The sequence below is a fragment of the Bufo bufo genome, chromosome 1 (genome assembly GCF_905171765.1).
Source record: "Bufo bufo chromosome 1, aBufBuf1.1, whole genome shotgun sequence".
In the NCBI taxonomy this organism is placed as follows: Eukaryota; Metazoa; Chordata; class Amphibia; order Anura; family Bufonidae; genus Bufo; species Bufo bufo.
This window is the reverse complement of record NC_053389.1, coordinates 232,020,827-232,092,915: the sequence shown is the minus strand read 5'-3', so window position 1 is coordinate 232,092,915 and position 72,089 is coordinate 232,020,827. Positions and strand designations below refer to the sequence as shown.

At 45.3% G+C, this 72,089-nt stretch overlaps 1 protein-coding gene across 4 annotated transcripts; it reads right to left on the bottom strand.

The window, feature by feature from the left end:
- Positions 1-23,378: 23,378 nt before the first annotated feature.
- On the bottom strand, positions 23,379-71,239 carry ADIPOR2 (adiponectin receptor 2). 4 transcript variants are annotated; one of them, XM_040436593.1, is made up of 9 exons: positions 71,150-71,234; positions 68,359-68,464; positions 58,559-58,791; positions 30,516-30,635; positions 30,019-30,190; positions 28,555-28,741; positions 27,277-27,464; positions 26,862-27,055; positions 23,379-24,428 (listed from the first exon to the last, which is right to left on the bottom strand). In XM_040436593.1, the coding sequence occupies exons 2-9, from the start codon at positions 68,366-68,368 to the stop codon at positions 24,300-24,302; spliced, it is 1,233 nt and encodes a 410-aa protein (XP_040292527.1). In that variant the 5' UTR covers positions 68,369-68,464; positions 71,150-71,234; the 3' UTR covers positions 23,379-24,299. The 4 variants fall into 4 exon arrangements, with proteins under 4 accessions (XP_040292527.1, XP_040292520.1, XP_040292533.1 ...); XM_040436586.1 differs by having other exon boundaries at positions 71,074-71,221; XM_040436599.1 differs by lacking the exon at positions 68,359-68,464 and having other exon boundaries at positions 71,150-71,239.
- Positions 71,240-72,089: the final 850 nt, after the last annotated feature.

The following is a 72,089-nucleotide window of genomic DNA, read 5'->3' as shown; positions in this document are numbered from 1 at the left end:
ACTTGATGATGATCACAGGAGAACTGGATTTCAATGTTCACAATAGCTGCAATGATTGATGATGATCATAGGGCAGCTGGTCGATGACGGTCACAAAAGCAGAGCCAGAAAGAGATAAACTTAATGGTGGTCAGAGGTACTGGAGAAGAATTTGTTGATGTCACAATAGCGCAGCAGAAATGGTTGATAATGGTCATGGCAGCAGAGCAGAATTAGGCAGATGTTAAACACAGTAGCAGGAGCATAAAGTTGATATTAGTCTCATCCATGGTAGCAAATTTAAGATTAAGGCATTGTTGTTGATGACATGGATAGTAGTAGAAGCCGGTTATGAAGGTCACAATCCGATTAAAAAGGTCACAGATAGGTATAGTAGTAGAAAAATCAGGTTATAAAAGTCACAGTCCGATTAGTAAGGGTCACACCGATGTTGCTGGTCAAGCCAAGCCACTAACATTGGAGCAGGGAACCGTGTGGAGATCAGGGCAGTTGTTAAAGGGCCCATGATGACATAATTGGAGCCTCCACACTCCCTGCTTCCAAGTCAATCACTCCTCTGGAGCTTGTGGCTTGGTGTATAAAGCCATGAGCTTACCCACTGGTATCTTGTCTCCGTGCTTGTCACAGAAGTCACGAAGGAACCGCAGGCACATGCAAGTACACAGAGCTAGTAATGCAAGACTAACTAAGATCCACTTAGTCAGTTCAGAAATGGTCTCTTTCACGACCCCGCGGTATGAGACACTTTTGCTTGGGTCTTCGGTGGTAGCTGGTGTCGTTTGAATTCTTCTTGTTGGAGGGGTTCGGAAGAGGATCCTAACAGGTCTGGCCTCCAGACAGCTTGCCCATAGCAAGGTGATGAAGATTAACTGAAACAGAAGGCCCATGTCTGTTCAGAGAAAGAGTAGGACACTGATGCTTCTTCTGAAGACAGTGAACGAATGACTGGTAAGAGAGAGAACCTCACAGATCACAGGATTCTGATCAGTGATGTCACTATCCTCGCATCACAATGATCCCAGTTCCATGCCTATGATGTCACTGTCCAAGGCTCCCAATGACCCTATATGCTGAGCCAGCTAGAAATCCAGGCATTAAAATTTCTTAGGAAAATAGTGGTGAAAAATTACCACCCTACAATGTTAAAATAATACTGTTGTACAATTCCCATGAAATTGATCCAGCTGTATCACTGTTAATATAACAGATCCAGCCATAACACTGCAAGTATAATAAACAGTCATATCACTGCTAATGTACTGTAAGAGAAATAGATTTAGCCATATTACCGCTATAATGATCCTTCCATATCACAGTCAGAATATAATAGTGCCTGCCACACTGTGCACATGTGTTATAATACATCTGAATGCTCTAGGTAGGCTTCACACAATTTTTTTGCCGATATTCTTTAAAAATTTACCTAATTAGAGGTATTCCCATCTGGGCAATCACATTCAGTTTGTTATATACAAATACATTTATTGATAAAAAAAAAACAAAAAAACACACAACTCTTAGGCCCCTTGCAGACGAGCCTTCCTCCCGCAGCAAGTCCGCATCACAGCACCCGGCCTGACCTCCCAGCACTGACGGGATTCACATAGCATTATATTGATTTATGATGCTATATAACCCTTACAGTTCTGGAATGTATTTGATAACACTGGAAGCAGGGTACAGCCACACTACAATTTTGGGCGTGAAAGATGTTGTGCAACTGTGTTCCGCCCAAGTATTGCAGTGTAGTAGGACAACCATAGAAAAGAATGAGGTTGCAGTGAGACTCACATTTTCTGCTAACGCTACAGGCAAATTGAAAATAAATCCAGCAGTGTTGGATTTTTTTGTGATTCACATCTCATGACCCCATTCATTCCTATGGCTGCCCTGCTACACTGCGTTATTTGGGCTCAATATAGGTGCATGACCCCTGTAGCACCCAAAATCACCATACAGCCGTACTCTGTGCAGCTTAGTAGAAGTTCCGATTATAGAACATGGCATGCACACAACGCGTCCCCTGGAACTTTCTCATCAGCAGCTGCATGTGGAGAAGGAAGGAGAGCGGCTCTCTCTTCCCACTGTGACGTGGCCGGCCACTGCCACCAAATGCAGAGCCTGCCCTAATCAACTGTTGAGGGAGGAGTGTCAGGGAGAGGATGGGGGAAGAAGGAGGTTCACATTGTCGTGATCATTTAGAAGAACAGAAAAGTAAAAAAAAAAAAAAAGATCTTGTGCATCAGTTATGCATATTTGGAATTCATCTGAGGCATTTCCCTCTGAGATCTATTTTTTTAGACTGGATAAAGTCCTGCTACCTGTGAACTCTCCCTAACTGACACGTGGGAGCGGAGAGTTCCGCTTTTTGCTGAATGTGATTAAATGATGTGTCATGCACCGCACATGAAGTCCGACAGTGCTGTCAGTGACACCAGGGATCCCGTATTGTTCTATACACAGCACTAAACTAGCGCTGTATATACAGATTAAGAAGCTGGGTCCCCGCACCGCCGCCGCTGCTTCTCCCCGTGCGCCGATGAAAACATCCGGTGTCGGGGGAGAGCAGCCTAATGGCAGACGAGGACGAGATTCCCTGCATTCGTAATGATCTGCTCTATAAAAATATCACATGATCTACCCCCTCAAGTGAATGTGCTAAAAAAAACCAAAAAAACTCCCAGAACAACCATTTATTGGTCACTAAGAAACACAATATCGAGCAATCAAAAAGTCATAGCAATGAAAACGTCACCTCATCCTCCAAAAAAAACAAGCCCTCACACAAGATCAGCGTTTTTTTGTCCGGCCGATTCTCTGCATATTTGCTGGATCTCTGCCGGACCCCATTATAGTTCATGGGGCCAGAAGGCATTTTAGAGAGCTTTGGCTGGAACTCTAGCTGCGTATGTGAAACTAGCCTAAGATAGCTATATCTTGTAAATTACACAACCTTATAAATTACTGCAAAATCCTGACACGATGGTACAGAACTCAAGAAATGACATAGTTTTTACACTTCACTCCCTGATGTATGCAGGAGATGTTCCTCTGCACCTGGCTCCATGTTTCATATTTGGTGGGGATGTCCCAGTGTTTATCCTTTGTGGTTAGCCATTTTTACACTTCATAGTTTCCTTTGTCGGACCTCCATCTCTGCCTCCTCTCGATATTCCTGGGAGCTCTATCTTAAGTCAAAAAGGCCTTTCACTATTCTTTGTTATGTCTATGAGGCTAATTATCCCACAGCATTGGAGATCAACTGTTTACTAGAACAACCTGGTTTGTGGCAGTGGATGTGTTCAAGTGAATAGAGGAAATTACATCCTGTGATAATGGCACTTATTGGACACCTTGGATCCAGATCTGCGATTTACCTACTTTCACCGATTGCCTAACCGTTTGGTTGAGTTTGCTGATGGTGGAACTACGTTGTTCCTTCACTCCTTTATACCTTGTTTAGGCCGGGTTCACATCGGTGTTATTGAATTACGTTATAACGGAATTCTAGAACAGAGTGCAAAACGTAAGCCTTTAAGATGCATTCCATTTTGCTCCGTCCAAATACATGTCTATGGTGACACATAACTGTTCAGTTTGTTTCAGTTATACATGATGGAAAATGAAAATTACTCTTACCGGTAATTGGATTTTCCTGAACCCACGACAGTACCACAAGAGAGAGGATCCGCCCTCAAAGACAGGAAACCTGAAGTACAAAAAGGCAGAGACTCCCCTCCAACTTCAGTATGTCTCTTCCAAGGATTTGAGGAACTCCACCCCATAAGGTTAGTATCATGTATATATAAAATAAATATATATATTTTATTTGCTACACCCGTGAATCACCCAATCACCAAGAAAAGGGAAGGGAAATATGGGTGCTGTCGTGGGTTCAGGAAAATTCAATTACCGGTAAGAGTAATTTTAATTTTTCACCTCACCCACGACAGCACTACGAGAGGGAAAAACAAGGTACTCCTAGGGTGGGATAATAGCTGAAAGCACCTTAGAACCAAAAGATAAATCAGAAGGTAAATTCAACTGCAGACGATAGTGACTGAAAACGATAGAAGGTGAAGACCAAACCGCTGCTTTACAGATATCCTCGATAGAGATCGCAGCTTTTTCCACCCAAGTGGTAGAGATTGCCCTAGTAGAATGACTGTGAAGGCCTTCTGGAGGTTTATTTCCAGAAGATGAATAGGCCAGGGATACTCCGGAAGTAATCCATCTTGCCAAGGTTTTTTTTAGATGTTTGCTGACCCTTATTCTTTCCCTGAAAAAGAACAAACAAAGAGGAGGACTTCCTCCAATCGTTAGTCTTAGATAAGTTATGAAGTAAACATCTCCTATCATGTAGACAATGGAAAACCTTTTCCTCCTCCGAGGTTGGATTCTCAAAAAAAGATGGAAGGATAGTCTCCTGAGACCTATGAAACTTAGTGGCCACTTTTGGAACAAATGCGGGGTCAGGTCTGATAACAACCCTATCGTCTAAAATGGTAGTGTAATGTGCATTAATAGAGATCGGCTGCAGCTCACTAGTTTTACAAGCTGAGGTTAGAGCCACTAAGACACAATTTAAGAGACAACATCTTAATTGGAATTTGCTCAATGGGTTCAAAAGGAGGTTTAGTAAGGGCACTCACAACAAGATTCACGTCCCAAGGAGATACTCTTGGTGACAATTTCAAAGCTGTTTTAGTGGCTGTTTTAGTGCATTTGCTGCAATCCGTTCTTTAAAAAGAGCTGATAGTGCTGAAACCCGAACTTTTAAGGTGTTGGGGGACAATCTTAACTAACCCTTTCTGAAGGAACTCCAAGATCTTAGTTACTGGTGCCGGACATGGGACATGGGAGGTCTGAAAAGTGTAACTCTGTAAATGACAAAAATTTTCTCCAGACTCTAGCATAGATGGAAACGGTAATTTTCTTCCTACTTTTCAAGAGAGTATTTATTAATTCATCAGAAAAACCTTTATTTCAAGTTCCAGGCAGTCAGATGGAGACTGTCTACCTGACGGTGAAACATCGGCCCCTGAGAAAGAAGTTCGTGGGTTACTGGGAGAACCCATGGATCCGTCACTGACAATTTCATTAACTAAGTGAACCATGGTCTCTTGGGCCAATATGGAGCTATTAGAATGACCCTCCCTTATCGTTTTTAAAACCCTGGGTATCAATGGGAAGGGAGGTAAGGCATAAGGTAGTGGAAAATTCCACCTATGGAGAAAGGCATCTAGACCACTGAGGAACCCTTTCGGGGACAGGGAGAAAAAACTGTTCACTTTTTTGTTCTGACTCGTAGCAAAAAGGTCTACACACGGAAGGCCCCAACTGTCTGCTATCTCTCTGAATATTTTCGGATTCAGGCTCCATTCTCCCTGACAAATTAAATGACTGCTCAAAAAATCTGCCTGTACATTCTGTCCCTTTTATGTGGACTGCCGAGATAGACTTGCAGTTTTGTTCTGCTATCTGAAGAATGTTGCTGAGCATTGACATCAGACTTTGACATCTGGTACCTCCCTGTTTGTTTATGTATGACACCACTGTTCTGTTGTCAGACATTATTCTCAAGTTTCTGCCTAAAATTAACGGAAGAACATCCAGAATTGCAAATTTCACTGCCATCAACTCCTTCATGATGTTCCCCAAATCAAATTGTTTGCATTCAACCACCATTCCAGGTTGCCTAACGTCTGGCCTGAGATCTCTATTTTTAAATCTAAGGGTTGTTTTCCCCCCTGCCAAGCTGTCAATATCTCCCATTGAAGGTCCCTTGAATGAAATTGGGCCAACCTGACCGCCGGGATACATGAAGTTAGGCTTCCCAGGATCTACATAACTCAATGAAATTTTAGGACGTCTGATCAAGGTCTCTATCTTCGTTCTCAGGTTTAAGATCTTTTCTTCTGGTAAAAACACATCTGCCTTCTGGAATCTAGAATCAGACCTAGGAATTGTTGAAGCTGAAGAGGATTAAGTTTTGATTTTTCTTTGTTCAGGATCCAACCTAACTTCTCTAGTATCCGGATCACCTCTTGCACTTCTCTGCTGCAGGCCTCCTTGGTCTCCGCTACAATTAAAAAATCGTCTAGATATGGGATAAAGAGTATGTCTTTTTCTTGAATGTGAGCAGACATTTCTGCCACCACTTTGGTGAAAATCCTGGGAGGCATCGATAACCCGAAAGGAAGGACCTGGAATTGCATGTGGTTGATGACTCCTTTTATCTCTACTGCTACCCGTAAATACTTTTGATGCTCCTGATGTATAGGGACATGAAAATAAGCATCCTTTAAGTCTAACACAGTGTCACGGATGTAATAGGGGAGAACACCAAAAGACAACAAGACGGAAGGGAAAAGACACTAGGCCTCACCGCTAGGGAAGGAAAAGGGTCACCACCTATGAAACCCTGCTCCTGGCCCTAACTCCTATCCGTATGGGCACCTCTCGATGGTAGAGATGCCCATACACAGGAACATAGAAAACCGTCAGATCACTAATGAGCAGATAATCTTTCAGATCTTCTCAAACCTGTCACCGGTGTGATAGTACCCCCCCTTCTACGGGTGACCTCAGGGCACCCAGGACCAACCTTATCAGGATGAGCTCTGTGGAATGCTCTCACCAGACGACTAGCATTAACATCGGTCGCTGGAACCCACATCCTCTCCTCTGGTCCGTACCCTCTCCAATGAACGAGATACTGGAGGGATCTCCGGAGAACTCGGGAGTCCACAATCCTGCTGATCTGAAATTCAAAATTGCTGTCCACCATGACAGGAGCGGTAGGCAAGGAGGACGACTCAACAGGTTCAACACATTTCTTTAACAATGATTTATGAAATACGTTATGGATTTTTAATGCCTGAGGAAGTTCAAGACGGAAGGCTACAGGGTTAACAATGGCAGTGATCTTATATGGACCAATAAATCTTGGTCTCAACTTCCAAGAAGGTACCTTAAGTTTAATGTTTCTTGTAGACAGCCACACAGAATCACCCACTCTCAGGTCCGGACCACTCATACGTCTCCTGTCAGCCGCACACTTATACCTGTTGCCCATCTTTTCCAGGTTATTTTGGATATTCTGCCAAATAGAAGACAAAGAAGAGGAAAATCGTTCCTCCTCAGGAATGCCGGAATTATGATCACCAGAAAATGTACCAAACTGTGGATGGAACCCATATGCCCCAAAAAACTGCAACTTATCAGTGGATTCCTGTCTACGGTTATTTATAGCAAACTCAGCTAACGACAAAAATGAAGACCACTCTTCCTGATTCTCTGAAACAAAACATCTCAAGTAAGTCTCCAGATTCTGATTAGTGCGCTCCGTCTGTCCGTTCGACTGAGGATGAAAAGCCGAAGAGAAGGACAATTGTACACCCAGACGAGTACAGAACACTCTCCAGAATCTGGAAACAAACTGAGTCCCTCTATCGGACACCACATCAGAGGGAATGCCATGTAGTTTCACGATGTTGTCGACAAACACCTGCGCAAGAGTTTTAGCATTGGGTAGACTAGGTAATGCAATAAAGTGTGCCATTTTACTAAAACGATCGACAACCACCAGAATCACGGTCTTTCCTGAAGAATTCGGTAAATCCGTGATAAAATCCATGGACAAAATGGGTACAAGGTCTGGACGGGATGGGCAATGGAAGCAGAGATCCGGAAGGCCGAGTATGAGTCACCTTAGCACGTGCACAGGTACCACAGGCTGACACATAGTCCTCAATACACTTACGCAACCCCCCCCCCCAGGAAAGCTACGTGACAAAGCATTCGCCTTGACGTTCTTAACCCCAGGGCGGTAAGTGGCGATGAAGTTAAATCTGGTGAAAAACAATGACCATCTGGCCTGCCTTGGGTTCAGTCGCTTAGCCGACTACAAGTAGGCCAGATTCTTGTGATCTGTAATTACCGTAATAGTATGAATTGCTCCTTCCAACCAATGCCGCCATTCCTCGAACGCCAACTTAATGGCCAGCAATTCCCTATTCCCCACATCATAATTCCTTTCAGCAGTCGAAAGCTTTTTAGAGAAAAATGCACATGCGCGCCATTTACTGGGTGAAGGACCCTGCGACAATATTGCTCCTACCCCAACCTCTGACGCGTCAACCTCAACAATAAATGGCTGAGACACGTCCGGTTGCACCAGAATAGGGGCCGAATCAAAACATTCTTTCACAGCAGAAAAGGCCTGTAATGCCGCATCAGACCAAATAGAAATATCAGCACCCTTCCTAGTCATGTCTGTTAAAAGGTTTAACCACCAGTGAATAGTTCAAGATAAATTTACGGTAGTAGTTGGCAAACCCAAAAAACCGCATAAGAGCTTTCAGATTTTCGGGTCGATCCCAGTCCAACACGCCACGGACCTTCTCGGGATCCATACGAAAACCTGAGGATGATAGCAGGTAACCCAGAAATTGCACTTCCTGTACAGCAAATACACACTTTTCCATCTTAGCATACAACTTATTCTCTCTTAGGAACTGTAACACCTGTTTCACATGATCCTGATGAGTCTCCATATTAGGTGAATAAATTAGTATGTCATCAAGGTATACAACGACAAACCTCCCCACCAGATGATGAAAGATGTCATTGACAAAGTGTTGAAAAACCACAGGAGCATTGGTTAACCCAAAGGGCATGACCAGGTTTTCAAAATGACCCTCAGGGGTATTAAAAGCGGTCTTCCACTCATCCCCCTCCTTGATCCTTACCAGATTATATGCCCCCCTCAGATCCAATTTAGAGAACACCTTGGCACCAACAATCTGACTAAACAAATCCGGAATCAAAGGAAGGGGGGTAAGGATCACCGACGGTAATACGATTTGAGCTCACGGAAGTCCAGACATGGTCTCAGGGTACCATCCTTTTTCTTTACAAAGAAAAATCCAGCAGCCACTGGGGACTTGGATGGTCTAATATGTCCCTTTGCCAAACTCTCAGTGATATACTCTCGCATAGCCTTTCTTTCGGGTTCCGAAAGATTATACAACCGAGATTTGGGTAATTTAGCTCCGGGAATAAGATTGACGGGACAGTCATACTCCCGGTGCGGAGGCAACTCCTGATTACCATTCCCAGAAAACACATCAGAAAATTCAGAAATGAACGAGGGTACAGTTTTAGTGGTAACCATAGAGAACGATGCATTAAGACAGTTGTCCATGCAAAAATCACTCCACTCGAGAATCTGTCTAGCTTGCCAATCGATGTTAGGGTTATGTTTGCTTAACCATGGTAAGCCCAACACCAACGGAGCAGGCAGACCCTCCAACACATAACAGGAGATAGATTCCTGATGCAAATCACCCACTCTTAAATGAATGTCATTCACTACCTGCGACAGGCATTTTTGGGCGAGAGGTGCTGGGTCAATTGCAAAGATAGAAATACTATTCTCTAATGCAGTGGTGGGCAAACTGTTTTGTCAACTGAGCCAAAGATCGCCAAAACCATGATTGAAATTTCTTCCGAGAGCCACATTTTTAAAACCTAAAATATTGCGTCAACAGTACCAGTGAGGACTATTAGGGCTCATGCACACGACCGTGTGCCTGCCGTTGCCATATTGCAGGCCGCATACGGCGGGTCCGCAATACACGGCCACTGGCCGTGTGCAGCCCGCATCATGGACCCATTCACTTCATTTGGTCCAGGATCCGGGATATGAGTGCTACAGAGTGCTTCCGTGGTGCTTCTGGCTGTGCCTCCGCACCGCAAAAAAGTAGCGCATGCACTGTGGATGACGGATGACGCACTTATGTAATGTGGATGACGCACTTATGGGGGATATCTGTGGATGACGCACTTATGGGGGATATCTGTGGATGACACATATATAGCATAAGATGCTTAACTCCTGCCCCACTGTCGATAAAAGCTTTGATTTTCACAGTTTTGGACTCTAGCGCCACCTCGGCTGACAGGAGAAAACGGGTACTACCAGTAAAAGACAAAAGTAGGTTTTCTTGCTGCCCACCCACACTTCCAATAGTAATTTGAGGATTAAACTTTTTTTTTTTCTTTGGTTTACACCTTGATGCTGCAAGTACGGACAAATATTCACAAAATGTCCCTTCTTGAAACAACAAAAGCAGACTCCTTTCACATGACCCAAGCTTTTGCCAGGAGTGGCTCCTCCTAACTGCATAGGCTCATCACAAGGCACAACCACCCTTGTCTCTCCACCATAAGTGTCAAAGGAAGCAGTACCCTTATTGGACAGTACGTTCTGAAGGTGAGGACCCCTAGATCTCTCCCTCAGGCGTATATCAAGACGTACAGCAAGGGACATAGCTGCTTCCAATGACTCAGGATTTTCGTGAAAAGCCAATGCGTCCTGCGGTCTCTCAGAGAGACCCTGGCAGAATTGGCTACGGAGAGCAGAATCGTTCCACTCTGTATCCGAAGCCCATCTCCTAAATTCAGAGCAAAAGGTCTCCGCAGAACGTTCTCCCTGCCGCAAACCCCGTAACTTGGTCTCGGCCTGAGAGATCCGATCCGGGTCATCATAGATTAGACCCAAGGCTCTAAAGAATTCATCTACCGACCGGAGAGACGGTGATCCGGTCGGCAGAGAAAAAGCCCAAGATTGTGTGTCCTCTTTAAGTAATGAAATAATCATACCCACACGTTGACACTCATCACCAGAAGAGTATGGACGAAGCCTAAAATATAATTTACGTGACTCCCTGAACTGGATGAAATTGTCACTACCCAAGGAAAACCTGTCCGAGAGAGCTACCTTCGGTTCAGGGCAGGCCTGGAACCCACCACCGGAACCAGCAGCCTGTGGGCTCTGAATTTGCAAAATCATCGCACGGAGGTCTGCTACCTCCAAAGTCAGATTCTGCATCTCTTCGACAAGTGCAGTCATAGCATCCATAGCTGCACAGATCAGAACAAAAAATGGCGGTATTGGTTCTGGATAATGTCACGGATGTAATAGGGGAGAACACCAAAAGACAACAAGACGGAAGGGAAAAGACACTAGGCCTCACCGCTAGGGAAGGAAAAGGGTCACCACCTATGAAACCCTGCTCCTGGCCCTAACTCCTATCCGTATGGGCACCTCTCGATGGTAGAGATGCCCATACACAGGAACCTAGAAAACCCTGGTGGCCCTCAGATGCCCTAGACTTATGACAGGGCAGACACAACCCGCTCCTTCCCTGGTGAAGGAACCAGCGTCTCACTAAGGCCTAGTAAACAACAGAGGGGGGGGGGGGATACAAAACACAACAAGCGGAACACTTAACTTCGATGGATGATGGATGATCAGGACTTCAACTAGAACCACATTCAGCTCTTCCAACACCAAATGAAGCTATCCAGAGCAAGGAGTGATGGGTGGAGTCCAACTAAATAGGGGGAGGTAAAAGGTCACATGATCCACACCTGAACAGGAGGTGTGGACATACAAGCAACACACAGACAAAGTGAAACCAAAAGATGCTGTCAGATCACTAATGAGCAGATAATCTTTCAGATCTTACCAGCAAGAACTGATTTAGCTTTTTCAAATGTATAATGGTTCTGTAAGATCAGTCTGGCTTTTTGACTAGAAAGAGGAGAGTAAAAACCTTCGCCTTCCTGACACTTTGGTACTGGTACATTTTTCTCCTTTAGGGATAGAACTTCTGACACTATAGATTTCTCTTCTATCCAGGTGGATTTTGTTATTATGAAGGAGGGAGAGAGCGGAATTCCAGTTTTAGTCCCTGACTTAGTGTCTAAAATCCAAGGACTCCTGGAGATTAGTTTCCATGCAGGAAGAATTTTTTTTAACCTTCCTCCCACATGGCACCTGGCTTCATTGTTGACTTGTTTTCTTTTCCGTGTCTAAAGGATTTGTTAAAGAAGAAACCTCTCCCCCCTCTTCTCTGGGATCTAGGTTTAAAGTCCTTGTCTCTTTTCTCTCCTTCTCTATGGCTTTGAAAGCAACGAAAGGACCAATACATTCTAATACTGTACGGAGCGCTCGTACATTATTGATGTTTCATCCGAAGTTGATTCGCTCATCCCTAATTTTATTCTCTGGATACTGTTTGTTTTGCTTAAATCAATAAAATTCTTTTGAACCAGAAAAGTTCTGTACTTCAATTTACCACCAACTAGAAGTATGGTGCGTTTCCCCCCTCAGAAATCCCAGGGTGGCTTGGATAAGTAAAAGTATTCCAAAGTTATTACCAAATAAAGTGACACACTTGCAAAACTAGGCTTGGTCACGAAGGAAGGCGGGGGGATGGGGGTAAATGGTCTGGAGGTGGTTAAACAATGGACAGATTTGGTATGAGTATTGTTAATACTTTACCTGGTATTGAACAAGCCTACCTGTTAATACAAACTGACAGGAATCAGACAGTTTGTATTATTAAAAAAAAAAAAAAAAAAACACATCGGGAGCTTATGCAAAGCGGCAAATAAGGGTCCATTCACACGTCCGTAGAACGGATCCGGACCCATTCATTTTCAATGGGGCTGGAAGAGATGCAAACAGCATCGGCATTTTTGGTGCGCGGCCCCAATCTTCCAGTCCGCGGCTCCCGAAAAAATAGAACATGTCCTATTCTTGTCCGTAATAGCGGACAAGAATAGGCATTTCTATTGGGGTGCCAGCCCGGTGTATTGCAGGTCCGCAATATACAACGGACGTGTGAATGGACCCTAATCAGAGGTATCATAAACTTCTAATTTCAGCCTACCACAGATGACATTTCCAACCTAACTGATTACATTTTTGGCAACATTTTCAAATGTTGGTCAAGAGAAATGACCAAAATCCTCCAACTGGGCAGACTGTGTTTTGGCAGCTTACAGGGAACCTGTTACCACTCCTGGCTCAGTTCACACTTTAGTGATTTGATCAGTTATTGTTAGCCAAAACCTATAGTGGAGCCTACTCAGAGATCGGGTGTAATGGAAAGATCTGCACCTGTTCTGGGTTCTTGACTCATCTGGTTTTTGCTCACAATAAAGCCTTGTTCAAATCCGTGAGAAGGTGGTCAGTGATGCATCCGTGTTTTACTGACACTGAATAGATGAAAAATAATTTTCAAAGCATCTCTTCCTAATGATCCATGAAACACAGAGGGCATCAGCGTTGCATCTGTGGTTTTCACAGACCCATAGACTATAATGGGCGTGATGGATCCGTGAACACGGACAAAATAAAGCATGCATCCATGCTAAAACCATTGACCATGCTAAAACACTGATGTCTGAATACACACATTAAAATGAATGGGGACGTGTGCTGTCCGTGGAGAACACGTACGGCACACCTCCGTTGAACACTGATGTGTGAATTAGGCTTAACCGATGGAAGTAACTGAAGTGTGAACTTGGCCTTATCTTACGAAGCAATGATCTAGTATATGTGTCTTCACTCTGGACAAAGTTTTTTTTTTTAAACATATTGTGTGTGTGGAGCAGTGTTGCCAACCTCCAGAAATTTCTGGACTCTCTGCAAAAATAGGTAACTTTTTTCCGGTGTCCATATAAAAAAAAAAGTGCTCGTGATTTTTTGAGGTACTTATGTTCATTTTACAGCTCACAGTAAATGCTGGTAATCAGGTATCTATATATTGAGCTATAGACATGGATTACATATAATCTTTAGCATTCATTATGGTTTTCTGATTTGTCTACAAAAATGTTGGCCGTTTGCGATTTTGGGATAATTTGTCCAGAAAAAAATTCTGTTTGGCAACCCTGGTGTGGATTTTATTTCTTTTTTTTTGCCCTGATTGAGAAAACAAAAAGTGATTTTTTTTTTTTTTTTTTTTTACACCACTAAAGAGAAAGTGACAGAAGTGTGGCATATACTTTCCTATAGAAAGACAAAAGCCATGTAAAAAACCCCCCCAAAAAAAAACACCATTAAAACACCAGTTGCTCAAACACACTTAGGGCATAGGCTACTTTCACACTGGCGTTTTGGTTTCAGTTTGCGAGATCCATTCAGGGGTCTCACAAGCGGTCCAAAACGGATCAGTTTTGCCCTAATGCATTTTGAATGGATAAGGATCCGCTCAGAATGCATCAGTTGCAGATTAAGGGTCCATTCACACGTCTGTAATTTGGGTCCACATTCGTTTGCGGACCCATTCACTTTCAATGGGGCTGGAACGGATGCAAATCCACATTTCCGGGATCCGGATCAGTTTTTTCGGGATCCGCAATTTCGTTCCTGGAAAAAATAGAACATGTCCTATTCTTGTCCGCAATTGCGGACCAGAAAAGGCATTTTCTATTATAGTGTCTGTGATGTGCGGATCCACAAATTGCGGATCGCACATTGCAGGTGTCCGTGTTTTGCGGATCCGCAAAACACTTACGGACGTGTGAATGGACCCTAAACGAGTGTCCTAAGCGTCACCTAAAGGGGTCCGATTTATATCACGGCATATGGTCTTGTCCGGAGACGGAGAAATATTGGAGGATGATCAGGCACCAAATTAGACATCACCTTAAGGTGTCAGTAGCATTGAACCCTGAATTACTTTTGTTTCATGTGGCTCCAGAATTTCTCCTCTAATACATCTACCGATTCTGGCCGCCAAGAGGTGCCTCTTCAGAGAATGGTTACATCCTAAAGTCCCTTCACCAACCAATGTATTCCCTCATGTTAAAAAAATGTTTTGAGATGGAAAAAACTGAAGCGGAGCGATACAAAAGGAAAACACATTAATACATTCTTTCGCAGGTGGGAAGATTTTATTAGTATTGTTTTTGCAGACAATGAAATGAGGGAAGTGATGACGCCCTTTATACACTCAGAATGGTGAATACACTCAGCGTTTTGGTTTCCGCCTGGCGATGCGGAGGCAAGCGGTTCCGTCCTGACACACAATGTAAGTCAATTGGGACGGATCAGTTTTCACTGACACAATAGAAAACGGATCCGTCCCCCATTGACTTTCAATGGTGTTCAAAGACTGATCCGCTTTGGCTAGGTTACAGATAATACAAACGGATCCGTTCTGAACAGATGCAGACGGTTGTATTATCGGTGCAGATCCATAACGGATCCGCACCAAACGCGAGTGTGAAAGTAGCCTCATGCACACGACCGTTGTTGGCCCGCAAACAGCGGGTATGCAATATGGGTCCGCACTCCGGAAAGTGTGGTGCGGAACGGAGGCATGGAACCTCATGGAAGCACTATGCAGTGCTTCCATGGGTTTTCTTTCCATGCCTATGCACCACAAAAAAATAAATAGAACTTCGACCCATTGAAGTTGAATGGGTTTGCATCCATCTGCGCCAGCCACATGGATGGTGCCAGTGCGCTGGAGACCGCAATTTGCAGTCCCCAATGCACATAACGGGCGCTACAAATTTGTGTGGATGAGCCCTTATTGGGCAAAAGCACAAAAGAAAACACTGCTCAAGTCACAACTAGGGTTTTTGTAACTTTTTCAAAAGCGGGAAGGGGCATGGCTTAACAGGATAGGGTGTGACCCAAAATAGAATACCTTACATCAAAATTGCACTACAGTTCTATGGTAAAATTCTGTCTTGGATAACGCCAACCAATAGCTGGCACAGAGTCAGAAAAAAGTGTCAATCCCTGCACCACATTCATCATCCAGTCTACTTTTCCCCTGCAGAGGGATAGTGAATGCCCTAATAAGATACAGTGAGGAACAGAAGTATTTGAACACCCTGCGATTTTGCAATTTCTCCCACTTAGAAATCATGGAGGGGTCTGAAATTCACATTGTAGGTGCATTCCCACTCAGATAGAATAAAAAATATAAAAAAATCACATTGTATGATTTTTAACCTCCTCAGGACCGCCGTACGCAGGATTGCATCCTGGCGGCGGCCCTGTAACTCCTCCTGGACGCGCTGGCGCGTCCTCTCGCGAGACGCAGGATTTCGCATGCGCAGTGCAGGCCGGGAATCGTTGCATCAGAAGTTCGTCACTAGCCTGCCAGCCAATAATCGTCGCTGGCAGGTTGGTGACTTTTAAAAAATCTAATCAGAAGCCATTTAACACCTTATATTTATAAATATAAGGTGTTAAATGGCTTCTGTGCTCCTCTGCTGGTCCTTTTCGTCGGTTGGTCCCAGCAGAGGAGCACACATCACTGTGAGTACACACCAAACACTACACTTAGCCCCAGATCACCCCAATTAACCCCTTGATCACCCCTGTCAATCACTAGTGAAAGGGAAAAAAGTGATCAGTGTAAACTGTCACTTTTTCCCCCCACTAGTATTGACTGTTAGGTTTAGATTAGTTTAGGCCCCTTTGTTAGGTAGTTCGCGTCAGTTAGCGCCCAGCCCACCGCAGTCACTGATTCGCTGATTAGCGTATCGCTAATCCGCATTTGTACTTTTATAGTATCTGTAAGTGATCAGAACTGATCACAGTCAGATCTATATTAGTTTTAGTGTCACCTTAGTTCGCCCTCCACCCATAACGCAGTGTTTGCCCGATCAGGCCTGATCGGTCACCCACACGTGCGTTCACCCACGCCCGCCCCGCCGCAGTGACAAAAATTATATCTATTTTTTTTTATCACTGCACAATCACTTTACTAGCGCTGCGGCGATAAAAAAAATCAGTTTTGATATTTTTTATCAAATCGCAGCGGCTTCCGGTACTTCGCTAGCCTCCCATTTGTAAGACAGGCTTGCTTTTTTTCTTTGGTAGTCTCAGGGAATACCCCCTAAATTTAGTTGACCAAATGGCAAATAAGGGGTATTCTTCTGAAGAGGCCTACAGGATTCTGACCCAGTCGGATGAGGAATGGGAACCCTCATCTGACAAATCTAGCGGGTCAGAATATGAACCTGTAGAAAGCAGTGGCAGTCTGACCCAAAGTTCAGACGAGGAGGTTGAGGTCCCTGATACCACCAGGCGTACCCGGCCCCGTATTGCTAGACCACAGGTTGCGCAGGATCCGCTTCAAGGGCAGCAGAGTGGGGATGGCGCTGTCGGATTACGTGGTGAGGCATACACCAGCAGCGCAGCCCATCCTGGACCTAGTACCAGCACTGCCGTAGAACATGGTGAAGTGGCGAGCACCAGAAGGGCAGTTAAAGCTGGTACGGTGGCACGTGCATTAGTTCCCCCATCGCAGCCACCGCACAGACAGGCCCGTAGAGCCCCTAGAGTCCCTGAGGTGCTGGCAAACCCTGATTGGCAGCCCCCAACTTCAGCCGCACCTGTAGTTCCCCCTTTCACAGCCCAGTCTGGAGTTCGGGTTGAGACAGCTCAGATCGGATCGGCACTGGGGTTTTTTGAGCTGTTCTTGACTGCGGAGCTCTTGGACTTAGTCATGGCAGAAACAAATCAGTATGCCAATCAATTTATAGCCACCAACCCGGGAAGCTTTTATGCCCAGTCTTTCCGGTGGAAACCCGTCCAAGTTTCCGAATTTAAAACTTTTCTGGGCCTTCTCCTCAACATGGGCCTGACAAAAAAAACATGAATTGCGGTCATATTGGTCCACGAACCCAATTCATCACATACCCATGTTCTCTGCTGCCATGTCCAGGACACGATTTGAGACCATCCTGCGTTTCCTGCATTTTAGCGACAACAGCACATCTCGTCCCAGAGGCCACCCAGCTTTTGACCGGCTCCACAAAATTCAGCCCCTAATAGACCACTTTAACACCAAATTTGCAGATTTGTATACCCCTGAGCAAAACATCTGCATAGACGAGTCCCTTATACATTTTACCAGGCGCCTTGGCTTCAAACAATACATCCCAAGCAAGCACGCCCAGTATGGGGTCAAATTGTATAAGCTCTGTGAAAGGGCCACAGGCTATACGCACAAATTTCGTGTCTATGAGGGTAAAGATCAGACCCTGGAGCCGGTCGGTTGCCCTGACTACCTGGGGAGCAGTGGGAAGACAGTCTGGGACTTGGTGTCACCCTTATTTGGCAAGGGGTACCATCTTTATGTGGACAATTTTTACACAAGTGTGCCCCTCTTTTGTTTTTAGAACAGATTGGCTGCTGTCGCCGGGGCTTCCCCCAACGGCTCGTTACAAGGGGGATAGGGCTACCTTGTGTAACGAAGAACTGCTTGCGGTGAAATGTAGAGACAAGCGTGACGTTTACATGCTCTCCTCCATTCACGCAGACACGACAATCGAAATTGAACGAGCAACTGGAGTCATTGAAAAGCCCCTCTGTGTCCACAACTATAATTCGCTCATGGGAGGGGTGGACTTCAATGACCAGATGTTGGCTCCTTATTTACTTTCCCGACGCACCAGACGCTGGTATAAGAAGGTGTCTGTATATTTAATTCAATTGGCGATGTACAATAGTTTTGTTCTCTATAGTAAGGCTGGGAGAACAAGATCCTTCCTCAAATTTCAGGAAGAGATCATCGAGAACCTCCTGTATCCAGGAGGTTCCGTGGCCCCAACCACCAGTGTAGTGAGCCATCTACACGAGCGACATTTCCCCAGTGTCGTTTCTGGTACCTCAAACCAACCGCCACCCCGAAAAAAATGTCATGTCTGTAGCAGAGGTGGAATAAGGCGTGACACCCGCTATTTCTGTTCTGACTGCCCTGACCACCCTGCCCTATGCTTAGGGGGATTGTTTCCTGAAGTACCACACACAGGTACACTTAGCATAGGGATTGCGTTACACAGGACAGGCACACAGGGCTCTTAGGGCCCTTTCACTCACAGCTGCTGCAAACCTCTCCTTTCACCTGGGCCAAAGTGCATAATGTACTTCGCCACATCTTTGGGCGATTTGCGCTTTGCACATTGTCCCATGGGGAAGGAGAGGTTTGTCCTATAAAAAGGTAAAAAAAATAAAAATATCACAGGTAAGCAAAAAAGTTAATGTTCCAAAAGTTCAAAAAAGTTTTTAAAAGTTAATGTTCTGTTTCAAATGTTATATAAAGTTAATGTTAATAAATTTATTGCGTTGCAACCTGTTTTTTATTTTTACCAGCTGCAGCACTGATGTGCATTCTGACAGAAGCATTGCGCTGCTGTCAGATTACACAAAAGTCTGTATGCGGCGCTGCAAGACGAGATTTCTCCTCTGCAGTAAAAAATATACGTTTGCCGAGGCTTATGAGCTGAGGGGCGGTGTTCATATGCTTTGGCAAACACTTTGTATAAAAAATAAAAAAATCCCCGCAATGATTTATTCATCCACATCGATTGATGTGAATGGAGAAATCGGGTTTGCCAGGGCATACGAGCCGAGTGGGTTTGGATGTTGGGAGGAGCTCCTATGTCCTGGCAGACACCTTTCCCCTACTTTTTTTTTTGCCATAGATTTTTTCATCTACATTGATCGATGCGAATGAAGAAATCTGTGCCGTTATTTTTTTCTTTCAGCCCAGAGGCTGAACGAAAAAAAAAAAAAATAAATAAAATCAAATAGCAGAAACTCCTAATGCTGGCCATACATGTAATGATTGTGGAGACCCTCAAATGCCAGGGCAGTAAAAACACCCCACAAATGACCCCATTTTGGAAAGAAGACACCCCAAGGTATTCGCTGAGGGGCATATTGAGTCCATGAAAGATTGAACTTTTTGTCCCAAGTTAGCGGAAAGGGAGACTGAGAAAAAAAATAAAAAATTTTTATTTCCGCTAACTTGTGCCAAATATCTGTCAAATGACAACTTTGTGTAAAAAAAAAAAATATGGGAAAAGTTGTCTTTTAGAGAGATATTTCTCTCACCCAGCATGGGTATATGTAAAAAAAAAACAAAAAAAAAAAAAAAAACACCCCAACACATTGCCCTACTTCTCCTGAGTACGGCGATACCACATGTGTGGCACTCTTTTGCAGCCTAGGTGGGCAAAGGGGCCCAAATTCTAAAGAGCACCTTTAGGATTTCACAGGGCATTTTTAACACATTTGGATTTCAAACTACTTCTCACGCATTAGGGCCCCTAAAATGCCAGGGCAGTATAAATACCCCACAAGTGACCCCATTTTGGAAAGACACCCCAAGGTATTTCATGATGGGCATAGGTGAGTTCATGGAAGTTTTTATTTTTTGTCACAAGTTAGTGGAATATGAGACTTTGTAAGAAAAATAAATAAATAATCATTTTCCGCTAACTTGTGACAAAAAATAAAAACTTCTATGAACTCACTATGCCCATCAGCGAATACCTTAGGGTGTCTACTTTCCGAAACGGGGTCATTTGTGGGGTGTTTGTACTGTCTGGGCATTGTAGAACCTCAGGAAACATGACAGGTGCTCAGAAAGTCAGAGCTGCTTCAAAATGTGGAAATTCACATTTTTGTACCATAGTTTGTAAACGCTATAACTTTTGAGCAAACCAATAAATATACACTTATTGCATTTTTTTGTATCAGATATGTAGAACAATACAATACATTTAGAGAAAAAATTCATATAGAAATGTAGTTTTATTTAAAAGATTTTACAACTGAAAGTGAAAAATGTCATTTTTTTGCAAAAAAATTTGGTAAAATATTGATTAATAACAAAAAAGTAAAAATGTCAGCAGCAATGAAATACCACCAAATAAAAGCTCTATTAGTGAGAAGAAAAGGAGGTAAAATTCATTTGGGTGGTAATTTGTATGACCGAGCAATAAACCGTGAAAGTAGTGTAGTGCAGAATTGTAAAAAGTTGTCTGGTCATTAAGGGTGTTTAAGCTAGGGGAGCTGAGGTGGTTAAATAATTTATTTGTCTTGCACTGCTGAACATAAGTATTTGAACACCTGAGAAAATCAGTGATAATATTTGGTACAGAAGCCTTTGTTTGCAAATACAGAGGTCAAATGTTTCCTGTAGTTCTTGACCAGGTTTACACACACTACAACAGGGATTTTGGCCCACTCCTCCACACAGATCTCCTCTAGATCTGTCAGGTTTCGGGGCTGTCGCTGAGCAACACAGAGTTTCAGCTCCTCCAAAAATGTTCTATTGGACTTAGGTCTGGAGACTGGCTAGGCCACTCCAGAACCTTGATATGCTTCTTACGGAGCCACTCCTTGGTTATCCTGGCTGTGTGCTTCGGGTCGTTGTCATGTTGGAAGACCCAGCCACAACCCATCTTCAATGCTCTGACTGAGGGAAGGAGGTTGTTACTCAGAATAGCCCATTCATCCTCTCCTTAATACAGTGCAGTCGTCCTGTTCCCTTCGCAGAAAAGCACCCCCAAAGCATGATGTTACCACCCCCATGCTTCACAGTAGGGATGGTGTTCTTGGGATGCAACTCATCCTTCTTTTTCCTCCAAACAAGAGTGAAGTTTAGACCAAAAAGTTCTACTTTGTGACCACATGAATTTCTCCCATGCCTCCTCTGGATCATCCAGATGGTCATTGGCAAACTTCAGACAGGTCTGGACATGTGATGACCTGAGCATTGGAACCTTCCGTGCAATGCATGATTTGAAACCATGACGGTGTAGTGTTCTACCAACAGTGACCTTTGAAACTTGTGGTCCCAGCTCTCTTCATGTCATTGACCACTCCCTTGTAGTTCTGGGCTGATTCCTCACCTTTCTTATCATCAGTGATGCCCCATGAGGCGAGATCTTGCATGGAGCCCCAGTCCGAGGGAGACTGACCGTAGACTTTAGCCTCTTCCATTTTTCTAACAATTGCTCCAACAGTTGATCTATTTTCACCAAGCTGCTTGGCAATTGCCCCGTAGCTCTTTCCAGTCTTGGAGGTCCACAATTTTGTCTCTGGTGTCTTGAGAGCTCTTTGGTCTTGCCCATGGAAGTAGGTGGCGTCTGACTGTGGGGTGGACAGGTGTCTTTAAAGAGCTCAGACAAGTGCTACTAAGTTATATTAATGAGTGGAGTAGAGGTGGACTTTTTAAAAAGGCACAGTAAAAGGTCTTTGAGAGCCAGAATTCTTGCTGTTTTCTCAGGTGTTCAAATACTTATGTTCAGCAGTGCAAGACAAAATCTTTAAAAATCATGTGATTTCCTGATATTTTTATTTTATTGTCTCTCAGAGTGGGAATGCACGTACAATGTGAATTTCAGACCCCTCCATGATTTCTAAGTGGGGGAACTTGCAAAATCGCAGGGTGTTCAAATACTTCTGTTCCTCACTGTATACGGAAAGGGTTGGTGAAAGCTCATGAATCCCAGATGTTGCACCCTTAGTTTTGAAACATTACCCCTGGTCTATAAACGGTGCTGTAGATGCAAGGAACCGACAATGAATGAACCAGAGGCAGCCGGGACTTTGAAATGCTCTTTTATTGAACATAAAGTGAATAATACAGTGAGAATTCAGAATGAACCGAAAATCTCTGCCCCCGAATGTGCTTTGCTGCTCCTCACAGTAAACAGTTAATAATTATGAGTATTAACAAGGCCACTAATTACTGAGTATAGAAGTGGAGAGTGACCCGTCTATGAGGGCTGATGAGACACGGGTTACGTCTGTTGTGCCCTCCCTTTACATGAGAGGAAATAAGGCTGCCAGGCAGCTCTGCCCATGAGAGGTCATCCAGATGGGCCAAGCGTAACTATGGCAAGTTCCCCTCCCAGCCTGCGGTGGCAGCAACACACTACAGGTCACCCATCAACGGAGACCTGGTAGCTCCCACTGGCTTCTATGGAAAGCATAAGGCAAAACCCAAAAGGCCCAGGCTCCACAATCTTTTACTTAATCTTGAGCCTCATTGTCTGCTCTCCTGTAACGTGAAGCAGCCCTGCATACTCCATGGGCCGGCAGGACTCTATTACTACTCCTTCATTTCTTTCCAAGCGCCATATTAAAACACAGATCCCGCTCGTCAGGGGTCCCTGTAGAGAGCCATGCATGTTCATGGAAACCAAAAAAAAACAAAAAAAACCCCATCTACTACATGATCCACATGGATAGGGAAGAGAAGCTGGATCTTCAATGTTCTTCTGGGACTAGGATCTGGTCTGCACCTTCCTCCTTGACAATCAAAAGTCAAGAGTCTGTAAATATCTGTGTCCCTGATACGCAGTTATCATGTAGGGACCTTACACCTGGATAACTCCCACCATAGCCCTGAGATCATCTTACATAAATTCTTAATGCAATCCAGAGTGGAACATGAAATCTAAATTACTTGCCCGACCATGATGCCCAAGAGGAAAACAAAACTTTTTTTGCGCTCCCTGCTTCCTACAATTCTATTTCTTCCTACATAAGATTACTCACTGGCTCCTCGTAGGGCAATAGGCAGCCTCTAGCTTGGCCCATTGGAGGTCTATTACTGATCAATGGCAGGGCACGGCCCTCACACCCTAAAAAAAAAAATTTAAAAAAAGGCGGAAGAGTTGAGTGAGGACTGTAAACATACCCAGAGTGAAGCTCCTTTTCTTCAGCTGGATTCTTTTTTTTTTTTTTTTTTTTTTTTAGGTTCTGTATGTAAATGTTCATGCAGGAGCTCCACAAATCCATGACAAAGTTTCATATAAAGCCCCCAAGCAATAGGGGGCAACAGTTCTAGTGCTCAGTGTTTGAATGACCTCCTACCCACCTTGACAACAGGATGTGCTTATCTCAGTCATGGCATCTGCAAAGCAAAAAAAAAAAAAAAAAACACCCACCCTGCTCCACCCATGTGCAAACCCGCCCAGAACAGTGAATGGTACAAATTATTTTTATACACAATAGAATTTTTTCTTTTACTGTAAATTTTTTTACGTCATCTCTTCTAATTTTCAAAAATGTCTAGGTTTTATTTTTTATTATTTTTTTTTTGTTTTTAAACAGAAAATTAGAAAGTTCTCTTTCTAATTATTTACATTAAATTCTCACTGACTGCTCCTTGGATCTTTATAACAAATCAACATTTTCAGTCACTGTGGGAGAAAAATAAGAACTGTGATTTTTACCAGGCGTTACAGGAAAAAATATTGTAAGACCCTATTCCAGAGAACAATTTAAAAAAAAAAAAAAAAAAAGGTAATAGATGTTATACCGCAGGATAGCCCTGCCCAGAGGTATGGAGTCTCCTGCTTCTGGGAAGCTCAAGCAGCAAGTCGAATTTAAACCAAAGTCAGTGCAGGAGAGACCATAAATCCCCTCCCCCCAGAATGGAAAGGGTAAAGATATGTGACCCCCTCCCCAGGAATAAATTAGACATAGTCATACACTTGGTATTTGAGGTAAGATTGTTAGGTTCCACAGTCTTTCTGGGACTTGTATGTCTGCTGCTGTCTCTCCTCTGTCCCTCACATGGTGGTTAAGGGAGGTTCTATCCTCCCGACCATCTTGTGCATCAGTTGAGATCTTGTGCTGCGCTCCCTCCATGGTGGCGAGATCCTCACAGCACCTCCTGGGCTGCGCAGCCACCGCCCACTGTGAAGCGGAATTCCTGCAGGTTGGAGACTCCGTGGAAATGGACGAATGCTCCGGCCACAACGAAAATATGGAACAGCTGGTGAGAATGGAACTAAGAGAAAGAAGGGAAATCACTGCACTGCTACAGGCAGTTTCTGGTCATCCTAAATCTCTACATTCAACCATTGTTTTCGCAAAGGTTACATAAACCTTCACAAATACATTTTCTTAAAGGGGTTCTGCAGTTTGTTTTAACTGATGATCTATCCTCTGGATAGATCATCAGCATCTGATTGGCGGGGGTCTGACAGCGAGGACCCCCGCGCTGATCAGCTGTTTGAGAAGGCAGCGGCGCTCCAGCAGCGCCGCAGCCTTCTCACAGTTTACCGCAGGCTGTGACATCACAACTAGTATCAACTGGCCTGGGCGGGGCTAAGTTCTGTTCACTTGAAAGGAGCTTAGCCGCTCCCAGGCCAGTTGATACAAGTCGTGACGTTACTGGGCCTGTGGTAAACAGTGAGAAGGCCGCGGCGCTGCTGTCTTCTCAAACAGCTGATCGGCGGGGGTCCTAAAACAACCTGTAGAACCCGTTTAATTCTGTTAAAAATTAAGTAACTTTGCAACAGGTGTTAATTAGGCTACTTTCACACTAGCGTCGGGGTTCCGCTTGTGAGCTCCATTTGAAGAGTCTCACAAGCGGCCCCGAACGCATCCGTCCAGCTACTAATGCATTCTGAGTGGATGCGGATCCGCTCAGAATGCATCAGTCTGGCAGCGTTCAGCCTCCGCTCCGCTCAGCAAGCGGACACCTGAACGCTGCTTGCAGCGTTCGGGTGTCCGCCTGGCCGTGCAGAGGCAAATGGATCCGTCCAGACTTATAATGGAAGTCAATGGGGACGGATCCGTTTGAATTTCACACTATATGGCTCAATTTTCAAACAGATCCGTCCCCCATTGACTTACAATGTAAAGACTGGACGGATCCGTCTGAAGCTACTTTCACACTTAGAATTTTTTCTACAATATAATGCAGACGGATCCGTTCTGAACGGATCCCAAGTCTGCATTAGGCTACTTTCACACTAGCGTTCGGAGCGGATCAGTCTGATGTTTCATCAGACGGATCCGCTCCTATAATGCAGACGTTTGCATCCGTTCAGAACGGATCCGTCTGCATTATAACTTAGAAAATTTTCTAAGTCTGAAAGTAGCCTGAGCGGATCCGTTCAGACTTTACATTGAAAGTCAATGGGGAACGGATCCGCTTGAAGATTGAGCCATATGGTGTCATCTTCAAGCGGATCTGTCCCCGTTGACTTCCATTATAAGTCTGGACGGATCCGCTCGCCTCCGCACGGCCAGGTGGACACTCGAACGCTGCAAGCAGCGTTCAGGTGTCCGCTCACTGAGCGGAGCGGAGGCTGAGCGCTGGCAGGCGGATGCATTCTCAGTGGATCCGCCTCCACTGAGAATGCATTAGAGCCGGACGGCTGCGTTCAGGACCGCTCGTGAGCCCCTTCAAACGGAGCTCACGAGCGGACACCCGAACGCAGGTGTGAAAGTAGCCTTATATGAGCGGATCCATCTGGGCAGACCCCAGACGGATCCGCTCTGAATGCAAGTGTGAAAGTAGCCTTAACCAGTTCAAGACTGTGTTATTTACTTCCTGACGCAATCGGTTTTGCGTTTTGAAAGCCATTACTTTTTTTCTGTTTTGGTATATCATTAACAAAAAAAACTGTTGAAGAAAGTCCAAGCTTTATGGATTATAAAACCATAACACAGCCCCTTCTTCAGATGGGAAATGTACATTTCTACAGACAGTACATTTCCCAACTGAAGGGGCTGCGTCCCCGAAACAAGTTATGGTTTTATAATCAATAAAGCTTCGACTTTCTTCAACTGGTTGAGCACTGGAGTCGGCATTTTGCACTGTGGTTCCTTGTGGTCCCCCAGAGCTTACTGCACATACGAGATCTTTGGGGGACATTTAACTTAAGTTTTTTAGATTGACGATTTCTCCTGTAACTGGGGATGACACATAAGCCTTGGTGACAGGTGGAATACAGTCCTGTGTTCCTGACTCCTCTATAGCTGCCATAAAGTAGGGGACAAATGGATGAAAAGTATGAGACTGGAGGATTACGCTACATGGATTGTCTGTTACCATGGAGACGCTTGTACGCATAGGTGCTGTATACACAGGACATTTTTAATCCTATTGCAAAGTTATTTTAGTTTTCTTGCGACAAACAAAAAATAATAATAATAATAATAATAATTTGTGAAGGTTTACATAGCCTTAAAATTTTACAATCTATTTCCCCCTTCACTTGTATCTAGTTCTAAAGTTTCCTATGACTGTGTGGCTGCAGTCCTTCCACAAATCATTCAATCATAGCCCAACCCGCAACAGAGACTATAGCCACATTATCCAAATCACAGCTTATAACTGCCGCCCCCCCCACCCCATTTTAATATTGTAGTATCAGTCCCTCATCCGACACTGTACTGCCCGCAATGACTGCCGCCCTGCGCTACTTACCCAGATGTCACACTTTCCGGGGAAGAATCGTTCAGGGATGCGAGCGGCATATAGAGCAGCACCTGTGATGTACAGGGTGGCCATGAGAAGAAGCCAGCCTATCTGCCCCATGGTGGCAGCTTTCAGGAACCCTTCTGAGATGATGAAGTGTAGGGTGGGGATAATTCCACTGAGACCCAGTCCTACAAATACACCTATAGGAAATGGGGAACAGAAGGAAGAAGCCATATGACGTGCAAGATAAACACTATGAACATAGATAAAGATGGGCTTTAGGGATTTCAGTGCTTACGACTGGCAACAGTCATTGCCTAACACAGTAGCCAGGATTTTAAGAGTCCAATACATGATGTGCTTTTTATAATTCCTGCTTTTGGTCCATGACAAACAAGCCAGAAGGTATGCTCTCACTTACCAGCTCTAACTCCACGGTACTGAGGGGTGGCAAAGAGATCCCACTGGGAGACAACGATGGCGGCAATGCCCAAGACGCAGACGATGATTAAGTAGATGAAACAAGGCTGTGGGTTGCAGTAGAAGGAGTAGTAGAGCCAGGGAACAAAGCTTCCCATTATAAGAAGGGCGATGCCAGAATAGTCCAACCTTCAAAATCAGAGGAAAGGTAAAAAATGGCTGCCCCCTTAAAGGGTTTCGGTCATGGGAAATAACGTTATGTAGCTGACTGACATTAGCTATGGGCTAATGTCAGCAGTACATAACAGTATGCTTTACCCCAAGTTCACACTTGCACGTTTTACAGCGCGTTCGAACGCGCTGTAAAACGCATAACCGATGCAAACCAATGCTTCCCTATGGGACTGGTTCACATTTTCGCGTTTTACAGTGCGTTCGAACGCGCTGAAAAACGCCCGATGCATAGACTAGTTTTTGAGCTTCTTTGGGGCGTTTTGTCGAGCGTTTGCGGCCATAGGACACTGCTGTCAATCACACAAACGCGCGTAATACGCGCGTTGACTATGGACAAAAACGCGCGACAAAAACACGTGTTAAACGCGCATATCAAATACGCTCAGGTCTGAACCCAGTGTTATAACTCACTGCCTGCCACCGTTCTCTTAAAGTAAAGACTTTTAAAATATGATAATGAGCCTCTAGGTGCTATTAGGGCATTGCTTCAGCACCTAGAGGCTCGGTCTACTCAACCTTTGGCATGCCCAGGTCCAGTTGATTGACTTTAGAGTTCTCGTCATCGTCCAGTAAATCCTGCGCCGTCCCGTTTAGTATTCGGCACAGGCGCATTGAGTGAAGGACACGCTCCTGCTGCCGGCTATCTCACTGCTCCTGCACCGAAGGAAGGAAGCCGGCAGCAGGAGCACGTCCTTCACTCACTGCGCCGAACACTAAACGGGAAGGCGCAGGCGCGGGATTTACACGAGGAGAACTCGAAAGACAATCAACTGGACCTGGGCGTGCCAAAGGGTGTGTAGACCGAGCCTCTAGGTGCTGAAGCAACGCTCATTAGCATATTTTAAAAGTCTTTATTTTAAGAGAATGGCGGCAGGCAGGGAGTTATAAAGCATACTGTTATGTACTGCTGACATTAGCCATCGCTAATGTCAGTCAGCTACATAACGTTATTTCTCATGACAGAAACCCTTTAAGGGTGTGTCAGTATTATTTACAGGGATTGTCTTTGGCCTCTTTACCAGATAACAAATTACTGATTACTTACTTGGAGAAGACACGAGACACTCCCTCTGAATGACAATACACGGTGTGAAAGAGCCATGAGAAGGACAGGCAGAGGATGGCACCCAGGAAGAAGAGGCCGAAAACCACCTTCTCCTGCACTGGGGCAACAAATGCCATGTTGGGCCGGAACATGTAGAAGATGCCAAGGCAAATGAAGAAAACACAGCCTGCAATGAGAAAAATGGGACAAGGTCAGTGTGGACCTCTGTGGTGCAGATACTTGTGCATCAGCCTCCCAAACTAATCTACTGCCTATGACCAGCTTATCTGGATTCATACCTGGCTAAACTCACTAGCATGGACAAAGTATGTCCTCCAGCAATAGGCTGAGCTGAACGGCAGGTTATTTTCACCTCCTATGTCCAGATTATGATATTCTAAGCACACGATGGAGATTAGGCTTCATTGCAGAATACACCGCACGGAGGACCCCACATGAACCCTAAAGGAGTTCTCTGCTTTGGACAATTCCTACTTTTTAGAAGGGTACATTGACAATAAGATACAAAATGCAGCACACCACGTTCTTGTATCCCGCACAGTCCAGTAACAAAAAGGACTCTATGGTGAACGGATGGCACTGTATGGCAGCTTGAGGCATCCGTTTAACGCACAGGTTTTATTATATACCTAAAAAAGTAAGGGAAAAACGCAATGTGAACCTAGCCTAAGTGTTTTTTATTTCCTTGCAGTGCCACCACAGGACAAACTACCCATTAGACAGTGCTCACCCAAAAATCAATGTACTGTCGGCATAATACAGGAAAGAACGGGAGCAAAAACACTTTGAAAATATTTTTACCTCCTAACAGTCACATTAAAATTGGAAAAAACCCTCCCAAAAATGACCTTTTCTTATTGTAGATTTTTCTAATGCATGTCTGAAGTAAATATTGTTGGCACACAACTTAGGGACACAATTGCATTTATAACCCCTTAGTGACATAACCAATTTTAGCCTTAAAGGGGTTGTCTGCTTTATTTATATTGATGACCTATCCTGAGGATAGGTCATCAATATCAGATTGGTGGGAGTCAGACTCCCACCACCCCCATGGATCAGCTATTTGAAGAGAAGTCCTCGTACAAGCGCTGCCTTCCGTTCGCAACCGCAGTGGTGAACATCATTCATTCAATGAGACGGCTCCTTCTGTTCACCATAGAGTCCTTTTGTTACTGGACTGTGCGGGATACAAGAACGTGGTGTGCTGCATTTTGTATCCTATTGTCAAGGTACCCTTCTAACAAGTAGGGATTGTCCAAAGCAGAGAACTCCTTTAGGGTTCATGTGGGGTCCTCCGTGCGGTGTATTCTGCAATGAAGCCTGATCTCCATCGTGTGCTTAGAATATCATACTCTGGACACATGAGGTGAAAACCAAAGCTGCCCATCATCTTCCTCCACTGCCCCTATAACCTGCCATTCAAGTGAATAGGATTTTTACCTAATAAGTGGGTCCAGATGTTGCCAGTCTCTGTGTGTATTCTGAAGATACTTTTGAAGCAGGCCCTGAAAGAAGGCATTGGTGGGCGATGCCCATGCAGGAGGTAATCATTATCTTTCAGCCAATCAGGAAGCACGTCATGAGGAATGACACGCCACCGCCCTTCCCATACCTACAACATGGAGGAAAAGGAAGCTAGTAGATACCAACATTGAGCAGTAACATCACTAATCCTTCAACCTTCTCCCATGATAGCATGCACTGGGAGAGAACTACAGCAATGCTCATCTTCTGGTGCATGCAGGACTGCTAAATAACAATATAGATCATTTATGATTTGAGGAAAGCTGGAGGACACATCCTATGTGAGCTGCAATGGTGACCTGGGAGAAGAAGGAAGGGGGTCTACAATAAGGAAACTTGCACTAGAAGAGCCAACCTAGGATGACTGTCCTGCCGGGCATAACATGACGAGGGATACTGCTGTGGTGTCTTACCTTGCAGACAAATTCCTCCACCCGCTCCATAGCATGATGAGCCTGAAGAAGAGGAGCCATTCCCATAAAGCCTTCATCTTCCTGGGCCGGTTCTTCTACTCCATCACTGTCCTCCGGTGTCTGCAAAATAAAAATAATCATGCAACACAAGGGATCAACGCTTCCATTTTTCCTTTAATTAAGGGGGCAGTGCATGATCAATGCATGAGACCTTTGCCCAACTAAAAGGCAAAGTACATGAATAATGAAATGGATGTGGAGATCTTTGGAGGTTCTCAAGACTGGACATGTAATGTCTGTAACGGGTGATAACAGGTACCAAAAAAGCTTACATTTCTAAAGCAAACAGACGACAGGGCTCTAAATTTCAGCAATCCACAGCTACTTTCTTCCAGAAACAGCTCCACTTCAGCCCATAGGTTGTGTGTGGTATTGCAGCCTGACTGAGTAGGGCTGAGCTGCAATATGTTCTGGACCATGAACCATTGCTAGAATTAAAACTATGCATTTCTAATCCTAACAAGCCCTGAAATTAACTATTTCCAAATCATCATGGGAGGTCACTAACCTAGGGTTACAGGACGCCAAAGCGACTCAAAAAAGGTATTCAACACTTGCCATATAGTCACCTGACCTTTAGGGCTCATGCACACGACCGTGCCATGTTTTGGGGTCCGCAAATTGCGAATCCGCAAAACACCGATGCGGAACGGAATGGGCCACCCATAATAGAAATGGCTATTTTTGTCCGCAAAACGGACAAGAATAGGATGTGTTCTATCTTTTTTTGCGGCCCCACGGAACAGAGCAACGGACTGCAGACCGCACACTGAGTGCTGTCCGCAAATTTTGCGGCCCCATTGAAGTGAATGGTTCCTCATTAGAGCCGCAAAAATTGTGGCTCAGATGCAGAACCAAACCACGTTCGTGTGCATGAGCCCTTACAGGTCGACAAAAGAAAGAATCCAACAATACTGGCTCCTCAAGGAATTGCTCCAATAACTGACTAATAACTGCTGGAATATGGGGAGGGGGGTACTCATGTCTTTAAGAACACAATTAGTCCAGGAATAAAAATCATTTATTGAGGGAGGTTTTGTCAGACTGAAGGACAAACAGATAACCCTATCAGTTACCTACGCTGAAGGACACCCCCTCCCCATCCTTGCATCCAGAGGGACATGTACTCACACCTCTAAGAACTGCATTAGTATCTAAGGAAGTACGAATCAGACCGAGCTCTGGGGACAGAACATTACGTGGAACAGGCATCGCCACAATCTGTGAGCTCTGAACCTGCCCTGTCATAAGAAGCCCAAAAATCTCTATCTACATGTACATGAATCGTAGGCGGAGATATTGATTTCACAAGGGATACAGTACTGCAATCAATTTTACTTCGTCTGGAAGTGGGCTTAATGCAGTGAGAGGAGATAATTGACGATTCCCCTGTCTGAGGAGAAAACTGCCTTGTCTATATAAATAAAAAAACACCACACACACACCAAGCAGCAGTAATATCAGAAAAACCCAGCGGCATCATATATAGGAAAATATATACCCTGCTGTACAATTATAAGATTACAAGTCAGCAAGAAATTTAGAACTATACAGTTTGCAAGAGAGCAGGGGTGGATTGTGAATGTTATCAAATAACACATTATACTGCCTCCTATGCAGAAGAATATAACTACTATAATACTGCATCCTGTGCACAAGAATATAACTACTATAATACTGCCTCCTGTGTACAAGAATATACTATAATACTGCCTGCTATGTAGAAGACTATAACTACTATAATACTGCCTCCTATGTACAAGAATATAACTACTATAATACTGTCCCTATGTACAAGAATATAACTACTATAACACTGCATCCTGTGTACAAGAATATAACTACTATAATACTGCCTCCTGTGTACAAGAATATAACTACTATAATACTGCCTCCTGTGTACAAGAATATACTATACTGCCTGCTATGTAGAAGAATATAACTACTATAATACTGCCTCCTATGCAGAAGAATATAACTACTATAATACTGCCTCCTGTGTACAAGGATGTAACTACTATAATACTGCCTGCTATGTACAAGGATGTAACTACTATAATACTGCCTCCTATGTACAAGAATATAACTACTATAATACTTCCTCCTACGTACCAGTATATAACTACTATAATACTGCCTCCTATGTACAAGAATATAACTACTATAATACTGCCTCCTATGTACAAGAATATAACTACTATAATACTGCCTGCTATGTAAAAGGATGTAACTACTATAATACTGCCTCCTGTGTACAAGAATATACTATAATACTGCCTGCTATGTAGAAGAATATAACTACTATAATACTGCCTCCTATGCAGAAGAATATAACTACTATAATACTGCCTGCTATGTACAAGGATGTAACTACTATAATACTGCCTCCTATGTACAAGAATATAACTACTATAATACTGCCTCCTATGCAGAAGAATACTACTATAATACTGCCTGCTATGTACAAGGATGTAACTACTATAATACTGCCTCCTGTGTACAAGAATATACTATAATACTGCCTGCTATGTAGAAGAATATAAACTACTATAACACTGCCTCCTATGTACAAGAATATACCTACTATAATACTGCCTGCTATGTACAAGAATATTACTAATATAATACTGCTTCCTATGTAGAAGAATATAACTACTACAACACTGCTCCTATGAAAAATAATATAACTGCTATAATTCTGCCTTCTATATACAAAACTGTAACTACAATAATACTGCCTCCTATGTACAAGAATATAACTACTATAATACTGCCTCCTATGTACAAGAAAATAACTACTATAATACTGCCTCAAGAATAAAATGATTGCAAGTTTTTTGTTAGCCTGGAATAAACTTTTTTCATCAATTGAATGTGTTGGAGTGTCACACTTCTGTGCCGCAGACCCCTGTTTCGGAGCTGGCTGAGACTATATTTTTGCAGTATTAAAGTAGTTCTATTCTTTTACATAGAAAGCGGTATTATAGTATATTCTTGTACATAGGAGGCCGTATTATAGTAGTTATATTCCTGTACACAGGGAGCAGTATTATAGTATAGTAGTTATACTGCCTCCTATGTACAAGAATATTATAGTAGTTATATTCTTATACATAGGGGGCAGTATAAAAGAGTAGTTACTGTGTCCCATGTAAAAGAAAACAACTATTATAATACGGCCTCCTTTGTACAAGTATATAACTAAAATAATACTGTTCATATGTACAAGAATAAAGCCATCAGTACAGTACACAGGAAACAGTGTTTCAGGACCTCCTATAAAACGTCACATACAGGCAACACCTAACCCGATTTTGGTGTGCGACTTGTAGATATTTAATGTCATGAGATCTAGTGTCAACACCTGATCCTGAGCGGCACCAGGCGAGGAGCGCAGCGACTGCCACACTCTGCAATCGGTTACGTTTCAGGTTGGTGTCAGGTGCAATCCTTGCCCTGTTCCTTGGACACTACGGGATCCATGCCTGAGCTGCAGTTACTGCATAAAACGTAATGTTATAGCACAGCGATCATTATAAGTCATTTGATATTATTCAGCGACAATACATGACATCGCCCCTTCCAGCAGGATGATGTTCCCATTACACCTTGTACGGATGCCATGCTGAATCCAGGGTCAGCCAAGCACTGGGTGCAAGACATGGGACATCCATCTTTTTACACAGGGGCCTCCAAAACCACAAGTTGGCTACAATTAGGGTACCTGCACATGGGACACAGATAAATCCGCATCATTTATATGTGTTTTTGGTGCAGATTTTTTCGTTTATGGAAACAACCCCATTGGATCTTAAAATCCGCACAGCAGGTCAATTTCCGCACGGAAGAAAAAGATCATAATGTACAGATTTGTCCAATCTCATACACTTTGCCGGTACTGTATTATACATAAAAATCTACGTGGAAATAAACATAATCTGCATCATGTGTAGGCACCCGAAGAGGATGCCCGCCATACAGACATCTCATTGGAGAACTAAGAGAAGAAGGTATGCCGCAGCGATATTAGAGGAGTCACTGCACTGTCCCACCCGCCAGATGTCGCCAGCTGGCGTTACTACCCGCAGGCAGGCTCCATCTCTACCCCTATATCTCCCGCCGTACTGTAACTATACCACCTGTAATCTGCAGACAGTCATGCGGCTCCACTTCCATTCTCTGCTGTCTTCAGCATTTCTGTATTATGAGAAGCGGTAAAAAAAAAAACAGGAATAATCCTGAGAATTGCAGAATTACGGCTGACGAGGACTGTACAATGGATCAGATATAATGAGGGTTTGGTCTCTTGACGCTGGGGATTTATCAAATACGGCAAAACTCCTTACAAGCTGAAATGTAAAGCGCTTTGGAATATATGTGTTGGCGCTATATAAAGATTATTGTTACTTAATGGATGTTTCAGAATTACCTATCCTTCCATCACACCGCCGATTCTGCGACCTCGGCTGTGATCACATGACCGCCCAACAGATATTTCGGCAGGAGGGGCTTCTGCGTCTTACTACACAGCTGTGGACAGGCTAAGAAAAGCCTATAAAATGGACTTGACCGGAGACAGGGTCTTCAGTATTATCAGGTGGTGGATTATGTAGAAAGCACATGACAAGGATGAAAGGCAGGAAGTAAGGAATCAAGGTCTGGGGTCATGGGTCGTTAGAAGTGCCACCCTACTGCTTCAGGGGGTATTCAGGCTAGATTACGTTATCCTCGTTCCACAGGACCAGGAACTATTAGATCTCTATAGGACCACCAGAAATAGCCGAGCACTTGCACTTGGCTACCGCCTGCGGTCCTACAGAGAATCAATGAAGTGGCAGGGCACATGCTTTCACTGACGCGGTCCCCTGCCCTTGTTCTCATGATCAGGGGGGGGGGGGGGGGGGGAAAGAATGATGTACTGATGTAATAGATATCCCCCTATTGGGGGAACTTCTTCTACCTGGAATAGCCCTTTAACTACAACGGTGTTAAATAGAAATAGAGGAGAAAGGTGACCGTCAAGACACTCTGCATAAAAGACTTAAGAAAACCGAAGAGACAGCCCCGGTGTCAAGCTCTACCGACGTGGCATAACATAACAACATAGGTTTCTCAAGTAAAAAGATGTGGGTGTCTATCCATGTGTCCTTTAGGGGGAAGGGGTGCTGCTTGTTACATCTATGAGACTGGTTCCTGTATTCAGCTTCTAAAAAAAGTCTATATTTTCTCCTGGTGAACTACAGGTCCCAGCACTGCTACCGGGGAATGTAAAAAGGAGCCGACTTCACCGGAGCTACAAAAAAAAAAAAAAAAAACAAAAAAAAAAAAAAACACACACACAGCTGCAGGTCGTTTGCCACAAATCTCTCAGGTCAATTAGTAAAGGGAATAACCCTGGTGTTGGTATCCGGTCAGTGTAACTCCTGTGGTTTCGTCATCCTATATTGCTGCAATGAAGTCACGGAGAGGAGATGGAGGCCGAGACAACCACATGACCAGGGAGGGAGCCTCCTGTGTTGTGGTGGTGGATGGGTGTTACGATCACTCCATGTACACAGAGGTTACTGTGCACAAAGGTCGTCCCGATGACTGTACTCGGAGGAATGCACTGAATGCAGCAATCACACCAATATCTATATCTACAGAGAAGATATTACAGCAAGGTCACACAGAATGTGTGTGTGTGTGTATATATATATATATATATATATATATTTATTTACACACCCAATTCCTCCAATGTCCCCTGTGTATATGTGTGCCACTGCTGTACCCAATACAGTATACGGCTGTGTATTACCACTGTAATGTCCTTGATATGTGAAGCAATGATTATCTCATATATAAAAAGGAGTTTGTCTGTTTTTTTATGCGCTACCAAATTTGGCACACAGGTACATCAGGTGTCCGGGAAGGTTTATAGACCGGGTTTCAGCTCTCTAGGACGTACCGTTCCTGAGAGGTTCCCAAAAAATTACCTACATTAGCCAATACAAGCCTGCAAGTCTCTCTCTTCATATCCCAACTGCCATAACCACAGTCACATGTCCCTTATCAGCCAATAGAAGCTCGCAGGCCCTTAGTCTCCACATACACACAGTTTTACTGCAGGTTTCCATAGCAACCCAGCCATTTTTCTTCACTGCTGTAGGTCAGCTTTAGGCTAGGGCTACACGACTACAATAAGTCGCACGACATGTAGGGCACAACTACACTGCTACATGCAATCCATCTTAGATGGATTTTTTGCAACTGTCGTGTCGCACTTGCAGCGTGTCACAGTGCGACACCATGGCCTATAAGAAAGAAAAAAAAATTGTTGCGTGGCTGGTACGACAAAATGTAGCGCAACACATTAGTCATGTAGCCCTAGCCTTAAAGAGGCAGGGCACTGTGGAGGTCACTTAAGGGGACAGGGGCCACTATTAAAGGGGCACCTGCTGTGGCGGTCACTGTTAAAGGGACGGGTGCTGTGGAGGTCTCTGTTAAGGTGGCAGGGAACAGTGGAGGTCACAGATAAAGGGATGGTCCCCTATGGAGGTCAGTGTTAAGGGGTGGGGTGCTGTATAGGTCACTGTTCAGAGGGCGTGCCCATGAGGAGGTCAATGTCAAGAGAGGAGGGTGCTGTGAAACTCCTTGTTAAAGGGGCCGGCTGCTGTGGAGGTCCCATTGTAAGGAGGTGGGGCACTGTGGAGGGTCAGTGTTAGGGGGTGAGGGACTGTGGAGTTCACTGTTGTTAAGGGGGCATGGGGCTGTAGAGGTCACTGTTAAGGGGATACTGTTGATATCTTAACGACACACAAACATTAAATGAAATAGACGAAACACACACACACACACACGTGTGTCACTGCTTTGCGTATAAAAGGACATTACAAGAATGATGCAGTGATATATATAGGGGATATTACAGCATTGACAGTCATGTGCAGGGGAATATATATATATATATATATATATATTATTTTTATTTTTTTTATTACACAGCCATATACTGTATATCGGAACAGCAATGGCACACATGGGGACATTACAGGAATGACTCAGTCACACATACAGCGGAGACATTACAGCATCTATACACAGCCATATCCGTGGGGAACAGCAATGAGAGAGATATATATATATATATATATATATATATATATACATACATACACACACACACACACACACATATACATATATACACACACACACACACGTCCTGGGGAGAGGGCACCGAGACAGAGGACTACACACCACGTACATGCCAATATATCCAGCAGCGGCACACTCACTGGTAACAGCCAGGAGGAGATCCCAGTCATGACCAGTATAGTCTGGAGGTTGAAATACTTTAAGGAGACCATAAGAAAAACTATATAACAGCCCCAGTAGGTAATCTACCTACCACCTATACCCCCCCTGCTCTTCCCATTGGGGTAACAGGCCTTCTTGTGGGGCCGATTAGCCATAACAGCACTTCCGGTCCCTGTGCTCAGTGTTACCACAGGCCTTCTAGCAACTAGTGTGCAGGGAACCCCACTATAATAAGACATCATACGGGTGGTCCCTGACTGGCAGAACTGCACATGCTTGGTCAGGGCATGAAAGAGGTAGACCAGCCCAGAGTTCCCTAACCTGTGTGCAGAACTACAACTCTCACCATGCCACACCATCCTGCAAATCAGTATGTGATGGATCCGAATCGAGGCCAAACATGTTTTAGGCTACTTTCACACTAGTGTTTTGGTTTTCCGGTATTGAGATCAGTCACAGGGGCTCAATAATTGGAAAAAAATAAACGCTTCAGTTTTGTCCTGATTAATTGTCAATGGGGACAAAACTGAACTGAACAGAACAGAATGCTCCAAAATGCATTCCGTTCTGTTTAGTTGCGTTCCCAGACTGGAGAGCAAACCGCAATATATTGTAGTTTGCTTTCCGTCCTGGGATGTGGAGCAAGACAGCATGACCCCCAATTCAAGACAATGGGGACGGATCATTTTCTCTTGACAATAGAAAACAAAAAAAAAAAATCGGTCCCCCATTGACTTTTAATGGAGTTCATGACAGATCCGTCTTGGCTATGTTAAAGATAATATAACCGGATCCGTTCATAACGGATGCAGATGGTTGTATTATCAGTAATGGAAGCGTTTTTGTTGAACCCTGCAGGATCCAGCAAAAATGCTAGCGTGAAAGTAGTCTTACGGAGAAGTATCCTCACGACTCTGCTGAAGGATCACCCAGCAACTTCCCCAAGTGCCCAATTAGCCAGGAGCAAAGCGACATCTTCATGGAAAACTAATCGTGATAAGAAATCCCAGAGGCGCCTCATCACTGCAGACCAGTGTGATGTCACTGCCACCAGGCAATATCCCCACCATGCCTGGAGCCCAGAACTGAGAAATACTTGTCAAAACGGACCATGCACTGGACATTGGAGATGGTGCAAGATCATAGAAGAGACCTACTGAACCACCACAACATCAGATCAACCAGTGCACAGCAACACCATCCCAAAGAAGACCGTAGGAGGAAAGAGAGAGCCAAGAACCAGAGACGACACAGTTTCATCAAGGAAACGACCCAGGCAGATAGAAAAGTACCCATATTCTAAGTGTTATGCAAACTATGGCTGTCCATAGAAACACAGTATTATGATAGCTATATTCCTGTACATAGAAGGCATAATTATAGTAGTTATATTCTTGTACACAGGAGGCAGTATTACAGTAGTTATATTCTTGTACACAGGAGGCAGTATTATAGTAGTTATATTCTTGTACATAGGAGGCAGTATTATAGTAGTTATATTCTTAACCATATTTCTTTTTATTGAGGTAAGAAGATAAGGCCACACGCCCACACAGGACATCAGTACAATAACATTAAAAGTCACCATAGTTATTCGGCATACATGTCATGTGTAAACAGTACCAACTGTTATCATCATCATCAGAGATATACATCACAAGGGACAAAAAAGAAAAGAAAAGGAAGGGAAAAGGGAGGGGTAGGGGGACAAGAAGGGGAGGGTTCCTGCTCTATCATGTGAAATTCCTGTGTGATTTCCACGGGGACCATAACTTCAGGAAACAGTGGCGAGAGTTTGTCTCCCAGTGCGGCAATTCCTCAAAGCGGTAAATTTGGTCTACCTTATCCGTCCACATACTATGATTTGGGGGGGGGAGTCTGTCTTCCACAGAAAGGGAACCAGTAATCTAGCTGCTGTGATCAGCATTGTAGGGAGGTTGTTTTTAGCGGGAGTTAGCGTGGTATTAGGGCACCATAGTAAGATAAGTTTAGCATCCAAAACGACTTTAGTTTTGCAGATGCTATTGATCATTGATTCTATCAATTTCCAGAACGGTTGGATCTTATGACAGAGCCACCAGATGTGTGATAATGAACCAGTTTCTATGCCACACCTCCAGCACATCTCAGGTACCTCAGGATTAAGTTTGTGCAAGAATTCAGGAGTTTTATACCATCTACTTAGCAGCTTAAAAGAATTCTCCTGAACTCTTACGCAACGACTAAAGCCGTGAGAATGAGCTAACACAAAGGCCCTCTCCGGTTCCGTCAGGGTCATAGAAAGCTCTCGCTCCCATGAAGTCAAGTACCCCAGCACTGGTGGCAAGGAGGAAAGCATTTCCTTATACATCTGGGATAATGGCCTAAGAGGGGGCCTAGGAGCCAGGATTTTCTTCTCAAGCCAGGAGGGGGAGTTATTACTAGCAAAAGTTCCAACGCATAACTTAGTATCTCTCCTAAAATCCGCCAGGTGGAAGAATGGAGCAGTCTTAATTTCAGGGCGGTCCATAATTAAATCCCAATGCAAGCTACCATCTGGAAGAAGGACATCCCGCATAGATAAGCCAGCGAGCCTAGACCAAATTCCAGAGGGGTTTGACACAGAAGGATGGATATAGCTCTGCAACAATTTAAGAGGCATACAGAGATTAGGAAAGCCAAACTGTTGGGACTTAAAGGGTTTCTATCACTTCGTTTCACCTATTGAGCTTTCAGACACTAGCGATCCGCTAGTGTCTGCTTTATCTAACCATCCTAATATAAGAGCTTATTGTCCTGCCGTTTAGCTAAAAAAATAACTTATATAGATATGCAAATGAGCCTCTAGGTGCTATGGGGGCGTGATTAGCACCTAGAGGCTCCGTCTACCTTAACAAACTGCCGCCGCCCAGCGCGTCCCTCCAGCCCGCCCATCTCCTCCGGAATGCGATGCTCCTCGTATTCGGCGCATGCGCAGTGAATGTCTGATCGCTTCCCTGCTCAGACATCTCCACTGCGCCTGTTCCTCGGAGCACTATGACGTCATCGGCGCAGGCGCAGTGGAGATGTCTGAGCAGGGAAGCGATCAGACATTCACTGCGCATGCGCCGAATACGAGGAGCATCGCATTCCGGAGGAGATGGGCGGGCTGGAGGGACGCGCTGGGCGGCGGCAGTTTGTTAAGGTAGACGGAGCCTCTAGGTGCTAATCACGCCCCCATAGCACCTAGAGGCTCATTTGCATATCTATATAAGTTATTTTTTTAGCTAAACGGCAGGACAATAAGCTCTTATATTAGGATGGTTAGATAAAGCAGACACTAGCGGATCGCTAGTGTCTGAAAGCTCAATAGGTGAAACGAAGTGATAGAAACCCTTTAACCATTTTAGACCATTCTACTAGCATTCCTTTCCAAACCGGGGATGAGGCGTAATGATTGGCTGAAAAGGGTCTAATACCCCATAGAGTGAGCAGATCCTGGTTGGTGAGTAGTATAGATTCAAGCCGTGAGCAAAGGGAATTAGATTTACTGGTCATGACAGCTATACACCTACACAACTGGACAGCAGTATAATATAACTTTACATCAGGCATCCCAAAGCCTCCAAATTTCTTATCTCTTGTAAGGACAGAATAGGCAATGCGTGGTGACTTGACATTCCAGAGGAAGCGTGTGAACACTCGGCGGACCTCTGAAAAGTAAGAGTTTGGCAGCCATATGGGGATGGCTTGCAGCAAGTAAAGAAATTTGGGGAGAATAAACGTTTTCAGATAGTTTTTTCTCCCTATCCAAGAAACAAAAGGGAGTTTCAAATTCTGTAAGTGAGTGCGAACCTCTTGCAGGAGTGGAGCGAAGTTAAGGGAGGCTAGGTCCTGAATATTGGCCGAAACATGTGTTCCCAAGAATGTAATGTCTCTGGAGGCCCAGGCGAATGGGGTGGAGCGTTTTAGATTATTAATTACAGTTTGAGGGCAAGAGATGTTAAGTGCCATAGATTTCCCATAATTTATTTTGAAATTGGATACAAATCCAAAGACCTCAAAAGTATTCAACAACTTGGGCAAGGCCTCTGCAGGGTTGGAGGTCATGACTAAAAGGTCATCCGCGAATGCTGCAGTAACATGTGTTTGTTGACCAATCTGGAGGCCTTTAATAACAGGGTCCGATCTAATTTTACACAAAAGGGTTTCCATGACCAGCACAAATAAAGCCGGGGAGAGGGGGCACCCCTGTCTTGTTCCATTGGTGATGCGAAATGGTGGGGACAAAGCTCCATTGACCTTGACCATGGCAGAGGGGGCCGAGTAAAGGGTGTTGACAGCACTAATAAACTGGTCTGGGAGGCCAAACTTCGACAGGGTCCGCGACATAAAGAGCCAGCTGACCCTGTCGAAGGCTTTTTCCGCATCTGTGCTCACCAGGACCAGAGGCTTAGAGGATCTCTTGGCCCAATTCACAAGATGTAGAAGTCGCACCGTATTCTCAGACCCCTGTCTGCCATGGACAAAGCCCACTTGTTCCTCATGTACAATGTCAGGGAGAACATCCTGAAGCCTGGTAGCCAGAATCTTTGCCCACCACTTCACATCATTATTGAGTAAAGATATAGGCCTATAGTTACTGCAGCATGTTGGATCCTTGTTTTCCTTATGGAGGACAGTGATGTGCGCCATTAAGGAATGAGGAGCAAGAGACCCCCCTGTCAGAAGGTAGTTGCACAAGTTCCTGAAACGTGGGATTAACACATCCTGAAAGGATTTATAGTATGCAATGGAAAATCCATCAGGGCCGGGGCTTTTACCCGATGGGATAGACATAAGGACCTTGCGCACCTCTGAATCAGAAATAGGCTTAGTCAGGAGGGAGATTTTTGATGGGGATACAGAGGGAAGATCTAGAGACTGTAAGAATTTATCAGTAGCCTCGCTTAGATCTCCCGGGGTAGTCCCATTAGGGGGTGGTAAATTATATAGGGCTTCATAGAAGGCGCAAAATGCCTTAGCAACATCTGGGGTTGACTTATGTATTTTGCCCTTAGAGTCTTTAATAGAGGAAACAAAGGAGTCAGAAAACTGCTTCTTGGCAATTGCCGACATCAGTCTGTTTCCTCTATCCCCATGTGCATAGGCCTTAAATCGGGCACGAAGTATCAACTTTGCTGAGGTGACATTCAATAGATTTTTTAGTTTTGTTCTGGCTTCAGTTAGTTCTGCTAGGGTACTTATAGCCCGAGATTCTTTGTGGGAAGATTCTAGACGGGTTATGGTCGCCAGTAAGGCGTCCAGAGCTAATGTCCTTTGTTTTTTCACAAAAGCTCCTAAAGCTATAAGGTCCCCCCTTAGGACCACCTTGTGGGATTCCCATAGTATAGAAGGAGAAGGAGGCGACTCTGGGGTATCATTGATCTCAAAAAAATTCAGATATTGAGGCCCTGAGTTTATCTGCATGTCTAGGATCTAGAATCAGGGTGTCATTGAGACGCCACAAGCGCTCCTTTCTCTGTGGTTCAGACAGGGAAAAGTTAACAATGACAGGGGCATGGTCAGATAACGTTATATTACCTATCCGGGCTCCAGAGACATTACGTATATGCAAACCAGACAGGAAAATATAATCCAATCTGTGGAAAGATAATTTAGCATGTGAATAAAAGGTGTAATCACGGCCATTGGGGTTCAAGGCCCGCCAGACATCTAATACTTTAAGTTTCCTCAAGGAAATTTTTACTCTTTTCAAGAGCCTGTAGGATATAGAGGGTTTGCCCGCCGAGGTGTCCACCGCTGGCTCCAGAGCAACATTGAAGTCACCCCCTAATACTAATAAGCCCTCTGAGAAGGAGGATAATGCAGCAAGGGTCTGAACGAGCCATGGTACTTGGCCTTTATTGGGAGCATACAAGTTAGCAAAGGTCACTGGGGACTCACCCAATAAGCCCCTTACAAAGATGTACCTGCCCTCTGGGTCTGTTGATATAGCTGAGTGTTTAAAGGGGAGGCATTTATGTACAGCTATACTAACCCCTCTACTAGTTGAATCATGTGTACTATGAAACCACTGGATAAATTTTTTAGGAGGAAGTTTGGGAATTTTGCCCGTTCTAAAATGAGTCTCCTGTAAGAAGGCCACTGAGACTTTATCCCTCAGGAGAAGAGAAATGATTTGAGACCTTTTGCATGGCTCGTTCAGCCCATGCGCATTTAGTGAAGCAACTACAATTGAAGACATCTTAATGTATACTCAGGGGAGAGGCGGCCTGAAGTACCCGTGAGAATGCTAGAGAGCATATAGTATATATGAGCAGGATGGGGAAAATGAGGAAAGAGGGAGAAGGAAACATACAAAGTAAAATAAGGGGAGTAACATTTGACATGTTAAACCGGTAGTAACCCAGTTCAGACATGTTATTCATCTGAAAAGTGGGTGCTTCACCTATCACCATCCAAGACAGGATTGGGCTGGTGAGGGGGCAAGTAAAACACCTCTATGGTCTACAACAATAAGACCAATAACAAAAGGAGGAACAAATACAACCAGCTCCAATAATCAACCGGTCATTACCCTTCGGGTGAGGAACTAAATTCTCAGTTCAGAGACAGCGTCCAGTACAGGATAAAGAAGCGATGCACTTCTATGTGACGCCAAGTTCAAATAGTGAGCATGTAAAGATCATACCAGCTCAAAACAAACAGGAAAAGAAGCTAGGTCTGTCTTTAGCTAAACTATAAGCTGAGGGTTGAAAAACATCTAACTCCAGCTTATATAGGGTAGCGGTATCAGGAGTTTACATACTTAGCTGAAAATAACATAAGTCCCATAAATCAGGTGGGAGCTCTCTCCATCTTGCCTTTTCCCGGGCGCTCTGGCTTGCCTGATGAGACCTTCTGCCAGGCCGAGACACGAGGTGGAACAGGTAGGGGGCCATCTTGATCTGCCGGCAGCCATGAGGGGATATCCACAGGAGGGACACCTAGTGAGCTCCAGACTGAAGCGAGATCCGCAGGAGAACGTATGGTAAGCAGTTTACCGTTTCTGGAGACAGCGAGCCCAAATGGGTATAGCCACCGAAATGGCGTGGACGTTTTCCTCATGGCGTCCAGGAGGGGTTTCAGCAAGCGTCGCTTCGCCAGGGTGGATGGCGCCAAATCTTGGTACATCTGAAATGGTGTGCCTTCATACTCCAGTACCTCCATCTCTCTCTGTTTCTTCAGGAGGGCCGCAGTGTCCACATAACTTAACAGGCCGCAGATGACATCTCGTGGAGGTTCCTGTGGCTTAGGCCTGGGGCGCAGCGCCCTGTGTATCCGTTCTACCACTATTCCTGCTGCTCTATCAGGCTCCAGCAACATGGAGAAGATTTCGCGCGCCACTGTCGGTAGGGCCTCAGCCGCGATCGATTCCGGTAGGCCGCGTATGCGGATATTCCGCCTGCGACTGCGGTTTTCTTGATCTTCAAGTTTTAAAAAAGCCTCATTTAGTAAGGTCTTGTGAGTAGCCAGCACCTCCGATGCTTTTTCTTCATACGCCATCATCGAGTCTTGTGCTGTTTCTAATGCCACTACTCTTTGACCCAGATGTCTCAGGTCATCTTTTATATCGGATAGATCTTGTTTGATAGGCGAGAGAGCAGATTCCAGTACACGCCGAAGAGTCCTCTCCGAAATAGGGGGATCTCTGGGTCTCCTATCTGAGACATCGGAGCCGCTGCATGCGTCGGAGAGGTCTCCTATATCGGAGTCTTGAGCGGCAGATTCCGCCATGTTAGGGCCTTTCTGAGCCACAAGCCTCGGTGTTTTCCGGAGGTATTTCTCCATCTCTGGCTGTTTAGTGTGTCGCGGAGTCGTCTCTGAACTTCCTCTAACTTTGTCTTTGCCAGGTTTCCCCATAATAAGGCGAATTTATGTGCTTAATTAGGGTAAATGAGCCGGTCTGCTGGAGGAGCTCAAGCTCGTGCGGCCATTCAGCAGCGTGGCTCGGCTCCGCCCCTCTATAGTAGTTATATTCTTGTACATAGGGGCAGTATTATAGTAGTTATATTCTTGTACAGAGGATGCAGTGTTATAGTACTTATATTCTTGTACACAGGAGGCAGTATTATAGTAGTTATATTCTTGTACATAGGAAGCAGTATTATAGTAGTTATATTCTTGTACATAGGAGGCAGTATTATAGTAGGTATATTCTTGTACATAGGAGGCAGTATTATAGTAGTTATATTCTTGTACATAGGAGGCAGTATTATAGTAGGTATATTCTTGTATATAGGAGGCAGTATTATAGTATCACCTGAGTTACTGATGCCTCTACAATTGGCTGGGCTGTTTAAGTGTTAAACTCCTCACCCATACTCATTAACAGATATGGTTACTAAAGATATCGAAAAGGCAAGGTCATTGCAGGGGGTTAATGAACAGTCAAAGTCCACACATACATATAGGTCACTGGGTTGCTTTTTACACCCAACCTGAAAATTGTCTGCATTTCTCTAAATATGTTACATAACAGGGAACAGGATCTTCAACACTTGACACCACTAAGTCCTCCTCAGGAGGCCGCTGGAATCCTATCCTGGCAACTGTAGCCTCATGCTGTCATATCATGTGCTCCTGCTATTCAGTAAAAAAGGTACAATATCAGGTGACCTGGGAGCGCCGTCCGAGCCGGCCAGTTACCTAGCTACCGTACCACTAATCATTAACTTCTAGGCTGTTAATAAGGTCGATGAGAATCCCACACAAGACTTAAGTGTAATCAGAATAGCGTTCTTAATGAAGCTACAAAAGAAGGCTGACAATCCCGCAATAAAACATCCTTTAATATTATCAGGGACCATAAACCCTAATGGTCCCGTTTGTCAGAGGAAGTGAGAGCTGCATCTACATGCTGCAATCATTCCCTCTGTACGTGGACAAGTCATTGCTAGAGCCATCACTCCTCTTCCTCAGGGAATCATTGTTTCCAGGCAGCGGATCCGTCTTTACACGGAGATCTGCTTCACAGAAACTAGAGGAGAGGTGAGAACTAACTGATCGACAGTGGTTCACTGGAACCCCCATCAATCCCGAGAACAGGGGGTCCCGTTCCCCTGACCTGATGGAACAGCAGGCCAAGCATCCAACTGTAGTCTGCCATCTCCAGGAGGGAGAGAGAGAGAGAGAGAATTGTGCTGCTGCCGCCTGCTACCTTCAGCCTAGAAGAGCTTTCCATTCAGTCACAGCAAGCAGATCTTTTCATATTGCAGTGATTAAAGTATAACTGTCGTATTTTTTTATTTTTTTTTGGAGTATTGGATTGTGGTGATTAATATCTCCTTGATGGCCCTATTTCAACTTTTCACTGTGTATTCAATTACCCCTTAATTCCACATTTTCTTCCCTGTACTACCTATTTTTACCTGTGCTTAAAATAGGGTTTCTAGGCATGGTCCATCTATCTGTTGGACGGAGGACGCAGAAGCAGGCTGCGTGCAAGGTCACATTACTGACAGCCAGGGACTGTAAGTAAATGATTAAAGCCAGGTCCTCCCCAGCAGCTGATAACAGTGCCTGGGTTGTGTGCACTTCTCCCTGTCCCTGCACTTGGCAGACGCTCCCTCACTCAGCAGAGCTGGAGAATGCAGAGTTGAAGCAGCGCAGACCAGGGAAGGGAGATCTGCCGTCTGCTCAGTGTATAAATGAAAGCAACATGTGGTAAGAGGACCCCTTTGTGCTGCAGGAGATTAACCCTTTAGGGGGAGGGCTCTGGTTACTGACACTTTTGGGGGGCTATTGTTACTGGCTAGTGAGGGCAGGCAGGATTAGCCTCAGTGGGAGGGCAGTGGCGGCCATCTTAACTGAATAGTGAGATTGCAGTTTTATGCAGACTGGTTGCTAAGGGCTGAATCTTATTAAATATGGGGTAAGTCAGTCTAATAGTAACTGATTCTGGAATATCATGTTATTAGCAACTACATATATGAAAATTGAAATTAGGGTCTAAATGTGACAGTTATCCTTTAATGGCTGGTGGCACAGAACACCTTCAGCTACACTTGGCACAGCTCCACAAAACCTATAGATGGCGCATGTGAAGAGTAGAGGGAGGCAGAGGCCAAAACTGCCAAGTCTGACTGGTAGAGGTGAATTCAGTGCAGAAGGACGATGAGAAGACCTCATTCTACAGACTAGTCGCTGTAATGAAAACACGGCAGGCGTCCCGGACAGGAAATTTAGTGGCAGTTATAAAAATGCAGATTCGGTTCTTGGCTCGTTCAGCAGTGTCTGTACATACATAAGTGCACAGGAAGGAGGAGGCCTGACCCCCGAGGAAGGAGCACCCAAAACCAAAACGAGCGACGCCAAGAAAATCCATATGTGATGGGGAGGACAATCAAAGCAATTCTACCCAAACTGGCCTCAGTCTTAGCCTTCCACTGACCTTGAAAAAAGGTCTACAGAACTGCTGTATTCTGCCGAATTGCAACACACACTCAGGAACAACAGAAGAGTGTGCCAGTTTTCGCAGTAGCATTCTATTCATGAACCAACAAAAAGATCAGCATAGACAAAGGTCATCCATGTGCTGTCTACATCCGTGTGGCCGTTGCGCAAATTGCAAAAACATGTCCTATTCTGGTCCTTTTTGCGGACAAGAGTAGGAAGTTCTAGTGGAGAAAAAAAAATAATAATATTATATAGAATGCACATGGCCGGTATCTAGATTTTGAGAATCTGCTGTTTGTGGACTGCTAAATGGATATGGTCGTGTGCATGAAGCCTTAATGTTTTTTATTCAGGGATGATCGTAAAAGGAGTTACGAGGTTATGCAAAAAGGTCAACATATGATCTCCACATGTAATCACAATATATGCAATCCAACTCCAGCGTCTCATGACATGCATATGACCATTGTTTTAAAGAGAACAAGGAAGGGGAGCTGGGGACAAAAAGAGAGAAACAGCAAAAAAAAAAAATAACAGTCAACTGAAACTGTAAACTCTGTAGACGAAGCGCTCCTAACAAATGCCCAGAACGGTCACGGTGCCTACAGATATAGTCAAAAAATTATCCGCACTCTGGCTGTAGATTTTACTTTCAGAAAATACACAATTTTTCAGTATAATCTACTCAATAGTTGCTGTGCAGGTTTGAACGAGTTATGTCAGTCCAACTATGGCTGCAGTGCAAGAAACAATGGCCGCCCCAATTTGACTTGCGCTGCCCACACTGCAAAAACGTTGTTTTGAGGTGTTCAAGCATCCCCCCCTATAATCCTGATCTATCACCCAGCAGCGTAGCTAAAGGCTCATGTGCCCTGGTGCAAAAGTTTAGCTTGGCTCCCCCTTCCCTCAGTGCTTGCGGCCACTCTCATCAGCACCGCAAGGTTATAGGCCGTAAGGTTTGGGAAATTCAGCCCGACATTTAATCTAGGGTGCTGCAAGATGTTATTGGGGATTCTAGGGCGACGACCTTTCCAAATAAGAATGGGACTAAGAAAATGTACCTTTTTCTCATCCCGTGGGCAAAGTAAATTGGCAGCGATTGTAATATATAAGGACTACCCACATATGACAAGGGAAGATAGCGTCAACTTGCCAAGGTGTCCTTCAATGTGTATATATATATATATATATATATATATATATATATGGCATGATATTAGAATGGTGATTTGACAACTCTCGCTCCCAAATGAGAGAGGGACTTGTGAGTGTGGGTGTGCCATTGAAAAGGACAGGTGGTGGTGGTCCATCACCCTCTTGCCAGGCCCCTAAGGAGCATAGCTTCAGATGTATCCAGGTTGACGGTGTAACCTGAGAGATGCCCTATATCCATGAGGTCCTGCAGAGTCTGGGGGCAGTTTCACCTTCTGGATTCCTGATTAACAAGACATCGGCAAAGTCAGAGGCCAAGTTAATGCTAACGACCGTTGACCAAGAAGAGCATCCAAATAAATATTAAAAAGCAAGGGGGACGTTTGTTACAATGTATCAGTGCAGATGGACTTCCTAGACTCCCAAAAGGTTCAATAGATGTGTAAGGGCCAGGCACTGCCAGGGTCCATAAATGAGATTTACAGTAATAAAGTACAGCAGGTGACCCCTGGACTTTAACCACAATCACAAGTTTCAGATTATCTTCTGTCACACACACAGTCTTGAGAATTTGGCAAGGAAAGATTTTGGCGGACAAGGCCAGACATGCTGAGAGAAACACTGTGCCAGGCTCGAGCGTGGTGACCAGGTTCCTTGTGTCAATCTGACTGGTTCATATATTATATAAAATGCTAAGCAGATAAGAAGTGGTCACATTTTGTCCTCTCTCTCATGACGGCTCAGACATAAATAGAGCCCTTTTACTTGTGCCCAGAAATGGAAAAATCCAGTGGGCACCGTGCCTGATGAGATCAGCGCGTGACAATTGTCAGATAACAGAAGCCAGTATGTCGTGCATCACGTGAACAAAAGTCCTATCTTGTTACTTAAAGAGGACCTTTCAGCGTTCCGGACATGCCTGTTTTAATAGCTTTATGCATTCACCATGTAATAAGAATAGATGCTCCAGAATTGTTATGTCTGTATGTTGTCCCATTCCTGTATTATTTCTACTAGAAGTTATAAAAGAATTGCTATTAGCCTTCAGTAAGGGTACAGAGGGGAGGTAACCAGTGGGGGCGTGTACCTGCACAGTCTCCCTCTATCCAATCAGCGCTGCCATCTTCAGACTGTGCAGGTACACGCCCCCACTGGTTACCTCCCCTCTGTACCCTTACTGAAGGCTAATAGCAATTCTTTCATAACTTCTAGTAGAAATAATACAGGAACGGCACAACATACAGACATAAGAATAGATGCTCCAGAATAGTTATTACATGGTGAATGCATGAAGCTAATAAAAACAGACATGTCAGGAGCAGTGAAAGGTCCTCTTTAATACAATGCACAGTGAAAGGTGAGATAAGCAAGAGAGGAAGGGCCAAAATAATTACTTGCCCAGGCTATGGAGTAGAAGTGAATAACCTCTGGATGATGGGAGTTGTGACTAATTAGAGTATGCAGGACAAGGTTGCCTTCACCTGCCCTTGAAAGCCCTGGAGATGGAGGAGCATTTTCCTGGCAGATCCCACACAGGGTCTACCAGGAAAATGCAGTCTCTTCATTGAGCAGGACCTGCGATATGCGTGGTGACGTAACCATGTGGGAGCACGCAGTGACGTCATCGCGCACCTTCAGCAGGTCCTGTTCTGTCAAAAGAGAAGAGACTGCTGCAGTGCGAGCAAGTGGATAAAGGTGAGTTTCTCTTTTTTGTAAAAAAACAAAACCAGTGGTGGGCTATTATTTAAACCATGGGGGAAATTATTTAAGATGGGGCCCTACGTTGGGGGCATTATTAAAGCGGTAAAAAAATAATAATAAAATGATCATCCAAAAAGAAAAAAAAAAGGAAAGTAGGAGGGTGCAAGGTCCAAGTATGGCAATAGGTGCTTACCCACTTGTATAGAACAAAAATCGGACTGCACTCCAGAAGACTCTTCAATAAGTCAATGTGTTTTTATTCACCCATGAAGTGGCAAAGAGCGACGTTTCGGCTCACACATGAGCCTCTCAAGCGCTTGAGAAAGGCTCATGTATGAGCCGAAACGTCGCTCTTTGCCACTTCATGGGTGAATAAAAACACATTGACTTAGTCCTGATCAAAAGTTTAAGACCACTTGAAAAATGGCAAAAAAAAATCATATTTAGCATGGCTGGATCTTAACAAGGTTCCAAGTAGAGCTTCAACATGCAACAAGAAGAAATGGGAGCGAGACAAAACATTTTTTGAGCATTAAGTTTAATGAAAAAAACGAATAAACTGAAACAGGCTGTTTTTCAGCTGATCAAAAGTTTAGGACCACACCTCCAAAAAAACAGTAATGAGTAGCTCTGCCGTTATTGTTTATCTCTTCCAAAATTCATTTCGGCATGCTTGATGCAAGCGTTTCCATGAGGTGAGTTGGAACATTTCTCCAAGTGGTGAAGACGGCCGCACGAAGGCCATCTACTGTCTGAAACTGTTGTCCATTTTTGTAAACTTCCCTTGCCATCCATCCCCAAAGGTTCTCAATTGGATTTAGATCAGGGGAACACACAGGATGGGCCAAAAGAGTGATGTTATTCTCCTGGAAGAAGTCCCTTTACCTGCGGGCATTGTGTACTATAGCGTTGTCCTGTTGAAAAACCCCAGTCGTTACCACACAGACGGGGGCCCTCAGTCATGAGGAATGCCCTCTGCAACATCTGGACATAGCCAGCGGCCGTTTGATGCCCCTGCACTTCCTGAAGCTCCATTGTTCCACTGAAGGAAAAAGCACCCCAGACCATTATGGCGCCCCCTCCACTGTGGCGCGTAGAAAACATCTCAGGTGGGATCTGCTTGTCATGCCAGAAATGTTGGAAACCATCAGGACCATTAAGGTTAAATTTTTTCTCATCAGAGAATAAAACATTCTTCCACCTTTGAATGTCCCATGTTTGGTGCTCTCTTGCAAAGTCCAAACGAGCAGTTCTGTGGCGTTCAAGGAGACGAGGTCTTTGAAGACGTTTTTTGTTTTTGAAGCCCTTTAGTCTCAGATGCCGTCTGATGGTTATGGGTATGATATAATAAAAAAATAAAAAAATTCCTACACTACCGGGGACATTATTTTAGCTGGGAGGTCTACCATCCTGTGGGTGTTCTCAGAAGGGTGGGTCTAGAAATAACTGACAGTCAAATTCTTCCATTGTTCAAGTCAGTTTTTAACGGACATGAAAAACTGATGCAAAAGTGACATTAAAAACAGACACACGGCCAGAAAACAAATGCACACACTGATGCAAAATGGCCATGAAAAACTGAAAGTGTGTCTGTTTTTAACAGACGTTTTTTTTCACCGTCAAGTGCATGTAGCCTTATAGGGTCTGCGTACCCTGATGTTGTTATGTAGTAAATTAACAATAAAAATGTATAAAAAGGGGCATAGATGCCCGTGATGAGAACACAGTCCTACCGCTTTACAAATCACTAGTCAGACCACACATGGAGCACTGTGTACAGTTCTGGGCTCCTGCGAACAAGGCAGAGCAGGAGAGGGTACAGAGAAGGGCAACTAAAGTAATAACTGGAATGGGGGGACTACAATACCCTGAAAGATTAATCAAAATTAGGGTTATTCACTTTAGAAAAAAAAAAAAGACGACTGAGGGGAGATCTAATAACTATGTATAAATATATCAGGGGACAGTACAGAGATCTCTCCTCTCATCTATTTATCCCCAGGACTGTGACTGACGAGGGGACATCCTCTGCGTCTGGAGGAAAGAAGGTTTCTACACAAACATAGAAGAGGATTCACTAAAAGAGTTCAAGAGGGGCCTGGATGTATTTCTGGAGTGTAATATTACAGGCTATAGCTACAAGAGAGGGGTCGATGATCCAGGGAGTTATTCTGAATGCCTGATTGGAGTCGGGAAGGAATAAATTTCCCCTAAAATTTGGAAAATTGGCTTCTACCTCACAGTTTTTTTTTTTGCCTTCCTCTGGATCAACTTGCAGGATAACAGGCCGAACTGGATGGACAAATGTCTTTTTTTCAGCCTTATAAACTATGTTACTATATGGGGAGGGGAACACAGATCCCATAGTTCCCAAATGAAGGGGGAACTCCAGTTTCAAATATCAGTTGATAAGCGCCAAAAGTCCATTAATATTTCTACAGCTGGCTCTTGCACTGCAGAACCGCCTGAGGGGCCCATCTGGGTTCTGTACACTAGAAACCCCTGATGAAGGTACGCCGAAACGCGCGTTGGGGTAGCGCCATCCTGGTTGTCCCACTCCTGGTCTGTTTTTGGTGAGTCCTATCTGCTATTTCACTCCCCGGTTTCCCTCCATCCGGATGTCTACTCATTGTTAGGCTTCCTCCTTGTATGGCCGGGTGTTTATGTCTATGTCCGCGTTGGGCTCTGCAGTTATTCTGTGACTCACCTTTTCATCATGTATACACTGTTGATCTGCGGGTAGTTTATTATCATCATCTATACATATATCCCGCTGACCCTATACATTCCTGTATTCTCGTCCGGAGTGTCCCTCCCAGGGTGGCGCCGTTCTTCCCTCTCCCTGCCCCCCTTTTTTTGTTCCTTGTCTTACTGCATCTTTTGTATGTAATTTTTATGTTGTTATGCTACAATAAAATATCTATAACTTGATTATCTGGCACTCCTAGCTCCATTTTTTTCTGCAGTTCTGATATTGTACTCGGGAGCTTGTGCCGAGTTATTTCTCTGGGGCGTCACTGTGGGTATATTGAGTGAGCACGGGCCTCCTCTTCCCCTTTCGGCACCCCTGGGGTTGTCGTCCCCCCCCCCCCCCCTTTTCTGTACACTAGAAGCTGATGATTTTCCATGAGTGTTGAATGTTGTTTTTTTTGTCCATTTTTTTCATCCATCTGACATCAGCATGTCGTCCGCGTTTTTCTAAAGTACATAAATCACTTTCTTTTACACGGACCCACTAACTTGAATGAGTCCAGCATGAAAATCGGAACAAAACATTTCATGCTGCATTTCAATTGGACATGTGAATTGGCCAACGGGCTATATCAGGTCAGCGTTCAGTCCGGGAGCTGTCCATTAACATCTCAACAGCACAAGGATGTGGAAAATTGATAGTCTGAAAGAGCCCCAATGGTAACTGCACACGCGTGGGTGAGCGTATATAAGATCTGCATGAATTTCCGTGCGTATTTCTGCAGCATACCGAGTTCTAACAGCAGTTTTTGGTGTGGTATAGATGTGGTTTTGCTGCAGATCAATCCACAAAGTGTACATGAGATTTGTGTAATGCCTCGAGAGAGTTGGAGGGGTTAAAGAAGCATCACACCCTTCATCCTATGGACAATATCTTTGTTTTCTCATCCCCCACCCCTTTGAGCACAATGCAAATACACTCCAATTATGCTGGCAAGAGGAGCGGGGCTGTGACAACCCCTCATTTTTAGTAAAAAGAGGGTAGTTATCAGTTCCATTAGAAGTAACAAAAATTTGGGTTGGATCTTATGAATGCCAGATTTTCTGGAGGTAAACACTAGTAGGGAGTGGTGTGATCTGGATGGAGTAATCCTCCGATTTCATGTATTTGGAGGTTGGGGTGTGAACACGGCAGCCTTTGTGTGTTGCAGACTGTTGCCAGGTTCCTGCCGCTGCTCAGGGGGCTGCAGGCTCGCTCTCCGCACACGTCCTCCTTTGTAAGACCTAATAAAAGACACAAGCTCAGTTCTACCCCGAGGCTGCGGCGTCGCCAGGCTAGAATGACAGGACAGTGCACGGGCTGCGGGGAGCGCCATTTATAAACTGTCCACAAAAGCAAAGGAAGTTTACAAGTTTACTGTGATCAGGTCATAGAAGCTGCAGACGAGCCCAGACGGTAATCTGGATTAATTGGATTGTAAAGTGCTTGGAAGATTTTAATCTGTGCAGAACTGGACGCAGAAGGACGATTAACGCCATCATCTGTACAGGATGTATTTTATATTGCAGTCCCTTTAAAAACAGTTCTTTATCCCAACACAACAGGAGCGGACAGGTCCCTGCCTCCCGCAAGGTGCCCCTCCTAACAGTGCTGCTGGAGGACCCTGCTCCTTCCAGGTTGGGTAGAACCTGTTCCTCCAATGATGCACTTTGCAGGCTGTGACCTCTTCGTGTACGACTACACAGAGCGGTTGTGTTGTGGCTGTGATGCGGCTGAGTACCGCACAGTGGGCTCTAATTAAGCTTATTAGGACCAAACTGTTTAGTCGGTCTGCAGTATTAGGACTCATGCACACAAATGTATTTTCTTTCTGTGTCCGTTCCTTTTTATTTTGCAGACCGTATGCGGAACCATTCATTTCAATGGGTAGGCAAAAATAACGTGTGCATGCCGTTTCCGTCTGTCCGTATTTCTGTTCCGCCAAAAGATAGAACATGTCCTATTATTGTTCGTATTACGGACAAGTATAGCACTGTTCTATTATGGGCCAGATGTTCCGTTCTGCAAAATACGGAATGCACACAGACGTGATCCATATTTTTAAGGGCGTGTGTATGAGCCCTTAACGGGAACGTGGTATTGCGGGTGCTGAACAGCCATTAACCATCCAGACTGACTATACAGTGCTTCCTAATTAGTTACTACACAACTGCGCCTTGTGGTCGTACCCTGAAATACTATGTGCTGCTGTGACTATTCCATCCTATCACTCCTTTAGGCCTCTTACACACGAACGTTTTTTTTTTGTTTACGTTCCGTATGCATTCAGGTTCCTTTTTTTCGTATTTCCATTCCGCTAAAAGATAGAACTTGTCCTATTATTGCCCGCAAATCACGTTCCGTGGCTCCATCCAAGTCAATGGGGCTGTAAAGAAAAAAAAAAAAAAAAAACGGAACGGAAACAGAATGCATCCGTATACGTTCCGTTTTTGCGGAAACTTCTATTGAAAATTTTATGTCCAGCCCAATTTTTCAATGTAATTACTGTATACTGTATATGACATGCTTCCGTTTCCGATCTGCAAAAAACGGATCACATACGGAAACACTACTGAAACAAAAAACGGATCAGTTTAAAACGGACTACAAAACCATACGGTCGTGTGCAAGAGGCCTTATCCGACCAGTTTCACATAGTCAGCGTTTGGTCTGTGCTTCAGCCAAGACACAGAATAGCAAAACTGATCTAATCACTGAGCGAACACTGACCTTGCAGTTCCGAGTATACATTTTTATGGTAGCAGTCTGGCAAACAATTCTCAGAAATTCGCCACAGATAAGAGATGGAAGTTTGCAGCAGTAACCTTTCAGTGCGCAGAATAAGGAAGCGGCTCGTGGCACAAAGTTTATCGAGTCATACTAACAAGTAGAGAGAACGGGTGACACATAAGTGAACGCCAGAGAGACAGCTGACCACACAAGATTCCTCTCACCCAGATCCAGCAGCCTTACAGTTTTAACGCTCAAAAGCACCGATGAGCAGAAAATTATCAGGAAGGAAGGTTCCTTCCCGATAATTGCCTGCTCGTCAGTGAAGGAATGAGCTACATTTACATGCAGCGATCACCTCAACAGTATAGGGAAGGTCCTCATACAAATTTATTGTTTTTGGGCAGGAGATCGCGGTTCTGCCGCCCAGAAACAATGGCTGAGGTCTCCGCATAAACGATTAATTCATCCGATGAAGGAGAGTTTTGTTCTTTCATCAGGTGATCTGCAGCATCTTTACATGGGCTGAGGATCTGGAACAAGCGTTCGCCTTTACTGAACCAGAATAGAAGGAGGCAAAAACTCACAAGAGACTGGCAACGGAAGCTTCTTAAAAAGGAAGGTTTCCAAATTTACAATTTTGATGGCCTATCCTCAGGATTGGCCATCAACATTCGATTGGTGGGGCTCAGACTCTCTATAGAGCTGATGACATGTGCTGCTAAAGCACCACTAGCACATCCACAATATATATTTCCCATAGCTCTGAGTGCTTTTATTCAGTCAAAAAAAAATATTTTATATTATTTTATATATATGTAAATGAGGCAAGTAAGGAGCCCAAGGGGCTGTTACCAATGATTCAGGAGCCCAGCCATGCCCCGCATCTTCCGAATCTTCTCCTTGCTCCCCTGACGTCACACAGTTAGAGTGCTGTAATCTCGCGCATGCGCAGTTCGTTCCCTGAGGCTGATGCCATCAGAGGTAAGGAACACTATGCCGGCACGACATGCGGCGTATACTCGTGCATGCGTGAGATTTCGGCACTCTGTGTGACATCGGTGGAACAAGGAGGAGATTCGGAAGATGCGGGGGCCGGTGCTGAAATGTTGGTAACAGCCCCTTGGGCTCCTTACTAACCTCATTTGCATATATAATCCTTTTTTTTTTATTGAATAAAAGCACTCAGAGCTATGGGGAATGTATATTGTGGACGTGCTAGTGGTGATCTAGCAGCACATGTACACAGCTCTATAGGCTAAACTAGCTGAAAGAATCCCTTTAAATGGGCTGCAGCGCTATAGCCTCTTCACACTGAGTCTACTTAGTGGCAGCAGAGTATCGGATATTGCTGACCATGAATAATGTGAACCCAGAAAACCTAGTTAAATATAAAGGGACTTATACAAAACCGAAAACCCAACAACCAATGGAAGCAGATGTCACAATCACAATATTCACATTTCTCTGGAAGTCAGTCTCAGTCCCCAATAAAACCATAACGAGGAGCAGTCACTGCCTCCACCATGATCAGTACATTCCTCCCCTGACATACTCTGTGCTGCAGGGGTTCCTGCTCATTCCACTATATTACTCTCAGTCTGACTTCCCAGGATCCTGCTCTTTCCACCACAGGATCAAAAATCTCCTCCCTTGACATACTCTGTGCTGCTGGAGATCCTTCCGACACAGGATCAACATTCTCCACCCTTGTTATTAATCAGATGATCTCATGTTTACAGGAAGAAGGACATATTGTGATGAGTAGGTGCCAGACCTTCACCCTACTAATAATGGTCAGAGACAAACCAAACCCTCTAAACATTGTTCTCTGATGCAATAATAACCGGCTGCTCCTCTTATAATGCTCCCACGCAATTATACGACTCACTGGCCCTTTAAATGCCCACACCCCTATGGTAATACTCCCTTGTCTGTCAGAGTATTCATTTAAGGCGCAGCAACTTACATTCTCCTGGGCAGGGCATGGAGGGGGGTCAGCCAGAAGGGCGCACATATCATCACACTGGTCATGTTGGGAGTTGGTGCCCTCGGAGGTGACTGGCATGTGTCCTCTACGCAGCCTTAGGACGGACTCAGGAAAGGCGCTGCTCCCCTCCTCCTCTTGTGTGTTCATGGGATGTGGGGGTCCCACTTCAGTGTTCTTTATGCTGGACGAATGCCCAGCGTTGCACAAAAGATCTGCGTATAGAGAAGAAAAAAAAAAAAAAGGAACTGAATATTCATCCTTCTCGTCACTGAACCCCAAAAACATGACAACAGTACAAAAGCCGAATGGATTACTATTGTGAGCGGAGCCCTGCGACATTGTGAGCCGACTGACAACCTGCGCAGAAGAGAGCGGCACTGCCTGCCTGCACAGCTAATATCTGCCACATGCATCATAAAAGTTATTAATTCATCAAGTGCTGGAGAATCTGATAAGATCTACCCCCGACTCGGGCAAGGTCTCTTAAAGGAGAACATCATCTTATTAAAAATATTATTTGGAGCTGTAGATCCCCAGAAAAGTTAAAGGGGTGTTCTGGTTGGATAAAGTTATCCCCTATCCACAGGACAGAGGATAACTATCAGATTGATCCCATTCTTGTGATCGGTGGGGGTCCCAGTGGTAGGACCACCACCGATCTAATAAATTATCCCCCAACCTGTGGATAGAGAACTTTAACCAACCGGAATACCCCTTCAAGTCTCTGAGTTGTTCCTGTTTTACAGGTTACCGATTATACTCTAAGTGTTTCTTGGTTACATCTGAAACTGGGAAAGCTGGGTGACAAGATGGCTGCCCCTACAAATACCCAATAATGTAGTGACAATTGCTAAAACGGTTCAGCGGTCTGCAGGGGCAGACTGGGAACTTAATGTGGCCCTGGAAAAAAAAAATTATAATAATTATATAAATAAAAAAATACACACACACACACATACATTATATATATATACACACACACACACATACGGTACATACATACATCTAAAGAATTATTAGGACCACCTATTTCTCATTAATGCAATTATCTAGTCAACCAATCACATGGCAGTTGCTTCAATGCATTTAGGGGTGTGGTCCTGGTCAAGACAATCTCCTGAACTCCAAACTGAATGTCAGAATGGGAAAGAAAGGCGATTTAAGCAATTTTGAGCGTGGCATGGTTGTTGGTGCCAGACGGGCCGGTCTGAGTATTTCACAATCTGCTCAGTTACTGGGATTTTCACGCACAACCATTTCTAGGGTTTACAAAGAATGGTGTGAAAAGGGAAAAACATCCAGTATGCGGCAGTCCTGTGGGCGAAAATGCCTTGTGGATGCTACAGGTCAGAGGAGAATGGGCCGACTGATTCAAGCTGATAGAAGAGCAACGTTGACTGAAATAACCACTCGTTACAACCGAGGTATGCAGCAAAGCATTTGTGAAGCCACAAAACGCACAACCTTGAGGCGGATGGGCTACAACAGCAGAAGACCCCACCGGGTACCACTCATCTCCACTACAAATAGGAAAAAGAGGCTACAATTTGCCCAAGCTCCCCAAAATTGGACTGTTGAAGACTGGAAAAATGGTTTCTTGAACATGACAATGAGTTCACTGTACTAACATGGCCCCCACAGTCACCAGATCTTAACCCAATAGAGCATCTTTGGGATGTGGTGGAACGGGAGCTTCGTGCCCTGGATGTGCATCCCTCAAATCTCCATCAACTGCAAGATGCTATCCTATAAATATGGGCCAACATTTCTAAAGAATGCTATCAGCACCTTGTGGAATCAATACCACGTAGAATTAAGGCAGTTCTGAAGGCAAAAGGGGGTCCAACACCGTATTAGTATGGTGTTCCTAATAATTCTTTAGGTGAGTATATATATATATATATATATATATATATATATATATATATATCTCTCTATATAATCAGAGAAGGACTTGCCTACAGAAGATCCTTTTTTTGGTGGTGGGGAATTCTTCAGACTAATCAGATTAATGGAGGATTTGGGGAGGAGGAGGAGGAGGGGGGGGGGGGGAACTATAGCAGCTGCACGGGACCTTACCTCTGCAAGTGCACCTCTCAACTGAAGACAGGGGCAGGACCTTCATTCTCCACCAGACCCCCACTAAAGGGGCACAGGAGTTGGAAATCAACTTTGAAGAGCAAAAAAAAATATTATATTTTATATATTTACCAAAAAAAAACCACACAATCTCTGTGCCGCTTGTAAACTCTTCAGCTCCATACAGAAGTCTGTAGAGGATTCAGTGACTGCACACAGCTGTGCCAGGGCTGGTACCAGGCTGTCGGTCTGAGCCCTAACCTCAAGGCGATTCTGATGAGCTGGCAAGAAAATACAGAGCGAGACGGTGTGTACTGCCGGGTAAAAGGGGGGGGGGGGGGGGGGGGGCGCGCTTCTCAAGCAACAGCTTAATATGCAAATTAGGGGCTCAGCATTAACCAGGAAAGACGCTGAGGGCAGGATTAGCCAACTGGCACAGCAGGGCAGGGCCCAAGAAATAATTGAGGAGGAGGAAACGGCCACTTACTGCTTATCTAACCCCCCCCCCCCCCCCCCCCCCCCAAGATCATGTATAATACACAACATGGCGTTCAATAGGCATTACGTATAGAAGTTGGTCCATCACGCCGGTTGCATGTGCAAAAAAAGAAAGGTACAGCACGTAGCTACTATAGCGACAGTGTGGTCCAAGACTCAGATGATTGGCTCCTCCATAGACTGAGCTCCGTATCCAGTGTGCAGTCAGCACGCCGAGGACCACAACGTCCAGGCTGCAGCCCATCAGGTCATGTTAGATATTAGGTGGCCCCCCAATTCCCCCAGGTACAGTCCGTGCAGATGAAGTCCCTGGAGATCAGTTTGTTGTAGATGATTTATTATCAGGGGAGTCAGCAACATCCGAGGAAATGCTCACCTGCTGGCAAGGGAGACGCTGCCCTGCCAGCCAGAGATGGAAACGAGCAGAATCACACGCACCATGTCACCGTATAATATCCACACAACTATTCTGCTCATTCCACTATCCCAGCCGGAGCTCTGGGCCACATACACTTCTGAGCAGGGCTGGATGCAGAGGCGGCAGAGCGGCCCGGGCACTTACAGCGCAAACGCCGCCCCTGGGCACTTGCGAGCCCTCGAACATGAATAAAACAGCGTTTTTGCTACAGCTACAGTGCTATAAGCAGTGTATAATGGCAAATTCTGGTGACAGACTCCCTTTGGCTACTTTTACACTGGCGTTTTGGCTTTCAGTTTGTGAGATCCGTTCAGGGCTCTCACAAGCGGTCCAAAACGGATCAGTTGTGCCCTAATGCATTCTGAATGGAAAGGGATCCGCTCAGAATGCATCAGTTTGCCTCCGTTCCGTCTCCATTCTGCTTGCAGCGTTTTGGAGTCCGCTTGACGAAACTGAGCCAAACATCCGTCCTGACACACAATGTAAGTCAATGGGGACGGATCCGTTTTCTATGACACAATAGAAAGCGAATCCGTCTCCCACTGACTTTCAATGGTGTTCAAGACGGATCTGTCTTGGCTATGTTACAGATAATACAAACGGATCTGTTCAGGACAATGCATGCGGTTGTATTATCTGCACGAAACGCGAGTGTAAAAAGTAGCCAGAAGATTTGGGTCATTCACCCTAGAGCAGCACAGGATAAGGAGCCCGTGACACAGAGCACAGTGGGCAGCAGCTGAAGTCTATGACTATGGGGCAACGGTTGTGGAGTAATATCCTGCGTCTGGGAAGAAGCGCAAGACTAATGCCTGGAAACCTCCATCCCAGGAATTTCAGGCTGAGGTCACTACAGATGTTCAGGGGAAACGTCACAGCAAAAAAATAAAAATAAAATTATAAGTACAGAGGCGGTGGTGGCAGAGATGGTCATTATGATATACGGAAAAGCAGCAACTGTTCTTTACACCTCCCCCACCCCAGCGGAGTCACTAAACTGCCCACTGTATATAACCCCTTATAAAATGAGGGCATCTTGGGGTAAAAGAAGGAGATGACATATTAAGCATGGCTCTCCGCTCTGGAGGACTGCTGGCGCACGGTCGGCACTCCCACAGTGCCCTGTGCTGCCCACAGTTACCAGGGGGCAAGTTGCATTGCGAGTCGACCACGATTTTCTGTTAGCTGTCAGAAATAGTACATCTGCACCAGCAAGGCGCAGCTACTTGCTACTATCCCTCTGAACGCAGCTTTGGCTGTGACTGGAGTAGAGGACATGATCCACAAAATAAAAATAAAAAAACAGTAAGTACAAGGTGAAGCAATCCAACATTTAAATTAAAATTAACCAGATGAAAGCTCTAATGACTCTTGATTTCCCTCCGAGAGACAACTCTGGTAAACCTTCAATCTGCAGCGACGGAACACAAATCCCTTATTAAATATCAGCTGAACGGGAAAACAAAACCCTGCACGTGTCATCCGGTTTTATGGCCGGTCCCCTGTGATACTAATCAAGCGTATTGTCATTGGGCGGAACCTGCTGACAGTCAGAATCCAGGCAGCATTTCGGTGGCCACCGCTCAGTCAGGCTCGGCTGCGCCAGGAAATGTTTACACTGCAACCATCCAATCGCCCCAGGCGCGGCTTAACGACCCCGCTGCGCAAGACGAAAATGAAGAAAATAAACCATTATTGTGGAACAAGCACGTTACTGTAACTCATCTCCAAGAGCTGAGGGTACAGGCCAATGGACCAGGCACATAGGCACAACCCACAAGTGAAGCTTAGGTCACCTGCTTTATACCTAGGCTCCATCAGGTCAAAGCTACAAGACTCCAGCTTAGCTGCACTGTCTACTGGAGTCTGAGGTAGGCCAAAATCCACCTGCTGTCTCATCAGAAATGCTTTACACTGCAGTTCTGCTCCATGAGGGCACAGCCATGAGAAGGGACTCCAACTTAGCTGCATTGTCTAGCGGAGTCTACGATAGTCCAAAATCCACTGCTGTCTCCCCCATGCTTTACACTACAGCTCTGCTGCATATATGCACACATAATAAACTACAAACAACTAAGCATATTCCACCATCACCACATACCCTCTTCTCTGTCCCAATAGTTAGGGATATGATGACACCCCCCCCCCCCTTCCCTAAAAAGGAGACACACCCCAGCTCCTTCGGAACCTCTTGAAGCTATTTTTATTGTATACAGCCAGGTAGCTCCTTGGTGACCTGTGAGCTTTACCCCACGGGTGCAGCCCCATCCCAAAATGCTGTCACTATAAAATCTACTGAAACGAGCCGGGCAGGGAAGACCTGCAGAACAGGAAAAGCTGCCCGGATGACGACTTCTCTCTGAGGGATTTATTACTGAGGGTTACTCCTCTGCCAGCTAGGACTACACAGGGTGAGCCACCCCAAGACTGCAGTCACATCACAAGAACCCAAACCTGCACGATGTCAGGTGACATTTCTAGCACAGACTTCAATTCCGACCTCCGATTTCGTTTTTCACGGATGTGAGCTATTTGCATTTTCCACAGACAGGACAAGTACCCATTGATTTGAATGTGCTGGTTCACACATCGGTGAACCAGTAGGAAAAAAAATAATAATAAATAACAGAAGCACACCCATTAAAATCTGTGGGAAAAAAATAAAATGAATCACGGAAGCACACCCATGTGAAAAAAATACATAAAATAAAAATTTCACCCATACACCACGGATGGCATCCCTATATTTACAGGTTTCAATGGGCGTGTTGGTTCCACATCAGCTGAGCAGCGTCCGTGGAATACAGATGGCACACTGGTTCTTCACAGATGAAACACGGACGGATTTTCCACGGCAATCAAACAGACACGGAAACGTGACCGAGGCCCAAGTCTCGAACTTGTGACATATCGGCAATTGATTTTTATACTGTCCAATGGGCGTTGTAAATCCTAAACTGCACATGACCCACACCCTAAAATAGTGACTCAAACAGCAAGAAGTGCTCAGCCTTACAGGAGTGTCATAGTATAGGGCGGAGGTATCGGACCGGTGGGGCCAGCACTGCCACTGAGATAACGGAGCGGCATTCTTGTAACTGGCAGAGGTGCCACCCATAACATACCTACGCTGTGAATAGGGGACACGTTTGTTTCTTGGGATACACGCTTTTTAGGCGCCATTCACATGGTGGATTCTTCAAATGCAAAATCAGCTGCATATTCCTTGGAAGAAAGCCCTCTGGGGTCTACTGCGGCTTTTCTACTGTGAATGCTGCGGACCCGGTCGTGGTTTAGCCGCCACTGAATGGAGCTTAACCGCATCAAGAAAGAACATGTCCTTCCTTTGCATGGCGATGGCCATAAACCGCGGCCACGTGAAATGCAGCACGGCCACCCAATGGGAGGCAGATTCAGCGCAGCCATCAGCAGCTTTTTGTACCAAATGCCAACGGTAAAAAACTCAGCGTGAAAAGGGTCTTAACAGGATATTCCAGGGGTCACATGACCCAGCAGTGACGTGCCGCTAGGGGACATCAGCACTGAGGCCAGTCATTGGCTGCTGCGGCACACGTGACCCCATCCATTTGCAAGTTTACAAGAGTAATGACCGCTGTAGAGAGCTGGAGGGGGAGTGGTAGGGAGCAGGAGAGTATGGATATTCCCACAAGAACCACTGACTGGGGTGGAAATGTAAAAGTTTTAAGAGTTAAAAAAAACTGCATAAACTGGAGGCATGATGGAGTCTTGTGTTGTAAAATCCCATCCTGACCTAGACCCGCTCCAAGAGTTGATGGGTTTGTTTCAATGTATCAGTGAAGGATCATCAGCCTGTTAGTCAGGCCAGGAGAAAGACTTGGGCCTCTTGCACATGACCATATGGCTTTTTCAGTATTTTGCGGTCCGCAAAAAATACGGATGACGTCAGTGTGCATTCCATTTTTTGTGGAACGGAACAGCTGGCCTCTGATAGAACAGTCCTATCCTTGTCCGTTATGCGTATCCACTGACACACTGCAATAAAGCCCTAGCTCTGGGAGCAGAACTAGGCCAAGGCAGGTTTTCATTTGCTCCGAGCAAGCAGAGATCTTGAATATGGTGAGGAAAAGAAACAACATCTATGCGAAAGTTGCAGTACTTGTCATTATACAATGAAACCCTTTCACCCGAGAGATTTCGTCATTTCTAGGAGAGGTTCCGGATGAATCCAAATAGATTACAGATAATCCAGAAAAGGAAATAATAAAAAACAACGAGGATAAAATCAGAAATACCAAATCCAGGACTCCAGAAGATCATGGACGATGGACTGCTCTCATCTTATGACCCATCCTGAGGGGCTAAAGATGTATTACACACACACTGCCATTAGGCAAGACACGGCCCCTGATATATAGTCTTCTACTCCATTCACAACCAGAGCTGCATACAGAATTCCGTACTGAAAGACAAATCCCATGTGCACAGGGGGGCGTCACCGAGTCAGTACCTGTTGTATGCTCTACATCTACCACAATGTACGGCAGCAGACCATGCCACCCTGGCATATCCAGAAGGCAACCACTGGGACGCAGCACCAGGTACACAAGTTGCTATATACGGGGATAAGCACAGGGCAGGTCATCTGAGCCGCAGCTGCTGTACCCCCATCCTAAAATAAAAGCACATACTGGACAGAGAGCCAACCTATGTCGCTACAGGAATATAAACCACCACAGGCAGGAACAGAGCCTCGGAGATAGGTAATGATGTACTACATCAACCAGCACCTCAGAAGCTACAGAATTCATGGGGGGGGCAATCAAACCCATTACCAAAACTACTGGGGATGTCACAAAATGTGAGGCAAGGCGGTGCGACGAGTATGTTGTGTATATGTGTGACCCCCCCCCCCCCCAAATATTATCTTTATCCCCCTTTAGCATAGCCTCTCGAGCTTTTGATTGACCCTTGTGACCTCTATAGACAAAAAGATGTCAATTTCATAGACACAAAAGTCATACAAGCCCCCGATCAGCAATTTGGGGCGTCATTCAGCAAATGCATGCAATAGCGGCTGTCATTTACTAAAGGAGCGTGTCCCTTACAATGGTACCCAATGTACAGTTCTGGCCCCGTCAGGGCCTGGTGACATGTGGGACTTGCCAGATGAGATCCACTAACCGCTGACCACATTACAGCCCCTGGATAACTCATGGGAAACCCCGCGGCAGAGCAGGGCCCCGGCGGCTCCCTCTGAGGTTACATCACAAGCCATAGCTGCTTTACAAACTTTAATTGGCTTGTACATGATGCAAGCCTTTAAATCCGCACAGATATTAATGTCAAGGTCTCGCCAAGAAGAGCTGGAGCTAAAAGAGGCAGAGCGCCGCGCTATACCAGGGGCCAGACTCTAGGATTTAAAGGGGCCACAAAACTGAAGTTCAATACAAATGTCTGCCATGCTTTCGATCCCGATGTCTGAGCGGGGCTGACTACATGGGACAATAGATTACCACATGTAACGTGCTGGGACCCGAAGTGTCAGATGAGGGAAACTGTAGTAAAAGTAACTCTGGTAAATGCTGATGGTTTCTATCCTTATGTGCTACTAGCAAGGAATATAGATTTAAGGATTAGGCCTCATGCGGATCCACAAAATACGGATTGCATCCGGATTTTTTGCGAACCCATTGACTTCAATGGGTCTATGGTCTGCATTTTGTGACCAAGTATAGAACATGTGCTATCCTTTTGCTGGAACGGACATATGGATGCAGAAAACACACCGATGATCCGCGTGCTTTTAAGCATCTGTATGTCCGTTCCGCAAAAAGAGAGAATGTCTGCAAAATGCAGATCATGAACCTATTGAAAACAATGGGTCCGCAAAAAAATAAAAAATAAAAAGTGGATGACACGCAGACCGCGTCCATATTTTGCGGATCTGTAACTTACAGAACGCAAAACGGATACGGTCGTGTGCAGGAGCCCTTACCTGTGAAATCTTGTGCTCCATGTTATTAGCCAATTCATACTGGAGAGAGCCGGGCCATACGATAGAGCAGGGATGCCCCACCTGCAGCCAAACTACAACTCCCAGCACAACCTAATAGCTGTAGGCTGTGCAGGCATGCTGGGAATTGTAGTTTTGCAACAGCTGGAGGGCCGCAGGTGGGGGAATCCAATCTACTTCTCCCTGTGATCAGCCATTTCACACTACAGAAAGGCTGACTGAAGCATAGGCGAACATGTTCTATTGCCCATGTCAGGCAAGTCTAGAAACCTCCCTGACCCCCATGATTACTACTTTATGTTGCATATCTCCAGTGCTGATGTGTCACTGGTATCAGCCGCCCCTCTTATTTTAAAGCTCCAGATTGTAGGGTTGCCCTGACATGCGCAGGAAGAAGGAGACCATATAGTGTAGGGCACAGGAGGCGCAGAGGTTAAAGTAAATCATGGTATAACCCAGAAAATAACCAATCTGGAGCTCCTTTGACAGTTTTGCGTTCCTCTGTTACTCCTCCTAGAAATTTAGGATTACACTGACATGTTGTTACTAGTGTGGGGGTGTCCTTACAGATTCTGACACTGCCCAATTAGAGCTTATAGTACCACATTATGTAGGGACACACCATTGACAGGGGGGAATGGTAACTCCCAGATACATACATACATTTCTAGGAGGAATAAACTGATCTATACAGTTAAAAGAAAAGATTCGGATGTGCAAGTCAAATGTGTATTAAAGGGAACATACCAGGAGAGCTGACTGGTCCTCTAGAGAGGTCCCTCTACTTACCTCCTGACATGTCACAGCTGCTCAGTAGGGTGACCACCTTATACTGCAAGTCAGGTATTTCCAAATTGGTGCCAGAAAATTCTGTGCCAATTTACTATGGGTACCACTGAAACCAAACAGAAGAGACACTTCAGATGCCAAATCTCCCCTCATAGTGAAGGTGCTGCGGCCTAGACGTAGCTGCACCCTCTCAGAGGCCGACTTCAGACGTCTTTCCCATTCAGTACAAGATATAGACGCCGAAAAAGTACATCGGGTAAGACACTTCCACAACTTCTCCCAGGAAGTAATCACAGGGCATGCTGCCAGCTCGATATGCTACTTGGCATCAATCATTTCCTACATTCCACCCCAGTTGGCACTTATTGCCGTTATTAGAGCATCCGTAGGTGGCATCTATAAAATGCCCTCAAGAGGTGCCCGGTGCCAGGAGGACTGTCATGGAAAAGGTAGGAGCCAAAGCAAAGAACCCCAAAGGAGCAATGGGTCACAGAAGATACACACAGAGCAACCTATGGCCACTGGGAGCTGATATACATGGGCATTAAAGGGTGTCAGGTGCTGCACTCGTGTCCACATGAGGTCAGCTAAACCCACTACATTGAATGGAGCCATTGAGCCGCTGGGCCCCTTGAGAAAGAAAGTATGAAAGGAAAAATAGACCTGCTTACTTCAGGAGAAGCCACCGGCATAGGGGGCCTCACAGTGAACACATCCTGGTCAGAAGTGACCAGCAGGGTCCACAAGGCGGACAGGACAGCCAGGTGGGCACAACACGGGCAGAGGTGCATGGTAGGACAACAGTAATTATGTATTAGGAGAAGTGCCGGGCAGTATACAGGGTGACAGGGGAAGCAGTGGCGGGCAGTATACAGGGTGACAGGAGAAGAAGTGCCGGGCAGTATACAGGGTGACAGGGGAAGCAGTGGCGGGCAGTATACAGGGTGACAGGAGAAGAAGTGCCGGGCAGTATACAGGGTGGCTGGAGGAGAAGTGCCGGGCAGTATACAGGGTGACAGGAGGAGAAGTGCCGGGCAGTATACAGGGTGACAGGAGGAGAAGTGCCGGGCAGTATACAGGGTGACAGGAGGAGAAGTGCCGGGCAGTATACAGGGTGACAGGAGGAGAAGTGCCGGGCAGTATACAGGGTGACAGGAGGAGAAGTGCCGGGCAGTATACAGGGTGACAGGAGGAGAAGTGCCGGGCAGTATACAGGGTGACAGGAGGAGAAGTGCCGGGCAGTATACAGGGTGACAGGAGGAGAAGTGCCGGGCAGTATACAGGGTGACAGGAGGAGAAGTGCCGGGCAGTATACAGGGTGACAGGAGGAGAAGTGCCGGGCAGTATACAGGGTGACAGGAGGAGAAGTGCCGGGCAGTATACAGGGTGACAGGAGGAGAAGTGCCGGGCAGTATACAGGGTGACAGGAGGAGAAGTGCCGGGCAGTATACAGGGTGACAGGAGGAGAAGTGCCGGGCAGTATACAGGGTGACAGGAGGAGAAGTGCCGGGCAGTATACAGGGTGGCAGGAGGAGAAGTGCCGGGCAGTATACAGGGTGACAGGAGGAGAAGTGCCGGGCAGTATACAGGGTGACAGGAGGAGAAGTGCCGGGCAGTATACAGGGTGACAGGAGGAGAAGTGCCGGGCAGTATACAGGGTGACAGGAGGAGAAGTGCCGGGCAGTATACAGGGTGACAGGAGGAGAAGTGCCGGGCAGTATACAGGGTGACAGGAGGAGAAGTGCCGGGCAGTATACAGGGTGACAGGAGGAGAAGTGCCGGGCAGTATACAGGGTGACAGGAGGAGAAGTGCCGGGCAGTATACAGGGTGACAGGAGAAGAAGTGCCGGGCAGTATACAGGGTGACAGGAGGAGAAGTGCCGGGCAGTATACAGGGTGACAGGAGGAGAAGTGCCGGGCAGTATACAGGGTGGCAGGAGGAGAAGTGCCGGGCAGTATACAGGGTGCGGGGCAGTAGATAAGTATACAGGGTGACAGGATAGAGGGTGCGGGGCAGTAGATATGTATACAGGGTGACAGGATAGAGGGTGCGGGGCAGTAGATATGTATACAGGGTGACAGGATAGAGGGTGCGGGGCAGTAGATAAGTATACAGGGTGACAGGATAGAGGGTGCGGGGCAGTAGATATGTATATAGGGTGACAGGATAGAGGGTGCGGGGCAGTAGATAAGTATACAGGGTGACAGGATAGAGGGTGCGGGGCAGTAGATAAGTATACAGGGTGACAGGATAGAGGGTGCGGGGCAGTAGATATGTATATAGGGTGACAGGATAGAGGGTGCGGGGCAGTAGATATGTATAGAGGGTGATAGGATAGAGGGTGCGGGGCAGTAGATAAGTATATAGGGTGACAGGATAAAGGGTGCAGGGCAGTAGACAGGCGGATAGGGTGACCAGATGCCACTATGCAGGTTGTGTGAGGTGCATGTATTAAACTGCACAGGCATACACAGCATTAGACCAGTATACTGGCTGAGAAGTGGTACTGGTGCGGTATACACCTCAGAGGGTATTCAGCCAGTATAGGGGTACACTGGGTGTCGCTGGCAGTACATGTGGGTGAAGGATGAAGACTGGGGCAGGGCCATGTGATAGTGGGTGAGTAGAAGTGTACAGGGAGGCATTGTGGCAGTAGACAGGCGCACAGCTGACAGGCTGGCGGTTAGTACAGGGCTATGTCGGTAGATAATTACACAAGGACGTCATCGGAAATAGCACCGCGTCACATCCTCCGCTCTCCCGGTCTCCGCTCCACAGCGATCGCCTCACCTTCTCCCGCTTCCCGTCTCCAGCCGCTCCGCTCTTCTGCCAGTCCGGCCGCCTCTTATTGTCGCCTCCCCAGGTTGCCTGGCAGCGTCATCATGACGCCCATCGCACGAGGGAGCACTGACCAATCACAGCACTTCCAGTTGGCATGCACCGCAACGTCGGGGTTAGAAGCCCCGCCCTCGCCGCGCAGCAGGCCGGGAGGTGTAGTCCTACTCAGCCCCGCCTCTTTATTTGTTTTGCACAAACCAAGGTCGTTACACACACGTGCTTCTCACCGGCCAATCGTAGACTTCCTCCTTAACGTCCGGGTCACATGACTTGTTTCTGTGACAACCAAGACGCTTGTACAGTGAAGGGTTTATAGCGATCACCCAAGATTGCCAGTGGGAACAGTACTCAACTGTCAGGAACTTATCTGACACTTAATAATGTTCATTTTACTATATGTCTTCAATATCAATGTATAAAGATTCCTATCTTCTAGACAGAGGAAGAGAACCTTTTCTCAAGCTAGTGGCATATTTTGGAGGTCTAATGACAAGGCAAATAGACTATGCACTGAGCGCCCCCTAGTGGTGGCTGCAGCCAGCCAGTGGTATAATATACTGTGAAGGTGCCATGTTTTGCTGTGGGGCCCTACAAGATCTGTATAGCATGGTGGGAGTCATAGTTTCACCACAGCTGGAGTGCCGAAGTTTAGCATCACTGCACCTGACCAAGAAAATATTGATCTGCAGACAGCTCTTTTGGGATGTTTGACCCTCATCGGTACACAGTAGGTCTCTGGCTAGTTGAGTCACATGCCTTGGACACAGCTTAGGGGAGTATTTTAGAAGGAGCCTCCTCCAGCAGGTGGCGCCAGCGAGACAGTTCTTAGGTAGTTATACCTGTTTGCATATTTTCACATGGAGCATTGCTACTAGGTCTCCATACACAGCTG

Bases quoted from the DNA above. Each gene is read 5' to 3' on its own strand.
- ADIPOR2 (XM_040436577.1), bottom strand. The intron at 30,191-30,515 runs GTAAGACACCAC...TCCATGTTGTAG, and splicing joins TGGAGGAATTTGTCTGCAAG to GTATGGGAAGGGCGGTGGCG. The intron at 27,056-27,276 runs GTAAGTGAGAGC...CATTTCCTATAG, and splicing joins GTACCGTGGAGTTAGAGCTG to GTGTATTTGTAGGACTGGGT.